The sequence below is a fragment of the Melanotaenia boesemani genome, chromosome 8, assembly GCF_017639745.1.
Source record: "Melanotaenia boesemani isolate fMelBoe1 chromosome 8, fMelBoe1.pri, whole genome shotgun sequence".
NCBI classification, from domain to species: domain Eukaryota; kingdom Metazoa; phylum Chordata; class Actinopteri; order Atheriniformes; family Melanotaeniidae; genus Melanotaenia; species Melanotaenia boesemani.
Genome location: NC_055689.1, coordinates 37,848,524 through 37,916,682, shown reverse-complemented (window position 1 = coordinate 37,916,682; position 68,159 = coordinate 37,848,524). Strand labels below are relative to the sequence as shown.

General features: G+C 44.0%; 1 protein-coding gene across 1 annotated transcript; it reads right to left on the bottom strand.

Annotated features, from left to right (window-relative positions):
* Positions 1-23,715: 23,715 nt before the first annotated feature.
* Positions 23,716-43,020, bottom strand: LOC121644775 (inositol monophosphatase 1-like). The gene is made up of 9 exons (XM_041992958.1): positions 42,887-43,020; positions 40,955-41,033; positions 37,543-37,676; positions 30,600-30,704; positions 30,449-30,494; positions 30,132-30,240; positions 29,954-30,062; positions 29,718-29,869; positions 23,716-23,925 (listed from the first exon to the last, which is right to left on the bottom strand). Exons 2-9 carry the CDS (start codon positions 41,015-41,017, stop codon positions 23,801-23,803), a joined length of 843 nt encoding a protein of 280 aa, XP_041848892.1. The 5' UTR covers positions 41,018-41,033; positions 42,887-43,020; the 3' UTR covers positions 23,716-23,800.
* Between the last annotated feature and the right edge of the window lie 25,139 nt (positions 43,021-68,159).

Genomic DNA, 68,159 nt, shown 5'->3' with positions numbered 1-68,159 from the left:
TCTCTGCACTCTTTTTTTTTTTTTTTCTAGCTGCCACCTCACAAAACCACATAACACTGATGCTAAACTGCACAGTACATTTAGTAATACCTGCATATATAACTATAAACTCACATTTATTAATTAAAGCACATTTAATAACATTCAAAGCATGCACACAACATTATGCATACATATTTATACACTTACACACACACACACACACACATTTATATCAACAAGAAGCATCCAACACTCACTTTTCTTTTTTTCCAAGTATTTTTATTAATTTTACTTTAAACCATCATCCCAAATAAAATTTGCATGAACAATTCAAACCATATTATATAAACCACAACATATGCTCATACACACACACACACACACGGAGTAAGCTTGCACAAAAATAGTGTACAAAGTGAAAAATAAATAAAAAAAAGAACTAAATAAATATATATAAAACAAACCAATGACATTAAGAAATTATAAATGCAGGAATGATCCTTACTTCTCAGTTTCTATAATGATCATATATGGTTCCCAAAGATATTCAAATTCTTTCCGTTTTCCTTTGGCAATATATGTTAGTTATTCCAGACCAACAGATGTTGAGAGTTCCTTTATCCACTGCTTCACAGAGGGAGGGTCCATACTTTTCCAGCATAGTGCAATAACTCTCCTCGCTTGTACAAGCCCAAAATCTAACAGTTTAGTCAGTTTCTGTGTTTGTATGAAGTCCTCAGGATACACATCGAGCACACAAAGTTTCGCATTTAAAGGAATACTGAAATTAAAAACCTCTGACAGACATTTAATTACATCTTTCCAAAATTTCTGTATCTTCTGACATTTCCATAAACAGTGAAAATGAGTTCCTTTATCATCTAGACACTTAGTACACGTGTCAGGAATGTTCACTGACATATGATGGAGTTTGACAGGGGTTATGTACATCCTCATCAGCCATTTGCATTGAAGCAGCTTACATCGTGTATTGATTGTTTGTCTTTGTGCCTTTAAGCAGGCATTATTCCATTCTATTTCGTCAATGTTTTCTTGGATGTCATCTCTCCAGGCATTTAACTTATCCATAGTTGAATCTTTAGAAGTAGACATGAGTAAATTATAAAATATAGAGAGTAAATCTTTTTTTCTCAAACCTTCAAGAGAAATTTCTTCTATTTTTGACAGCTGGGGAGCGCACATTACCTGTGTGGATCTGGATGAGATGTAACTTTTTAGCTGTAGATATTTAAAGAAGTGTTTATGAGGAATATGATATTTTTCACATAGCTGATTGAAAGCAATACTCCATCCATGTACAGATCTTGAACCTTTTGTATACCCTTTACAGTCCACAATCTGAATCCTCCATCTTTTTTACCAGGTGTAAATTGTTCATTGCCCCAAATAGGAGTGAACTGTGAGAGTGGTGGAGCGTCCCCTACGTGTTTGTGTGCTGTGTGCCACACTGATAAAGTATTTTTAAGGAAGGGATTCTTTGTACGTTTTCTTAGTGTTTTGACATCAGATGAATATAAATAGCTTTGTAATGGTAAATCAGGAATGGAGTCTTGTTCGATGTTAACCCAAGCTGGAGGTGAATTTGCACAGAAATAATGTGTAGCTGATGTTAGCTGGGCAGCCATATAATACCATCTAAGGTTTGGAAGCTGGAGTCCTCCCCTCTCATAAGGCAGATACAGCAACTTTAAACGGAGTCTTGCCTTCCTATTATTCCAAATGAACTGACTGAACAATTTATTTAGGTTTTCATAGAACAAAGCTGGTAATGGTAGAGGAAGTGTCTGAAAATAGTACAAAATCTTGGGTAAAATTGTCATTTTTAAAATGTTTATTCGGCCTATCATAGATATAGGTAAATTGGACCATCGATTTAATGTCTCAGTAACTTCTGCAACCAGGGGGTGATAATTAGCTGGGATTATTCTATCCAGTTCTGGAGTGATATTAATACCTAAGTATTTAAAACCATTTTTGGTTATTGCAAATTGAGTGGTTAAAGTGGGATTCTCCCTTTCTTCCTTATTTAGTAACATTAATTGTGATTTTGAATTATTTATTTTATATCCAGAGAACTCTCCAAAGTCTTCTATTAAGTTCACCAGGTTGGGAACACTATTTTTAAGTCTGTTAGGAAAAATATGATATCATCTGCAAATAAAGCAATAAGATGATCATTTCCCCCAATTCTAATACCCGATATTCCTGTGTGCACTCTTACTGCCATTGCCAAAGGTTCTATTGCCAATGTGAAAAGTAGTGGTGACAGAGGACAACCTTGTCTTGTTGACCGCTGTAAGTTAAACGGTTTTGAGACATTGTTATTAGTTAAAACTTGCGCGGTGGGTTTAGTGTACAATAATCGAATCCACTTGATGAATTTTGTACCTAAACCATATCTTGGAAGCAAGTCAAAAAGATAATTCCACTCTATTCTGTCAAATGCTTGACATGCATCCACAGCTAACATTGCTGTATCTTTTGTATTTTGTTTCTCATATAATATATTTAGAACACGCCTAATATTGTGATAGCCCTGTCTCTGTTTAACAAAGCCTTGTTGATCATCTATTATTAATTTGGGTATAACTTTGTCCAGACGCCTAGAAAGTGCTTTGCATAAGATCTTCGTGTCACATCCCATGAGACTAATTCCCCTGTAAGAGGCGCATTCATCTGGGGGCTTGTTAGGTTTTAATATAAGAGTTATTGTAGCTAACCTCAAAGAGTCCAGGAGAGTTCCTAATTCAAATGACTCTTTGTACATGTCAAGAAGTGGCTGTACTAACTTATTTTTAAATGTTTTATAAAATTCTACAGGCAGTCCATCTTGTCCAGGTGCTTTACCACTGTTCATATCCCCTATAGCTTCCAACAGATCTTTTGTTGTTAACGGACGGTCAATTGTCAATTTATCCTCTTCTGATAATGTCTGGAATTTTAGTTGATCAGGAAAGGTATTCCGGGCTTCTTCATTAACACTACATCCTGAGGTGTATAAGATTTTATAAAACTCCCTAAAACTTTGGTTTATCTCTGAGGGGTTCATTGTCAAGTTATCTGGTGTTTGTTTTATATTATAAATCATTCTTTCGGCTTGTGTTTTTTTAATCCTCCATGCTAATAATTTGCCTGCTTTTTCACCCTGATCATAAAATGCCTGTTTAGTCCACATTAAGCTCTTTGCCACTTTATCAGTTGTCAATTTATCATATTTGGCTCTCATCATAGTAAGATTATGTAATTTTCCAGAATCCTTGCTGCGATAAAATTCGTTCTCGAGAGTTTTAATTTGTTTTTCTAATGATTGGATTTCTTGATTGTATTTTTTGTTTTGAGTGCTGGTGAAGCTAATAATTTCTCCCCTTATATAAGCTTTAAAAGCTTCCCATCTAATACTGGCCGTGGTTTCCTCCTTGTTTAGCTCAAAATATTTGTCGATGCAATTGTCTACAAATTTAAGAAAAGTTGGATCCTTTAACAAAAACGTTTGCAATCTCCATCTTTTTGAACAATGTTCAACCTTGCCCAGCTGCACTTCCATCGAAACTACGGCATGATCGCTGATTAAAATACTACTATATCCACAATTATTTACTTGAGGTTGTAACTCCATAGATATTAAAAAATAGTCAATGCGTGAATGGATTTTGTGTGAATTTGAATAACACGAGTATTGCCTGTTTTCTGAATTTACATCCTCCATATATCAATTATTCTCAGATCTTGCATATAGTTGTGGAGCACTTTTCTGGTTTGTATATGAGTATTGTCGCCTTGTGTAGACCTATCTAGTACTGGGTCTACAATTAAAGTCACCTCCTAGAATGTAAAGGCCTTCTAAAGCAGACAGTTAAAAACAGTATCAATAAAGGACGGGCAGTCTTCATTGGGGCCGTATACATTTATAAGGTTTATTTTCTATGAAAGAATGTTACCTTGCACAATAATGTATCTGCCACCCGGATCTTCGATAAGTTTTAGTGTTTGAAACGGTATTGATTTATGTATAAGGGGGAACGACCCCTCTGGCATGACTAGTAAAAGCATGAAATACAAGACCTGGCCATCTTTTGGTCAACATTTGTATGTCTGATGCGACCAAGTATGATTCTTGTATGAAAACAATGTTAGATTTTAAACTCTTTATCCTATTTAATACTTGTTTTACTTTGGCTAATTTCCTTATTCCTCTAACATTCCAGCTTGAAATATTGGCATTCAGACTACTTGTTTGTTTTGTTCTCTCCATATAGAGCTTATAGTATCACTCAAGGAAAATTAAAATAAATAAAATAACGTTAAAGTGAACATTACCATAGAAGTGCAAGCTCACACATACATTCAAACACCCATACATACTCAACAGTATAGCCTGTTCTGAACAAATCCTCAGTGAAATGCATATCCCTTCCCCTTGAACACAGCGAGTTCTAAGGAAGTTGATCCACAGCGGTGGGGAGCAACTTGTCGGTGTGACCTCACCTATATTCCTCACGCTTTATCCATCAACCGTGCACTAAAATTAGTACATTTAACCCTTATCTGTAAAAAAACGTATCTTATTAAAACATACCTGTCAACGAAGTTTGCTCAAAGTAGAGTTGGAACTTCATACACATTCCAGAACAAAACCTGTATATTTAAACCTTTTATCTGCACTCTCAAAATACTTTAAGTTCAGGTGTCTCTGTTATTGATCCGTTGTAAAGGTGCAGTCCTAACTGTCATTATTGCCCCTATGGTGTATGAAGAAAACCTTCCCCTCTGGTCTCTCACTCATCTCGGTCCTCTGCTGTAGCTTGAGGAAGGTTTTTGTAAAACTCTTCAGCCTCCTGTGGTGTTGAGAAGAGGTGTATCTTGCCACTATATAGGACTCTGAGCCTGCAGGGGTTATGTTGAAATCCACGGAAGGCGTTGATGTCAAGGAGTTTCTTTATGACTGAGTGAAACCCCCGTCGTATGCGGACCGTTTCTGCAAAGAGATCCTGCACAAATGTAAGCTTGAGCCCATCATGCGTAATTTCTTGTTTCCGTGTTCCTCTACACACAAACTCCTTTTCTTGGAATTTCAGGAAGCGGACCAATACTGCTCTGTTTTGGTTTGGGCTTCCCGAGGCCGCTGTGCGGTGGACCCGCTCCAATGTAAATGACTTCTGAGCGGTCATCCAGCCATTTCAGCAGCATGTCATTAATAAAATCATAAAGCGGCCGTGTCCCCTCCGCACCTTCTCTTATGCCAAAGATGCGCAGGTTCTTCCTTCTTCCCCGGTTCTCTAGATCGTCCGTCTTTGCCTCCAGAAAGGAAATTCGTTTAATAGCTGATTTCAGCGCTGCTTCGGTTTCTTCGAGCGACTTTTCAGTCTCATTGATACGAGCCTCGGCTTCTTCGATAAGGGCTGCATTGGTCGAAACGTCCTGTTTAATCTCTGTCACCTTACTTTCTAGTGCAGTCAAAGCATTTGCCACTCCAGTCAGCCTGGTGCCAATGTTGTCTAACTTTGCTCCGAAGTCTGACCGCAGAGATCTCAGCTCACGTAGTACGTCTTCCATGCTACCTATGCTAGCTTCCGTGCTACTCAGTGGACTTGGCGGAGTTATTTTAGTACTTGTCTTGTGTCCACGAGTGAAAATGTCACACTGTTTTACAGCCGAAGGTTTTGACATAGCAATTTCTTGTCGTTTTATAAAAGTCGTTGACAGTTTAGAAGGGTTATTTTAACAAAATCAATGCACGGTCTAGGAGCTTTTTTAACGAGCAGCCATCTTGGTCACGTGACCCCCGGAAGTCCTCCACCACTCACTTTTTCACCACAAGCAGGACCAAACTTAGATTTATCACGTGGAATGTGCACGGAGCTGGGACCAGAAATAAGAGACTAAAAATCTTTAATAGATTAAAGGACCTGCAGGCAGACATTGTGTTCTTACAGGAGATTCATATGACAGAAACATCAGTGAATGCTCTCTCTACAACCCAGTTTCCTCATGTTTACTCAGCCTGTTATAACTCCAGACAGAGAGGGGTAGCCATTCTGATAAATAGAAAAGTAACATTCACAGAAATTAACGTAATCACAGATCCAGAAGAAAGTTTCATCATAGTAAAATTATCTATTCAAAATATGATGCTTAGCTAACTTATATGGCCCAAATGTTGACGATCCCTCCTTCTTTCACTCTTTCTTCACATCACTTTCTGAACACACAGATAGCCCACTAACCACAGGAGGGGATTTTAACATGGTTCTGGGCTCAGCTGGTAGATTTAATAACACTGTAAACCATCGAAACTGGCAATCCACAAACACTGTTAAACAATGTATGGAGGATTTTGGACTTTGCGATATATGGCGGTCTTATCACCCTAATATCAGAGAGTACACCTTCTTTTCCTCAGTTCACCATTCATACTCTAGGCTAGATTATTTTCTGGTTAGCAGCTCTTTGGTGAGATTTCAGAGACCCAGATTCACCCCATCACTATCAGCGACCATGCCCCAGTTTCCTTTACTTTGAGGAACACGAGAATCACACCACCGACTAAAAGCTGGAGATTTAATACAGCGTTGCTTAAAGATCCCGACTTTATCAGCTACTTCACAAAAGAATGGGCTATATACTTAGAAAACAATGACAAACCAGGAGTCTCAGCATGTGTTCTGTGGGAAGCAGGGAAAGCGGTAATGCGAGGCAAAATCATCTCTTTTGCGTCACATAAAAAAAAGAACGAAAACTCAAAAATATTAGAATTAGAATTAAGAATTAAATCATTAGAAGACGCCTACAGAGCTTCACCAGATGAACCAACGATGAACCAAATAAGGAAGGCTAGACTGGAATTAAATGAAATAATTAACTAGAGAACAGAATTTCTGGTGCAAAGATTACGCTTGGAGACATTTGAACATAGTAATAAACCTGGAAGATTTTTAGCTCATCAGTTAAAAATAAATAAAGAAAAATCTACCATATCAGCTGTTAAAGATTCAGTAGATAATATTACGCATGACCCAGATGCAATAAACAACATCTTTAGAGATTTCTATAAAACTCTATATACATCACACTTAGATCCATCAGACAATGATATCCATCATTTTCTTAACAACATAGATCTTCCAGGTTTACAGCAGGAACAAGTCACGGCCTTAGATTCCCCCCTCACAGTGGAGGAGCTACATGAAGCCCTTAAACATATGCCCTGTAAAAAAGCCCCAGGTCCGGATGGCTTCCCAGCAGAGTTCTATAAAGAATTCTGGTCAACACTGGCCCCTACATTTTTCAAAATGGTGACACAAATAAAGGAAAATGGTTACTTACCCCCAAACACAAACTCTGCCACCATTACTGTACTATTAAAACCAGGTAAAGACCCACAATACCATCTAGCTACAGACCCATATCACTGATAAATGCGGACCTTAAAATAATTTGCAAAGCATTAGCTGGAAGGTTAGAGAAAGTAACTCCTCTCATTATACACCCTGATCAAACAGGCTTTATAAAGGGCAGATATTCCTCTGTTAACATGCGGAGACTAATTATTATAATAGATTATTCTACCATCAATAACCTGGAAACAATAATAGTTTCTTTAGATGCAGAGAAAGCTTTTGATCGTGTTAACTGGAAATATTTACTAGCTACTCTAAACAGATTCGGCTTTGGCCCATCTTTCATTAACTGGATTAAAATCTTATACAGTTCTCCTAATGCGAGTGTCAGAACAAATGACCAAACCTCTCCAAGTTTTAATTTACAAAGGGGTACCAGACAAGTTTGTCCACTATCCCCCTCAATTTTTGCTATTTTTATTGAACCACTAGCCGCAGCAATTAGACAAAATAAAACTATTAAAGGCATTCAGTCCAAAATATATTTCATAAAATAAGTCTTTATGCTGATGATGTTTTACTATCGTCCTCCAGAACTCACAAACCTCTCTATCTGAAACAATCTCACTAATTAATAAATTCTCATCACTGTCGGACTACTCCGTTAACTGGTCTAAGAGTACAGTTCTACCCATCAACTGTAGCTTTCAAAATCTACCCAGCATCACCTTAAAATCAGGTAACATTAGATACCTGGGTGTAAATATTCCCTCCAGGCTCTCAGAACTAACAAAACTTAATCACACTCACCTTCTTAAGACTATAGAAGATGATCTTGCTCGCTGGAAATCTCTACCCATTTCCCTCATGGGGAGAGTTGCCACTATAAAAATGATGGTTCTACCCAAAATCAACTATTTGTTTTCTATGATTCCTATGAAACCCCCCTCTACCTGGTTTAAATCGCTAGAATCACACATCTCCCGATTTCTCTGGAAAAATAAACCTCCCCAGATCAGTTTAAAAACTTTACAGAAGCCGAAAGATAGAGGAAGATTAGACCTGCCTAACTTTCAACATTACTTCCTAGCTAATAGATTGCAATATGTCCTAAAATGGCTCAAACCTAGTCCACTAGATGACCTGTGGATAAACATAGAACAAACATTTTGTGACAATTTGGAAATTTCTAATCTTCCTTTTTTCAGCTAAAGTATAAAAAAAGCTAAAGTGCTTCAAATGTGTCAACATCAGCACTTCTCTGACAGCCTGATGGGAATTTCTCAATAAAACCAACTCCTCAATAATACCATGTAAACTCACACCTATCTGGAACAATCCTGATATTCTACTAAACGAAAATATGCTAAACTTTAACCAATGGATTAACAAAGGAATTAAATACTTTGAACATATTATCCATAACAGAAACATTTTATCTTTTAATACACTCTCATCACAATATGGGATTAACAGCAACAGATTCTTAGAATATCAACAACTCAAAACCATAATACACACAAATTCCCCTTCACCGAACAGACCTGGAACTTCCTCCAATGGTAGCAGATTTTATGGACCTCTGTACCCCAAAGTTACTTTTAAAAATATACAGATTAATTCTAAAAGTAGATTATTTAAATTCCCTACCTACTTTGAAATGGGAGATAGATTTATCCATCAATCCTAATCAACCATTTTGGCTACAAATATGTCTTAATGCCTTTAATATGACAGACAGCCCAAATTTACAACTCATACAATTCAAAGTCCTCCATAGAACGCATTACACAGGACAAAGGATGTTCAAGATGGGTCTTAATCACTCAGATATCTGCACACAGTGCACAGGTAACACAGCAGATGATTACCTACACGCTTTATGGCTCTGTTCACCTGTCCAGAAGTTCTGGAATAAGGTTTGTGAGGATTTATCAACATGGGTTAGATGTAACATTCCTGCATGTCCTAAACTTTGTTTACTGGGTGAGCTAAGTGACATCAATATAGACACTAACAAAGCACATATGGTCCTCACGGCCTTATGTATCGCAAAGAAAACTATTCTGGTGAACTGGAAGTCTAAAAACAATCTAAATATTAACCAGTACAGAAATCTCCTGTTGGATCACATCAGTCTAGAGACTGTATCGGCATCTATTAAAAACCAATCAGTTAACTCTCAGTCTCCCTGGACCCCGCTGATTAGTCACATCACGTAGTGGGAAGGGGTGCTGGGGTCTAGTTGCTCTGTGGAGGTCGGTAGTGGGGCTGGCTGGGGGGCCTTGGGGGCCTGGGGGCTGGTGCTCCCTGGGGGCAGGCCGGGGGGCGACAGGGGGTCAGGGGCAGTCGGGGGGCTGGCCTGGTTGCTGTGGCGGGGGGGGGCTGATCCGATACCGGGCAGGTACCCTTGGGATTACAATGTGTCCGTTGGGACGAAGGGAGGGGTAGGGGGAAGGGGGGCGGCGGGGGTCCTGGTGGGCAGTTAGGCAGTGGGGGGGATTAGGGCTCATGGGGGTGGAGTCTACTCTCCTTCTCGCTCTCTCCCCTCCCGCCGGGCTCCTTCGGGGTGGATGGGGGCGCTGTGCCTTGGGCCCGACCAGGATATGTGTGTGCAACCTGGGGCTCTCTGGTCCCCTGGTGTGGTGGCGTGGGCTGCCGGGGGTTCCTGTCAGGTTCCTGGGTGGGGCTCTGCTGGGGGGAATGGGTGGCTCTTGGGCCTGTGGGGTGCCTGCCCTCTGTGCAGCCCGCGCTGTGGCGCCCGCTGGGCCTGCTCACCATCGCCCTGGGCTGCCCGGTGCCCCTGCCCCTGCCCCGTCGCGCCGGGGGGTTCCGGTCTGGGGACCCCTCTGCTCTGGTCCGGGTGGGCCGCTGCTCTGTCTGCTTTGGCTGTTCTGGGCTTGGTGCTCTGTGGACCTGCTGGGCCTTTGGGGCCTCGGGCTCCCCCTGTCCCCCACTGATGCTTCGGGGTGAGGCGTGATTGCGGCCCCCTTGCGGGTACACATTTCCTCCTTGTTGCATGGCCACACATGTATGTTAACACGTGCATGCTCACAAACGTGCTCGTCTCTCCATCCGCTTCTCACTAGATGTAGCTGATGTTTGTGTGTTGGTACGTTTGTCTGCAGGTACGTTTGATGACTATTGTAATTTTTCATATCATCATCATCCTATTTTTCTTTTGGTATCATGTAGTACTGTGGTAGTTTATATTGTTTTTTTGTGATATGTTCTGGGCAGCATAGATAACTGTTATTTCCACATTTTAATCCTGTCCTTTTCTCCCTTTTTTTTTTCTTTTTTCTCTCTCTTCCTCTATCTCCCTGTCAGGTTCGGCACTGACATATAAAGACTAAAGAAAATAAGATTACAATAAAAATAATAAAAATATCAAGGGCAGCCATGTTTATAACATGTATATAACATGTCTCCCTTGGTAGAGCAAATCTGTCAAGCAAAATATGGCACACAGACCTCGTTCTGTATGTTAGGATGCTGGACAGGACAGGGTAAAAAAAATAAATAAATAAATAAAGAAATGACTGTGGATTCCAGGTTATGTAGAGTAGAATAATCTACGATAATAATTAATCTACGCATGTTAGTAGAGGAACGTCTACCTTTAATAAAGCCTGTTTGGTCAGGATGTATTATAAGATCTACATTTATCAATGAAACTGGACGGTAACTGGATGGAAGTGTCGGGTCTTTTCCTGGTTTTAATGGTAATAATAGGAGCATCTATACCTGGACCACCTGGACCTGGGCCATCTGGACCTGGACCACCTGGATGTGGGTCATCTGGAACTGGACCTTCTGAACCTGGACCATCTGGACCTGAGTCATCTGCACCTGGGTCATCTTGACCTGGACCAACTGGACCTGGGTCATCTGTACCTCGATCTGGACCATCTGGACCACCTGGACCTGGGTCATCTAGATCTGGACCACCTGAATCTGGACCATCTGGACCCGGATCTGGACCATCTGGACATGAACCATCTGGACCTGGACCATCTGAACCACCTGATCTGGGTCATCTGGACCTGGACCACCTGGACGTGGGTCATCTGGAACTGGACCTTCTGAACCTGGACCATCTGGACCTGGGTGATCTGGACGTGGGTCATCTTGACCTGGACCACCTGGACCCGGATCTGGACCATCTGGACATGAACCATCTGGACCTGGACCATCTGAACCACCTGGACCTGGGTCATCTGGACCTGGACCACCTGGACGTGGGTCATCTGGAACTGGACCTACTGGACCTGGACCTTCTGGACCTGAACCATCTGGACATGGACCATCTTGATCTGGGTCACCTGGACCTGGGTACTCTGGACCTGGACAACATGGACCTGGACCAACTGGAGCTGGACCACCTGGACCTGGACCATCTGGACCTGGACCATGTGGACCAGGATCACCTGGACCTGGACCACCTGGACCTGGACCATCTGGACCTGGACCATGTGGACCTGGACCACCTGGACCTGGACCATCTGGACATGGACCATCTGGACCTGGACCATCTGTAGTTGGACCATCCTGACCTGGATCTGGACCATCTGGTCTTGGACCACCTGGACCTGGACCATGTTGAACTGGAACATCTGTATGTCGACCATCTGGATCTGGACCATCCTGACCTGGATCTGGACCATGTGGTCTTAGACCATCTGGACCTGAACCAACTGGACCTGGGTCATCTGGACCAGAACCATCTGGACCACCTGGACCTGGGTCATCTGGACCTGGGTCATCTTGACCTGGACCAACTGGACCTGGGTCATCTGGACCTCGATTTGGACCATCTGGACCACCTGGACCTGGGTCATCTAGAGCTGGACCATCTGGACCAGAACCATCTGGACCTGAATCTGGACCATCTGGACCTGGACCTGGACCATCTGGACATGGATCATCTGGACCACTTGGACCTGGGTCATCTGGACCTGGACCATCTGAACCTGGACCATCTGGACCAACTGGACCTGGGTCATCTAGATCTGGACCACCAGAATCTGGACCATCTGGACCTGAACCATCTGGACCTGAATCTGGACCATCTGGACATGAAACATCTGGACCTGGACCATCTGGACCTGGATTTGGACCATCTGGACATGGACCACCTGGACCTGGGTCATCTGGACCTGGACCACCTGAACCTGAACCACCTGGACGTGGGTCATCTGGAACTGGACCTTCTGGACCTGGACCTTCTGGACCTGAACCATCTGGACATGGACCATCTTGATCTGGGTCACCTGGACCTGGGTACTCTGGACCTGGACAACATGGACCTGGACCAACTGGACCTGGACCACCTGGACATGGACCATCTGGACATGGACCATGTGGACCAGGACCACCTGGACCTGGACCATGTGGACCTGGACCATCTGGACCTGGACCATGTGGACCTGGACCTGGAGCATGTGGAACTGGACCATCTGGAACTGGACCATCTGTATGTCGACCATCTGGATCTGGACCATCCTGACCTGGATCTGGACCTTCTGGACCTGAACCATCTGGACATGGACCATCTTGACCTGGGTCACCTGGACCTGGTTACTCTGGACCTCGACCACCTGGACCTGGACCAACTGGAGCTGGACAATCTGGACCTGGACCAACTGGACCTGGGTCAACTGGACCTGGACCATGTGGACCAGGATCACCTGGACCTGGACCATCTGGACCTGGATCTGGACCATGTGGGCCAGGACCACCTGGACCTGGACCATTTGGACCTGGACCATCTGGACCTGGACCATCTGGACCATCTGGAACTGGATCATCTGGACATGGACCATCTGGACCTGGACCACCTGGACCTGGACCATGTGAAACTGGACCATCTGGAACTGGACCATCAGTAGTTGGACCATCCTGACCTGGATCTGGACCATCTGGAACTGGAACATCTGGACCTGGACCATGTGGACCAGGACCACCTGGACCTGGACCACCTGGACATGGACCATGTGGACCAGGACCACCTGGACCTGGACCATCTGGACCTGGACCATGTGGACCTGGACCATCTGGACCTGGACCATGTGGACCTGGACCTGGAGCATGTGGAACTGGACCATCTGGAACTGGACCATCTGTATGTCGACCATCTGGATCTGGACCATCCTGACCTGGATCTGGACCATGTGGTCTTGGACCATCTGGAACTGGACCATCTGTATGTCGACCATCTGGATCTGGACCATCCTGACCTGGATCTGGACCATCTGGACCTGGACCACCTGGACCTGGGTCATTTGGACCTGGACCACCTGGACCATCTGGACCAGGATCTGGACCATCTGGACCTCGACCACCTGGACCTGGACAAACTGGAGCTGGACAATCTGGACCTGGACCAACTGGACCTGGACCATGTGGACCAGGATCACCTGGACCTGGACCATCTGGACCTGGACCACCTGGACCTGGACCATTTGGACCTGGACCATCTGAAACTGGATCATCTGGACATGGACCATCTGGACCTGGACCATGTGAAACTGGACCATCTGGAACTGGACTATCTGTAGTTGGACCATCCTGACCTGGATCTGGACCATCTGGAACTGGATCATCTGGACCATCTGGACCTGGACCATGTTGAACTGGACCATCTGGAACTGGAACATCTGGACCTGGACCATGTGGACCAGGACCACCTGGACCTGGACCACCTGGACATGGACCATGTGGACCAGGACCACCTGGACCTGGACCATCTGGACCATCTGGACCTGGACTATGTGGACCTGGACCATCTGGACCTGGACCTGGAGCATGTGGAACTGGACCATCTGGAACTGAACCATCTGTATGTTGACCATCTGGATCTGGACCATCCTGACCTGGATCTGGACCATCTGGACCTGGACCACCTGGACCTGGGGCATTTGGACCTGGACCATCTGGACCGGGATCTGCACCATCTGGTGAATCGAAGGCTGTTTTATTTTCATGTTTTGATTGATGTTACTAAGAAATGATCAATATTCTCATGTGTTGTGTTTAGTTGTGATTTAAATAAAGTTTTCTAGAATTCTCTAGAAGTGTTATTCATCTTGTCGGGTCGTGGCTGATGTTTCCTTCCTCGTTACTGCTTTTCCTGCTTTTCCTGCTTCCCAACGAACACGCTGAAGTTTGTGGTAGGTTTGTTTTTAGATATAAGGCCCGTTCTCTCTGAAAGTAGCTGATTAACTCAGAAGCTGTCAGACTGCTGAACTCTTGCCATGCCTTGTAGACTCCTCCCCACCCTACCCCACCCTTCCCCACCTCTGAACACCAGCCCAAACCCTGCTGCCCTGCCCCCATCCCCATCCTAAACTGAATCCACCCCCCCCACTCCGACAAACAGACCTGCACTGCAAACACTTTACCCCCCCCAGGGGAGTTCCTGTCCACATGTTTACATGTTTACCTGCTGTCCATATAAGTGCAATATCACTAATATTAATATCAGAAGTGTTATACTTTGGACTACCACTACCTCATGCACATACATACTTGCACATATGTATCTAGGCTGCACATGCAAACTGGGCTCTTTAGTGTTTACTGTTATTTTTATTTTTATTTTATTTAAAATTGTGCTGTTTATATTCTATTGTATTTAGCTTATATTCTATTTATATTTAGCCTATATTTCTATTTTTTTTCTTTTTTTTTCTCTTCATGTCTTATTTTATTTCACTTATTGCCCTCCTTCTTATGGCTCAAACCGGGACCTCAGTTCTAATTTCGTACCATAAACATGTAAATGTGAGCTGGTATGACAATAAAGTTCCTTGAATCCTTGAATCCTTGAACATAATGACGTATTAAATCTCTAGTTTTTGGTTGCTGGTCCCAACCAGCCTGTTTAGATTTTCCTTTGAACTGGATCTGGTCACCATGTCTCTACTGACAGATGTACCTCCATCTTTTAAGGCTGCTGGAATCTGGTGGTGGGACGGGATACAAGAAAGCGGGGGATTTTGGTGGGTTGGGGTGCGAGGGAAGGGGGCAGGGTGTATATCGGGGGAAAACTCTGATCCTTGCACACAAACCTGTTGGAGATAGAATAGAATAGAATAGAATAGAATGCCTTTTATTGTCATTATACACATGTACAACGAGATTAAGCCATCCCCAGTGTCAGTGCAAAGAGAGCAGTATAGAAATAAATAATAAATGAAAGATCTAAGGTATAAAATATTTACAGAAATAAAACAGATGTGCACACTCTAGTTATTTGCAGATATAAGTATGATGTCTGTGTCTGAAAAAAAAATATATTGCACGTTCAAAGTATTATTGCACGGATCATGATATGTTGTACATGTCATGTGACAGAATGTATTGCACATATGTTGTTAGTGTCCAGCGTATTTCAGATTTGAAGTCCTACAGGAGTTCAGGGCAGTTATTGCTTTTGGAAAGAAACTGTTTTTGAGTCTGTTTGTTTTAGTCCTGATGCACCTGTAGCGCCTCCCAGAGGGCAGCAGGGCAAACAGATCAGAGCCAGGGTGGGAGCTGTCATTTATGATGTTTCTAGCTCTGCTGAGGCAGCGGGAGGTGTAAATGTCCGTCAGGGAGGGGAGAGGGCAGCCAATGATCTTCTGTGCTGTCTTTACCACTCTCTGTAGCCTCTCCTTGTCTGCTACAGTGCAGCTGCCGTACCATACTGTGATGCAGTATGTCAGCAGGCTCTCGATGGATGAGCGGTAGAAGGTCAGCAGCAGGTTGGAGTTCAGTTTGTGCTTCCTGAGGACTCTCAGGAAGTGTAGCCGCTGCTGAGCCTTCTTAGTCATTGACGTGATGTTCTCTGACCAGGAGATGTCGGCCGAGATGATGACGCCAAGAAACCTGATGGTGTGGACCCTCTCCACACACTCGCCATTTATGTAGAGGGGGGCTGGGTCTGTGCTGAACCTCCTGAAGTCGATGATGATCTCCCTGGTTTTCTTGGTATTGAGAGCGAGGTTGTTCTCAGAACACCAAGCAGCCAGCTTCAGGATCTCCTCCCTGTAGGCAGCCTCATCACCCCCGGAGATGAGTCCGACCACTGTAGTGTCATCAGCGAACTTGACGATGAGGTTGTCATTGTGGGCCGGCCTGCAGTCATGGGTGTAGAGGCAGTACAGGAGGGGGCTCAGCACACAGCCCTGTGGGGAGCCGATGCTCAGCATGCGGGTGGAGGAGACGTGGGGACCTAGTCTCACAGTCTGGGGTCGGTCTGTTAGGAAGTCCTTTATCCAGGCACATGTGAGAGGGGGGAGGCCAACAGTGTCCAGTTTTGTGCATAATCTGTCCGGGATTATTGTGTTGAACGCAGAACTGTAATCCACAAAGAGCATCCGGACGTAGCTCTGCTGCTGCTCCAGGTGGTTCAGCGCAGAGTGAAGAGCTACAGCTATGGCGTCCTCAGTGGATCTGTTCGCGCGGTATGCGAACTGGTGGGAGTCGAAGTCTGGGGGGAGATGGTCCTTGATGTGCTGAAGAACAAGTCTCTCAAAGCACTTCATGATTACCGGAGTGAGGGCCACCGGTCGGTAATCGTTCAGGCTGGTGATGGGAGATTTCTTCGGCACCGGGACAATTGTGGAGGATTTGAGGCAGTGTGGGATGACTGCCTGAGCCAGGGAGAGGTTGAAGATCCTGGTAAAGGTGGGGGCGAGCTGGTGGGCGTACGCTCTGAGCACCTTGCCAGGTACTCCGTCTGGGCCAGTAGCCTTCTTGGTGTTCACCGCCAGGAGCACCCGTCTGACATCGTGCTCCTGGATGGTGAGTGGGGTGGTGCGGGAGCCAGATGGGGGTGTCGGTGTGGGTGGGGGTGGGGGCATGGTTGGAGCAGATGCATGCTGCTGAGAGTCGAACCGGGCAAAGAAGCAGTTTAGCTCCTCTGCCAGTGTTGCGCTCTGATCTGCTGTCGACACATCACAACCTCTGAAGTTAGTGATGTCCTGTATGCCCCGCCACACCTCCCGAGTGTTGTTGCTGGACAGGTGGGACTCTATGCGCATCCTGTGGTCCGCCTTGGCTCTTTTTATGCCTCTTTTCAGGTCAGCACGAGCAGCACTATACAGTGCTCTGTCCCCTGACCTGAAGGCAGCGTCCCGGGCTCTGAGGAGTGCGCGGACCTGGCTGGTCATCCAGGGTTTCTGGTTAGGGAAAGCCCTGATGGTTTTGTCCACAGTCACATTCCCGATACAGAACTGAATATAGTCCAGTACCGTTCCTGTGAGTGTCTCCAGCTCCTGTTGTTCAAAGATGTCCCAGTCTGTCTGTTGGAAACAGTCTTGGAGTTCGGCGAGGGCATCTTCAGGCCAGGTTGTTGCAGTTTTTGTGGTGGGCCTGTTCCTACGTCTGAGGGGGGTGTAGGCTGAGGGAAGCAGGAGGGAAAGATGGTCTGACTGTCCGAGGTGGGGGAGGGGTACGGCCCTGTATGCATGCTTGATGTTAGTGTAGACATGATCCAGGGTGTTCTCCCCCCTTGTAGCACACTTAACATGCTGGTAGAACTTCGGGAGTACAGTCTTTAAGTTGGCCTTATTAAAGTTGGAAGCTCTTAGGATCCTGGGGTCCTGCGCTATGTCTATATCCGGGGGTCGGCGGGCTGATCTGGCTGGGACCTTCGTCTGCCGCCCTCTAGGTAGATGCATGGTCATCCCGGTGGCGGGCTGGCTGGGATAAGGGCTCTTAGGGCTGGTCTCCTGGGTCCTGCTGCACACTGATCAGGTCTCTGTGTCGGTTGTGGGTTCAGTCACCAACAGCTGCAGTCATGCTCATGTTTTTCTTTGTGTTGCTGATGTTTTAGTTGTTGTGACAGATTTTTTTTTCCCCAACTTGTCTTCTTATAGGTGCTCCTGATGATTGTCAGGTTTGTTTTCTTAAAGCTGGTTTGTTTGCTGATTGACAGCTGAGGATGTTACCTTATATCTGGAATATCCTTGTCTTTTTTTCTCTCATCTCTTCACTGTTGTTTTCTCTTTCATTTTCTTTCTGTCGCCCCCCCCCCCCCCCCCCCCCCCCCCAAAACCCTCGTCAGGTCCAGCATTAATATGCAAAATCAGCAACAGTCAAATTAAAAAATAAAGAATAAAACTTAAATTAAAAGAAAGTGGCGCCACTCAGTCGTCTATTCGTTTATTATTTTGCTGTTTGACCTTCAGCTGGAGACCAGCTGAATAAAACTGTTTCTCTCTGATGAATCATCCGAGTCTCTCCCGACTCCATGCGAGTCGGGATGACCACTCTCTTTACTTGCAAGTAATTCTTTATTCAATACTTCTCCTGTAAATAAACCTTATATACTTTTACTCGTTCCAGACTCTTGGTCATTTTTCTACAACAGGACAAGGGGGTGGGAGTTCAGCTGGAATCAAACCTTAATTTAAAAAAACTGACTCTCAATCCAGGCGTGTTAGCTAATTACTGACCTTTATCCATCTCTCCTTTATGTCAAAATTCAACTGTGGGCCAATTTGAGCAGAAATCATCTGAAGAGTTTCAGTCGAGATTTAGATTTCATCGTAGCCCAGAGACAGACCTGGTGGAGGTTCCCAAGATCTCCTCATGGGCTCATAAAACAATAAAAAACAAGCATAGAACATGCTGTACTTCATGCTGTATACAACATATGGTGTAAAACAATGTGTAACTATTGCTGATGATTTCTACACAAAGCATCTGATGATGCTGGCACGTTGGGGAAAAATCCTCCATTGATGCAGAGCATTTTTATAGCTTCCACAGCAAGTATAATTAATGTCAGCTAAGCTAAGCTAAGCTAAGCAACCTTTCACCTCTGGCTGGAAGTATGACATTTAGCACAAGTGCAGCCAAGTAAGACACACCTCAGATACTTGTATTATTCAAGATGGCGTCCAAACATGGCCACTGAGAAACACATTTCTGCACACATTTTATAACTCAAAATTATGACATCATCGGGCATAATATGTTGTTGACAAATATAAACATTGACAATAAACATTGACAATCTGCACATTTTGAGCCCAGCATGAAGTGTGTACAACAAAACGATTCCCAAGACACAAATGGCCAATGACAGATACGGCTGAACACGAAGATTAATGTCAAAACACAGCACTCAGCTCTTCACACACGCTAGGCATACGGTAAACATTCGCTTTAGTGAGAGTGGTCCACCTTGGGATGAAGCCTTCCCTGCCCTCAGTCCATCCACATCTGTAGAAATTGGCAGATCTGCACTGAATTCAGGGCTTGATGCCACACAAAGTCACCTCGATAAGCAGCTCTTTGGATTCGTTCTGTTAACGCTGCTTTGGTTGGTGGAATGTTTTCAGGTGACTTTCCTTATACACTCGCTTGCTGCTGCTCTTCCTCTCAGCTTTGATTTTTATACAATTCAATTCAATTCAATTCAATTTCTTTATTGTCCCCAAAGGGAAATTGATTTCGCAGCCAAAACACACACATAGGACAGACATCACATCAAAACATCAGCAAACAAAATCAGAACCGGAGGCATATGTCAAAAAGAGAGATTCTCACAATTCAAAACATTAAATGAGCTTAAAAAACATTAAATGAGCTTAAAATAAGTTAAACAGAATCACAGCTAAAAACAAAATAAAACAACTCTGTCACCTTAGGCCATTACTGTTAAGTAATTGAACAGCAGTAGGGACAAATGACACTTTAAGTCTCTTTGTCCTCCCCAAAGTGGCCTTGAAGCGACGGCCAGAAGGTAATAAAATGAACTCATTCTGGAGAGGGTGGCTCGGGCAGCCTAATATAGAACGAGCTTTCCTCGACACATTTTTATTAAAAATGGACAAAAGACCCTCCTGCTGGGATCCAGAGACTTTGCCAGCAGCTTTGACTAAACGACCGAAGCGGTTTTTATCTGCCAAACTTAGGCTCCCGAACCAGCAATAATACAAAAGGATAAAACCGATTCAATTACACTTTTGTAAAAAAGAGACAACATTTTAGTGCAAACGTTAAAAGACCTCATCTTTCTTAAAAAGAATAACCTCTTATGAACCTTTTTTGAGGTTAAGTCAATGTGAGACTTAAAACATAATTTGTTGTCGAAGACCACACCCAAGTATTTATAACTGTCTACCTCTTCAATGGCAGCTGCTTTAATAAAAGTAGACGGGGGGTTTGACGGAGACTTCCTAAAATCAATAACCATATCTCTGGTTTTGGACACATTTATATGGAGGGAGGAGTTGTCACACCAGCTCACAAAATCATCCACGATCTGCCCATGTGCTGTCTCACCTTCCTCAAGAAGGCTAACGATGGCCGAGTCGTCAGCAAACTTTAGAATATATCTGTTATTAACATTACTGCGACACTCGTCAGTGTACAGAATGTATAGAAGAGGAGAAAGACAACAACCCTGTGGAGAACCTGTGGAGCACATTAGAAAACATGCCATTCACCTTCACACATTGGGACCTATTAGTAAGAAAATCCACAATCCAGCCAGTCAAGTTAGGATGAATCTTAAAATCAGTAAGCCTTTCAACCAATAAACAGGGTTGCAAAGTGTTAAATGCGGATGAAAAATCCACAAACAAAACTCTGGCGTGAGTTTTGGTGCCTTCCAGGTGTTTTAACAACAAATGTAAAAGGGTAACCACAGCATCCTCCATGCCTCTACCCGCCCTGTACGCAAACTGGAATGGATCAAGGTACTTTTCTACCTGGGATAAAACTTCTTTCTTAATAATATTTTCAAAAGACTTCATAACAAGAGAGGTCAACGCTACGGGTCTAAAATCATTTAAAACAACAGGGGAGCTGCACTTAGGCACAGGAACTATTACAGAATGTTTCCAGACCTTTTGCAGCTTTAAAGATTGCAGGAAGATATAATGAAAAATCACACTTAGCTGATCTGCACATAATTTTAACACCTTCCCACAGATATGATCATTTCCAGGGCTCTTGGCCTTAGTATGCCTCAGCTGGTTAGCCACCTCTTTAACACCAAAGGAGAAAGATGGAAGAGCAGCAGTCTTTCCCTTTAAAGCATCCAGGTGTTCAGTACCATCAACATTTTCAAAACAAAGAAAGAATTTAAGACCATCTGCTAAGTGCTTATCAGAGTTAAAACCATCCAGAGAAATATTGCAGTTACTCTTTGTCTGCATTCCCGTCATGGTTTTCATTCCAGACCAAGCTCTCTTAATATTATTACTGCGGAATTCTGCTTCAATCCTTTCCTTATACCTTAGTTTAGACTTGTGTATTTCTGTTCTCGCTGCCTTTTTCCATTCCCTTTCAGCAAGTAAGTCCCCCTCTCTGAACGCTTTTTTCCTCTTGAGAATCATGTCCTTAATGTCCTTGGAAAGCCATGGTTTATTGTTCGGGAATGTCTTAATAACTCTAGAAGGAATCACAGAGTCTTTGCAAAACGAAATATAACTGCACACCACATCAGTCAGTTCATCCAGATCAGAAGAGCTCTCCTGGAAGACGGACCAATCAGTACAATCAAAGCACCCTTGTAGAGCAAGAGAACTATCATCTGTCCAAACTTTGACTTGCTTCACACAAGACTTTTCTCTTGTCAACACAGATCTATAGGCAGGTAAAAGATGAACAGTATTATGGTCTGAAGATCCCAACGCAGGACCCGCCATAGATTTATACGCCCCCTTAATAGGACCATAACATAGATCCAGGGTTCTGTTATGGCAAGTGTGGCAGGTGACATATTGATAAAGGTGATTTCTTAAGATTACAGTTATTAAAATCACCCAAGATAAAGTGGGGAGCATCCGGAGAAATGGACTGGAAGTTGTGAGACACTTCAAAGATGATATCCGCTGCCGCTCTGACGTCAGCCTTAGGATAAATGTAAACAACAGTGATGAATATTTGTGGAAATTCCCTTGGAAGGTAGAATGGCCTTACAGACACAGACAGGAGTTCAATGTCGGTATGACACAGCCGCTCGCGCACAGTGACATTACTGCACCAGCTACGATTGACGTAAAGACAAACTCCACCTCCCTGGGATTTGCCGGTCACCGCGCTGTCCCGATCCAAACGAACAGGAGCCCCAAAGCCGGTAATCTGTAAGGAAGAGTCGCTTTCCTCATCAGTGAGCCAAGTCTCAGTGAACGCCAAAAGACAGACGTCTCTGTATTCCCGTAAGTGGAGTACATCCCATTGCAATTCATCAGTCTTATTCCTGAGAGATTGAACATTAGCCAGGATCATGGAAGGCAGAGGAATACGTTTCTTACTTTGAAGCTTTCTGATGCGCTGACGCACGCCACCTTTCTTCCCCCTTTTCTTTGGGTGACGTGGCCTTGCAGAATTCACTTGTGTCCCATCAGATAGAGCCTCAGCAGGGTTAAAATCCGGATCGGAATATGTGGGATTGTTCACGGCCAGATAACTCCAGCGCAATCCCAGGAGCGTCTCTCATGAATAAGTAATTTTATGGCTCCCTACAAAGTCTATAACAAACATTAACAATAAAAAACGTAGAATCTCCATTTTGACAGAGTACCTTCTAAGGAAGCTGACTCTGTTAACTCATAAACTTAAAAACACCAAAATAAAACGCTAAAAAAGTCACTAAAAACACTAAAAATCAAACAACACACACCGAGCACAAAACGCCAGCTGCCGGTCGCCACAAGAGCAGCGCCCTATATATACTGCTATTACACTGTTGTTATCCAACTTTATTTATTTTTACTTTTTATTTTGTTTTTGTCAACAATATATTATTTTGATGTAAAAGGTCATTTTGAGTTATAAGCAAAAACGTGTCTTCAACGGCCAAGTGTAGACCCCATCTTGAATAGTCCACATATATGAGGTGGCTCTGGAGGACATATTTTACTACATCCAAGCTTTTATCCAGAGAATTCTTGTGTAAAATGACCCTCGTGTCCTTGGTTATTACGCTGATAACACTCAGCTCTATATTACCGTCTCAGTGGGAACTCTGGTCCCAGACCAAGCTTCAGTTCACATCTCAGCTAAATCTGTGGTGTTCCGGAAAGTTTCTTTATAAAAGTAAAGACAAGTCCAGCTCCAGTCAATATTCAAAACAGCAAATTAGGTTAAAAATCATGGTGTCATTTTGGACTCTAAGCTAAACTTTAGCAGCCATATTAAATAAAGCAGGAACCAGATCAGGAACCAGGAGACTAGATCAAGAATAAGGAGTCTGATGGTTCAGCAGGGTTCACAGAAACCTGACGCCTGCAGTGGAACTTTTACAGGTTTCTCTGAAACAGTTCCCAGGGAGGCATGTGGTCGCTAGAACTGATCACCTGATGATGAGTCAGTCTACTCCAGACTCACTCTGAGGCTGAATCCACTGATCAGACTGACATCAATCATGTCAAATTTGAATGTTTTTATTCTTTGGTTTTAATCTTAACTAAACATTCAGAGGAATCGAGTAAAAAACTTGATAAATGAAGCGATCACTTTGGAGGCGGAGAATCGTCTCTGGGAGGACTGAAGGCGGAGATCTCCTTCACAATTCGCTCCGCAATCTTCTTGTTGTTGGCGGCGACTATTCTCCTGGACATCAGGTCCATGTCTCCTCCTAGACACACAGAAAGACACAGGAGACGTCCATCTGGTCATGTTTTTTTTAACTAAGATGCCCTGTCCAGCATCAGGACAGCAGAAGAAGGTCTGGCTGGAGCTTGGCTGGGGTCTGGCTGTCTGGCTGGGGTCTGGGGTCTGGCTGCCTGGCTGGGGTCTGGCTGCCTGCCTGGCGTCTGGCTGCTGGGTTGTTCTGAACATATCTGGTTTGCCAGGAGGAGCGTTATGGAAGCAAGTTAAATGTTATTATTGCCACGTTTCCACATAAGTGTTTCTTAATAATGAACCCCACACATGAAAGTGCTGCATAACAGGTCAAACCCTTTCATGATACCACAGTATGAAACTTAAGTTCCTCCACCAAACGCAACCATGGAGATTACTGGTCCAACGCCATGAAACAGGAAGTCCCTATAACTGACCCACAGTAACTCAGTAAAGCCTGGCCCACACATGAGGATTTCCTAAATCTGGAGGTTTTTATCTGTTAGAAAGCCCACACATTTCTGATGGTACTGTGTGTGGTGCGGTCGAATAACCTCAGCACAGAACAACACACACATAGCAGTTCTTTCCTGCAACCGATCCAGAATGTAGTCCTCCGAGCCGGAAATCTCGTGTTATCAAATGTGATCCAACAGAGACGAAGAAGAAGAAACATAGCAGCAACCGGAAAACGAAGAACAACCATGGCAACAACACTCAGCATGGAAGAGGACATACAGGACAAGGAATGATGGTGGTCCTGGAACTATCGTTAACAGAAAAAGCCAGAACTGAAAGAAATAACAGACTTGTTCTCCAGACAGCTCGCTCTCTGATTGGCTACATTCCGTACCACGTCACAATCCACACAATCACAATTCAGGAGACGTTGGCTTTCCACACATCAAGATTTCTGGTCGTAAATATAGAACATGTTCAATGTTTATGATTGTCCACCACAACCCGTTTTGGAGACGACTGTTGGGATGAATTCAGTTCCTCAGACCACAGGATCATTTATAGGATAAAGGGGAAAATCAGGATAAAAACAATCATCAGGAGCACCTGCAGAAAGAATAACTTTGAAAACCATGAACAACACTGGACGCCGTCCAGGCGCGTGGCATGGTAGCTACAGTACACGCCCGTCGTATCGACGTCGTCCAGGCGCGTGGCATGGTAGATACAGTACACGCCCGTCGTGTCGACGTCGCCCAGGCGCGTGGCATGGTAGCTACAGTACACGCCCGTCGTGTCAACGTCGCCCAGGCGCGTGGCATGGTAGCTACAGTAAACGCCCGTCGTGTCGACGTCGTCCAGGCGCGTGGCATGGTAGCTACAGTAAACGCCCGTCGTGTCGACGTCGTCCAGGCGCGTGGCATGGTAGCTACAGTACACGCCCGTCGTGTCGACGTCGGCCAGGAGCGTGGCATGGTAGCTACAGTACACGCCCGTCGTGTCGACGTCGTCCAGGCGCGTGGCATGGTAGCTACAGTAAACGCCCGTCGTGTCGACGTCGTCCAGGCGCGTGGCATGGTAGCTACAGTACACGCCCGTCGTGTCGACGTCGGCCAGGAGAGTGGCATGGTTGGTACAGTACACGCCCGTCGTGTCGACGTCGGCCAGCAGCGTGGCATGGTAGCTACTCCTCATCAGCGACCGCTCTTCATCAGTGACCGCTCTTCATCAGTGACCGCTCTTCATCACTCTTCATCAGCGACCGCTCTTCATCGCAGACCGCTCTTCATCACTCCTCATCAGCGACCGCTCTTCATCAGCGACCGCTCTTCATCAGCGACCGCTCTTCATCGCAGACCGCTCTTCATCACTCTTCATCAGCGACCGCTCTTCATCACTCTTCATTAGCGACTGCTTTTCATCAGCGACCGCTCTTCATCACTCTTCATCAGCGACTGCTCTTCATCACTTTCATTAGCGACTGCTTTTCATCAGCGACCGCTCTTCATCACTCTTCATCAGCGACCGCTCTTCATCACTCTTCATTAGCGACCGCTCTTCATCACTCGTCATTAGCGACCATTCTTCATCACTCTTCATTAGCGACTGCTTTTCATCAGCGACCGCTCTTCATCACTCTTCATTAGCGACCGCTCTTCATCACTCTTCATTAGCGACTGCTTTTCATCAGCGACCGCTCTTCATCAGCGACCGCTCTTCATCGCAGACCGCTCTTCATCACTCCTCATCAGCGACCGCTCTTCATCAGCGACCGCTCTTCATCACTCTTCATCAGCGACCGCTCTTCATCACTCTTCATCAGCGACCGCTCTTCATCAGCGACCGCTCTTCATCACTATTCATCAGCGACCGCTCTTCATCACTCTTCATTAGCGACTGCTTTTCATCACTCTTCATTAGCGACTGCTTTTCATCAGCGACCTCTCTTCATCACTCTTCATTAGCGACTGCTTTTCATCACTCTTCATCAGCGACCGCTCTTCATCACTCTTCATTAGCGACCGCTCTTCATCACTCTTCATTAGCGACTGCTCTTCATCACTCTTCATTAGCGACTGCTTTTCATCAGCGACCGCTCTTCATCACTCTTCATTAGCGACTGCTTTTCATCACTCTTCATAAGCGACCGCTCTTCATCACTCTTCATTAGCGACCGCTCTTCATCACTCTTCATTAGCGACTGCTTTTCATCAGCGACCGCTCTTCATCACTCTTCATTAGCGACCGCTCTTCATCACTCTTCATTAGCGACTGCTCTTCATCACTCATGAATTCCTGGCGCGTGGCATGGTAGCTACAGTAGACGCCCGTCGTGTCGACGTCGTCCAGGCGCGTGGCATGGTAGCTACAGTACACACCCGTCGTGTCGACGTCGGCCAGGAGCGTGGCATGGTAGCTACAGTACACGCCCGTCGTGTCGACGTCGTCCAGGCGCGTGGCATGGTAGCTACAGTAAACGCCCGTCGTGTCGACGTCGTCCAGGCGCGTGGCATGGTAGCTACAGTACACGCCCGTCGTGTCGACGTCGGCCAGGAGAGTGGCATGGTTGGTACAGTACACGCCCGTCGTGTCGACGTCGGCCAGCAGCGTGGCATGGTAGCTACTCCTCATCAGCGACCGCTCTTCATAAGTGACCGCTCTTCATCAGTGACCGCTCTTCATCACTCTTCATCAGCGACCGCTCTTCATCGCAGACCGCTCTTCATCACTCCTCATCAGCGACCGCTCTTCATCAGCGACCGCTCTTCATCGCAGACCGCTCTTCATCACTCTTCATCAGCGACCGCTCTTCATCACTCTTCATTAGCGACTGCTTTTCATCAGCGACCGCTCTTCATCACTCTTCATCAGCGACTGCTCTTCATCACTTTCATTAGCGACTGCTTTTCATCAGCGACCGCTCTTCATCACTCTTCATCAGCGACCGCTCTTCATCACTCTTCATTAGCGACCGCTCTTCATCACTCGTCATTAGCGACCATTCTTCATCACTCTTCATTAGCGACTGCTTTTCATCAGCGACCGCTCTTCATCACTCTTCATTAGCGACCGCTCTTCATCACTCTTCATTAGCGACTGCTTTTCATCAGCGACCGCTCTTCATCAGCGACCGCTCTTCATCGCAGACCGCTCTTCATCACTCCTCATCACCGACCGCTCTTCATCAGCGACCGCTCTTCATCACTCTTCATCAGCGACCGCTCTTCATCACTCTTCATCAGCGACCGCTCTTCATCAGCGACCGCTCTTCATCACTATTCATCAGCGACCGCTCTTCATCACTCTTCATTAGCGACTGCTTTTCATCACTCTTCATTAGCGACTGCTTTTCATCAGCGACCTCTCTTCATCACTCTTCATTAGCGACTGCTTTTCATCACTCTTCATCAGCGACCGCTCTTCATCACTCTTCATTAGCGACCGCTCTTCATCACTCTTCATTAGCGACCGCTCTTCATCACTCTTCATTAGCGACTGCTTTTCATCAGCGACCGCTCTTCATCACTCTTCATTAGCGACTGCTTTTCATCACTCTTCATAAGCGACCGCTCTTCATCACTCTTCATTAGCGACCGCTCTTCATCACTCTTCATTAGCGACCGCTCTTCATCACTCTTCATTAGCGACTGCTTTTCATCAGCGACCGCTCTTCATCACTCTTCATTAGCGACCGCTCTTCATCACTCTTCATTAGCGACTGCTCTTCATCACTCATGAATTCCTGGCGCGTGGCATGGTAGCTACAGTAGACGCCCGTCGTGTCGACGTCGTCCAGGCGCGTGGCATGGTAGCTACAGTGCACGCCCGTCGTGTCGACGTCGGCCAGACGCGTGGCATGGTAGCTACAGTGCACGTCCGTCGTGTCGACGTCGGCCAGACGCGTGGCATGGTAGCTACAGTGCACGCCCGACGTGTCGACGTCGTCCAGACGCGTGGCATGGTAGCTACAGTGCACGCCCGTCGTGTCGACGTCGTCCAGGCGCGTGGCATGGTAGCTACAGTGCACGCCCGTCGTGTCGACGTCGTCTAGGCGCGTGGCATGGTAGACACAGTACCTGCCCGTCGTGTCGACGTCGGCCAGACGCATGGCATGGTAGATACAGTACGCGCCCGTCGTGTCGACGTCGTCCAGGCGCGTGGCATGGTAGCTACAGTGCACGCCCGTCGTGTCGACGTCGGCCAGACGCGTGGCATTGTAGCTACAGTGCACGCCCGTCGCGTCGACGCCGTCCAGACGCGTGGCATGGTAGCTACAGTGCACGCCCGTCGCGTCGACGCCGTCCAGACGCGTGGCATGGTAGCTACAGTGCACGCCCGACGTGTCGACGTCGTCCAGACGCGTGGCATGGTAGCTACAGTGCACGCCCGTCGCGTCGACGCCGTCCAGACGCGTGGCATGGTAGCTACAGTGCACGCCCGTCGCGTCGACGCCGTCCAGACGCGTGGCATGGTAGCTACAGTGCACGCCCGTCGCGTCGACGTCTTCCAGACGCGTGGCATGGTAGCTACAGTGCACGCCCGTCGCGTCGACGTCTTCCAGACGCGTGGCATGGTAGCTACAGTACACGCCCGTCGCGTCGACGCCGTCCAGACGCGTGGCATGGTAGCTACAGTGCACGCCCGTCGTGTCGACGTCTTCCAGACGCGTGGCATGGTAGCTACAGTGCACGCCCGTCGCGTCGACGTCTTCCAGACGCGTGGCATGGTAGCTACAGTGCACGCCCGTCGCATCGACGCCGTCCAGACGCGTGGCATGGTAGCTACAGTGCACGCCCGTCGCGTCGACGCCGTCCAGACGCGTGGCATGGTAGCTACAGTACACGCCCGTCGTGTCGACGTCATCCAGACGTGTGGCATGGTAGCTACAGAACACGCCCGTCGTGCCGACGTCGTCCAGGTGTGTGGCATGGTAGCTACAGTACACGCCCGTCGTGTCGACGTCATCCAGACGCGTGGCATGGTAGCTACAGTACACGCCCGTCGCGTCGACGCCGTCCAGACGCGTGGCATGGTAGCTACAGTGCACGCCCGTCGAGTCGACGCCGTCCAGACGCGTGGCATGGTAGCTACAGTGCACGCCCGTCGCGTCGACGTCTTCCAGACGCGTGGCATGGTAGCTACAGTGCACGCCCGTCGTGTCGACGTCTTCCAGACGCGTGGCATGGTAGCTACAGTGCACGCCCGTCGTGTCGACGTCTTTCAGACGCGTGGCATGGTAGCTACAGTGCACGCCCGTCGTGTCGACGTCATCCAGACGTGTGGCATGGTAGCTACAGAACACGCCCGTCGTGCCGACGTCGTCCAGGTGTGTGGCATGGTAGTTACCGTCTATGTCCATCAGAACTCCTCCAGCTTCGGACACAATGAGCGATCCAGCCGCCACGTCCCATATGTGGATCCCGATTTCATAGTAGGCTTCAACGCAGCCTGACGCCACCATACACATGTTGATAGCCGCTGTGCCTGCTCCCCGAACCCTAAACACACATGTACAGAGTATGTGTTCAGCGTGTGTTTTCAGTGTGTGTGTGTGTGAGGCTTGTGCATGCGCTCCTTTTTACCCGTGGACTGGGAGACCCAGGATGTTCCTCAGGCTGCAGAAGATTCTGTCCACAGCTTCCGGGTCTCTGCTTGATCCGAACTCTGTGGCGATGATGGACTGATGGACATCTGAGGACGACAACAGTCAATGTCCTCAATGATCCTGAGATGCCTATTGATTAATGATCGATCACTGACCTGTCTGCTCAGACACCTGCAGCGGCTCTCCATTGCAGAACGCTCCCTTTCCCCGCCTCGCTGTGAACATCTTATCTTCCAGACAACTGTACACCACCCCAAACTCCACCTGATGGAGGAAACACACCTGAAGTACCTGCGGGACTGCCTCACCTCTTGGTCACGACAACTGATTATCTCAACTGCTACACCATCACTGACACCTGTTATTCTATCGGGGTGAAAGCTGTAGGTCTACTTGTACAGGTGTGGAGGTTACAGGTATACCTGTACAGGTGTGGAGGTAACAGGAACACAACAGCAGAGGAGGTTCAAACCTGTCTGTTGACTGTAAATCCGATGGAGACAGCGATGAAAGGAAACCTGTCAGACAGAACCCAGGGATTATGTTCCTGATGAGCAGGACAAGCAACAAGGTGACTTCCAGTTGATGATGATGATGAAGTCCTTGTATAAAATAAAACTCACGAATGAACAAAGTTGGTGGTTCCATCGATGGGGTCAATGATCCAGGTTGGATCTTCAGTCAAAATACAGGTGTCACCTGCAGCCACTGACTCCTCCCCTATAAACCTGACACACAGGGACACATCATCAGCTCACCTGCTGCAGTCATATCGATCAGGTGATTGATCACCTTCCTGCAGCAGCTGTTGCTCAGAAAGGAATGTATGTCTCTGATGGGTCAGTCTGTTAGCCCCACTCCTTTTACCTCAATTTGCATATGAGTTGAATCAGAACATCAGAGGCCTGGACTACGAAGCCGGATTAACAGAGCCCAGATACCTCCATAACCACGGTTGACTGAAGCTGGTTACATACGCCGCGAGAAGCGAGGGGGGGGGGGGGGGGGTGTTACTGCAGGGTGTCTGTGTGTTCATGTGCGATGAACTGCCAACTGTGATTTCAGGGTGGGGTCGAGCATGCAGCAGCGTATCACTGCCCCGACCAGCTGTTAATAAAGTTATCCACTCAGGCTCATATCAGCAGATCTGTGGAGTGACTACTTTCCGCTTCACAATATTTCTCGGAGACCCACAAGAAGAAAATTTTGCTCGGCTGATGCGTCGAGAACAAGCCGGAAAACGTCCCCAGCCACATCGGCGGGAACAAAATGAGGGAATTTAGCTCTAGTGGCTCCAAGAACAAGAAAAAAACTTCTTGCTTCTTGCAGACTATGTAACAGCCTTTACCCAGATACCTGATAAGCTGTTCTACAAAGCTGGTTATCTATGGAAAGCCGTTTTATTCAAAATTAAATAAATAGAAAAATAACTAAATTATTGAATATATATATATATATATATATATATATATAATTTATTTAATTGGGATCATGAGGACACTTTTATTTTGGAGTAATTTTTGGGAGCAACATATAGTGCAGCACCACATTGTGCTGCGCCTATTTCGTGCTTCTGTTTTATTTCGGATCCTTATATTCAAATTAAGGGGCGGGGCTTCTAGACGTGGGCTGAATGTAGTAGGGGCAGAGCAGAGTGACTCTAGAGAGAGAGTGGCGCCACCGGAAGCTCAAAACGCTTGCCGATCACGTGGTCCACGTAGCCTCCAAAAGTTCCAGGAAGTGCTTGGCGGCCAATACAAAATAATAAGAAAACTACGATAATCGGTAAATAATGATCAATGAAGGCTTTGCTTTGCAATATTTTTATAGTTGTGTTCATTGATATGAATCATGTTAACTAAACCTGTATGACATCAACAGCAATGTAAATCGTAATATTTTGTTTTTTTAACTTTATCTTTCAGACTGAGGCATACCAACAGGTGATGACAATGATTTACCAAGTGACTACACAATAAATCTAGGCTCACAGCATAATGATAACTGTTCTTACAGGAAATCTATATCCAATAAATAAAATTTAGATCCCAATTCATTTCAAATAAATGGGTCATCTATTCTTACTTATTACTATCTACTTGTGTGAATTGCTTTTAAGTCTTAAGACTTATTTTGACTGAGGCAGACTGATAACTACACAAGTCTGGACTCACAATATAATGTGTTATTACAGAAAATCCATGGCAAATAAATAAAATTTTGATTTCAATTCATGGAAAATACATGGCTTTCTATCACTATTTGTTAACTATCCCAAGACTTACTCCCTACATATACACAATAAATCAGACAAACACCCTTTGTTTTCCAAATGCATTTAATACCTAAAAGAATTCCTTTACAATAAAACTCGACTAGATCAGCATATCTAGCCATTTCTTTTCTCTGCTATCCTTAACCATGGTACAGTCTTAACCATGGTATGCTGTGCTGCATGGGGATGCTCCACTCGCTCAGAGAAAGGCGTGCATATGTATGGCTTCCCCAAAGACAGGCACAGAAGGAAAATATGGATGGCCAAAGTCAACAGGATACATTTGACCACCATCAGGGACTGTAAAAACAAAAAATATGTGAGGTAATCATATTAAAACAATGCATTACACATTTTCAAAGACCATATCATTGGGAAGTTTAATATTTTTAAATTAAACACAGAGAACACATCACAGGGAGATTTATATGGTTGAGGTTGCAGAATGTAGCAAAAAAGACAGGAAACAACACTTAAAAGTGGCCAAACCAGGAAGGTGAAGAAGAACAGTATCCCAATTAACGTCAGGCAACCCCAGAACTGCTGAAAGTTCTTCAGGACAATGCTGCACGAGGGAAGAGTGATATACTTCCCTTAAGCATCTCTCTGCTTCTCTGCTCTCATCCTGCACACTGGGAGAGTGCTGAGTCCTGTCTAGTGCAGCAAATGCACTCAAGTACAATCAGCCACTTATTTTGTATATGTATATTTTGTTAAGTTCTTAAGGTTAACATGTTTGTTACATTTAACAGGTTTTATAGTTGCAAAGATTGTAAACATATATACTAAGAGTATTGTGCTATCTAATACTGTGTATTCATTTTCATATCTTTGTCCATTATTCCACAGCCTTATAAATACATTAAAATTAAATAAAAATGTAACTACAATCGCTCTCCCTACACATTAACCTCGCTATCAACGGCGTTGGATCAATTTATATTGACGAACAGAATTTACATTCATCAGCCTGTGGCGTCTGCTGCTATCAGTGTGCTAGCATAAACTTTTATCGGTTTGTAATCTCTAAATATATTAATCTAGACGGGGACAATCCGGCGACATATTTAATTACTCCTGTCAAGTTGATTTCGATGCACAACTGATATGGAAATATGACTGTTAAAACACCTTACCTTGAAGAAGTGTAGCTCTGACAATCTGCTCCATTGAAATACATTGACCGTCGCTTAGCTTTTGCTAACTACCGGGAACTTTTGAGGGGCTCCATACGCCGCCATTGCTATGAAAAAACTGAACCATTGCAGTGAACGGAGATGGCACCACTCTCTCTCTAGAGGCACTCTGCTCTGCCCCTACTACATTCAGCCCACGTCTAGAAGCCCCGCCCCTTAATTTGAATATAAGGATCCGAAATAAAACAGAAGCACGAAATAGGCGCAGCACAATGTGGTGCTGCACTATATGTTGCTCCCAAAAATTACTCCAAAATAAAAGTGTCCTCATGATCCCAATTAAATAAATTATATATATATATATATATATATATATATATATTTATATATATTTATATATATATTTATTTTTATATATTTATTTATATATATATATATATATATATATATATATATATATATATATATATATATATATATATATATATTCAATAATTTAGTTATTTTTTTATTTATTAAATTTTGAATAAAACGGCTTTCCATAGTTATCAACTCGATAACTCAACCCAGGATTTTCCATCTGGATCAGAGTGTGCTCACATAAAAGAGGCGGAGTCTGCAGCGTCTGACCAATCACAGACATGGAGCAACCCTGCAGAGCAGCTACTTCACCCTGGAGGAGGAGACCGCTCTTCATCAGCGACCGCTCTTCATCACTCTTCATCAGCGACCCCTCTTCATCACTCTTCATTAGCGACTGCTTTTCATCACTCTTCATCAGCGACTGCTCTTCATCAGCGACCGCTCTTCATCACAACTGCTCTTCATCACAACTGCTCCTCATCAGCGACTGCTCTTCATCACAACTGCTCCTCATCACCAACCGCTCTTCATCAGCGACTGCTCTTCATCACTCTTCATCAGCGACCACTCTTCATCACTCTTCATTAGCGACTGCTTTTCATCAGCGACCGCTCTTCATCACTCTTCATTAGCGACTGCTTTTCATCACTCTTCATCAGCGACTGCTCTTCATCAGCGACCGCTCTTCATCACAACTGCTCTTCATCACAACTGCTCCTCATCAGCGACCGCTCTTCATCACAACTGCTCCTCATCACCAACCGCTCTTCATCAGCGACTGCTCTTCATCACTCTTCATCAGCGACCACTCTTCATCACAACTGCTCTTCATCACTCCTCATCACCGACCGCTCTTCATCACAACTGCTCTTCATCACTCCTCTTCACCGACCGCTCTTCATCAGCGACCGCTCTTCATCACAACTGCTCTTCATCAGCGACCACTCTTCATCAGCGACTGCTCTTCATCACTCCTCATCACCGACCGCTCTTCATCAGCGACCACTCTTCATCACAACTGCTTTTCATCAGCGACCTCTCTTATCAGCGACCGCTCTTCATCACTCCTCATCACCGACCGCTCTTCATCACCGACCGCTCTTCTTCACTCTTTATCAGCGACCGCTCTTCATCACTCTTTATCAGGGACCGCTCTTCATCACTCCTCATCACCGACCGCTCTTCATCAGCGACCGCTCTTCATCAGCGACCGCTCTTCATCACTCCTCATCACTGACCGCTCTTCATCAGCGACCGCTCTTCATCACTCCTCAACAGCGACCGCTCTTCATCACTCCTCATCACCGACCGCTCTTCATCAGCGACTGCTCTTCATCACTCTTCATCAGCAACCGCTCTTCATCAGCGACTGCTCTTCATCACTCTTCATCACTCTTCATCAGCGACAACTCTTCATCAAAACTGCTCTTCATCAGCGGCCACTCTTCATCAGCGACCGCTCTTCATCACAACGGCTCTTCATCACAACTGCTCTTCATCAGCAACAACTCTTCATCACTCTTCATTAGCGACTGCTTTTTATCAGCGACCGCTCTTCATCACTCTTCATCAGCAACCGCTCTTCATCACCGACCGCTCTTCATCAGCGACTGCTCTTCATCACTCTTCATCAGCGACTGCGTTTCATCAGCGACCACTCTTCATCACAACTGCTCTTCATCAACGGCCACTCTTCATCAGCGACCGCTCTTCATCGCAGACCGCTCTTCATCACAACTGCTCCTCATCAGCGACTGCTCTTCATCACAACTGCTCCTCATCACCGACCGCTCTTCATCAGCGACTGCTCTTCATCACTCTTCATCAGCGACCGCTCTTCATCACTCCTCATCACCGACCGCTCTTCATCAGCGACTGCTCTTCATCACTCTTCATCAGCGACCGCTCTTCATCACTCTTCATCAGCGACCACTCTTCATCACAACTGCTCTTCATCAGCAACCACTCTTCATCTGCGACCGCTCTTCATCACAACTGCTCTTCATCAGCGACCGCTCTTCATCACAACTGCTCTTCATCAGCGACCGCTCTTCATCACTCTTCATTAGCGACTGCTCTTCATCACTCCTCATTGCCGACCGCTCTTCATCAGCGACTGCTCTTCATCAGCGACTGCTCTTCATCACTCCTCATCGCCGACCGCTCTTCATCAGCGAACACTCTTCATCCCCGACAGCTCTTCATCAGCGAACACTCTTCATCCCCGACAGCTCTTCATCACCGACTTCTCCTCTTCCTCATCCTCTGCATGCTGAGGTGTCTAGTGGGTTTATTTACTAAGAGATTTTTTTTTTTTCCTGTGAGTTAGTATTTGGTCGCTGTTATGTCTTTTTGATTTGGTTATTATTTAAAAACTCTTAATGACTAGTTTTTTTCTGTGTGTGTGTTTCTGCTTTTGTAAAAGTTGTAGGAAGTTTTCTGGTGTGTTCATGTACAGGTGTAACAGTTTGTTGTCTGGTGATGGTGTGGATTGAAGGGTCGTTTCCTTCTGTCTGTGATCTTTTTGTCTCCTTTCTTCTTTCCCTTTTGCTCTTTTTGCTATTTTCCATCTTTTTCTGTCCCCTCCGGTCAGGTCCAGCAAGATTACATAGATTCCGTGATTCAAAGTAAATAAATAAATTAATCACATTATCAAGAGGAGCCTTACCCATAGGCCTCCCCTTGGCAGAGTAAATTTGTTCAGCACGATAAAAATTTGTTCAGAACGATAAAATTTGTTCAGCACGATCCAGCGACTAGACCGTCATTCTGCTGCTATGATGCTGGACAGGACAAGTTAAAAAAAAAGGACTGTCTCGGATGAACAGCTTCTCCTGGGGTCATCTGCATTTCTTCTGCTGTAATCTTCATCCAGAGCTTCTAGTTTTCTCCATTTCATGCTTCCTGTCAGCACATCTTGCTGTTCTGGTTCTGGCTGATTTTTCCGTGTTCCTCCGTGGGAGAGGGGGACATGCTTCCATGTTTTCCTCGATCCCCTTGGATTGGCTGTTGCTGCTGCTCCACGGATCTCGTCGCCCTGTTCCTCTCCGCCTCCTCCCAACATCGCTCGGACATACGTCCAGGGTTTGATCTGCATCCCGTCACCACGATGGGGGTGTATCGCTCCACATCTGCCACTCGAGTCTCCAGAAAGACCATCGGTTTTGCCATTATATTACCATCGGTAATATACATATATATATATATATATATATATATATATATATATGATGTAGATGTAGATGTCCCCCTGGATACAGGAAGTGACCCACTTCAAAGCCTAATGAGTTGCATTACTCTGAAAAACTGCCTCATTCCACTCGCTCATGACTGCACAGCTCCTACAAGCCGGGGGTCTGACTCCGGCAGAGGGGTGGACAGGTAACGCTGCAGGTGAGGGCAAGAACGCCATGCCAGGAGGTCGCCAGGGGACGCAGTGGCAGCCGAAGCGGTGCCGGAGGGGCGAAGGCCTTACTTCCCTTGAGCTCCCGTTTTGTGTTGTTACCATGACAACATGAGTAGCTGTGGTTCCATGAATTCCTGGTTCTGCCATGTGGAGCTTTATTACAACAGACTGGGCAACCAGTGTCTCTGCTGATGGATGAAATCAGTGGAACTTAGTGATTTTGTCTGCAGCTGTCCTTTCAATGAAAGTCCTTCCCTTTAGGATGTCATCAAAGTAAGCAGAAAGAAATGTACCAGCATCATGGGATGGAAAACCCCAGGGTAATCCCAACGTTACCTCAAGAAGAGAAAGTCCAGCTTCCTGGTTCAGGCCTCTGGACCACCTACCTGTGCGTGGGGAATTTCTCCTTCACTGATTGGATGATCAGCTGCTCCACCTTCTGGTCAGTTTGTGTCACCAAATCCACGGCCGAACTCTTGGTCATCACCGACCTGTCATGACTCAGCGCCTCGCAGACCACCTGATCAATACAGGAACGCATATACAATCAATCAATAACCAATAAGTACCTGAGGGTATAAAGCTTTAAGAAGAGATTTTTAAACGATGAATGGTCTGGAACAAGGCATTTAACCTCTAACCCTTGGATTGTATTTCTAACTTCTCTGCATGAAAATGTCAGACCAACGTCTAAATTTTCTTACTATTCGATCCAAGTCAAATCTTTGGCCGGTGTCCCTCAGAGCATCAAACACGTCGTTTCGTGGTTTGTATGTAGGATAATTTAAGATTATTTCGTCCTAATGGTGAAATATTTCAACATCCGGTTTTACCTTTAAAGACAGAAAAGTCGTTTATAAATTTTAGAAAAGAGAGCATTCAGTACAGATTCCCATCAGTCGTCAGCTATTTTTTCACTCTAAGCTTTTATTTATTAGTTTAAATTGATATTAACATGGTTGCACCCCTCACAATTATCAGCTGCGCCACCTGACTATCAGTAAAGACAAGAAATATGCTGAGTAATTTCATTTTTATTTGTTTCAGTTAAAAAAAATGCTTTAGTCAACAGTCCAACAGGTGATAGAAACATCGGCTTAAATCAAGTTTAATACATTCAAATCCAATTCATCAAAAGTATGCCAAGAATTTAAACATTACATTTATAGCAGCTGGGAAGCAACACTAACCTCATTCTCAATAAAAACGGCTGTTTAACTTTAAGAGTTGTGTAACAATTTATTTTAAAACATTTTAAATGTTTGTCCAACAATGATAGAGCTAGATACTCCATTTCAGCTGAAAGCAGACCCGGTCTGCAGGACTCAGCTGTGTATGCCGTAGGTCAGATTGAAACCATAGTTCAGAGCGAAACGGTAGGTCGGAGCAGAGCCGTAGGTCTGAGCGGTGCAGTGACCGGAGAAGCGCCGTAGGTCGGATTAAAACTGTAGGTCAGAGCGGTGCAGTAAGCTGGAGAGGCACCGTAGGTTGGATTGAAACTGTAGGTTGGAGCGGCGCAGTAGGCCGGAGAGGCGCCGTAGCTCAGACTGAAACTGTAGGCTGGAGAGCCGCCGTAGGTTGGGTTGAAACTGTAGGCCGGAGAGGCGCAGGAGGTTGGATTGAAACTGTAGGTTGGAGTGGCGCAGTTGGCCGGAGAGGCGCCGTAGGTTGGATTGAAACTGTAGGTCGAAGCTGTGCAGTAGGCCGGAGAGGCGCTGTAGGTCGGATTAAAACTGTAGGTCAGAGCGGTGCAGTAAGTTGGAGAGGCACCGTAGGTTGGATTGAAACTGTAGGTTGGAGCGGCGCAGTAGGCCGGAGAGGCGCCATAGGTCGGATTGAAACTGTAGGTCAGAGCGGTGCAGTAGGCTGGACAGGCACCTTAGGTCGAAGCGGTGCAGTAGGTCGGATTGAAACTGTAGGTCGGAGCAGCGCAGTAGGCCGGAGAGGCACCGTAGGTTCGACTGAAACTGTAGCTCAGAGCGGTGCAGTAGGTCGGATTGAAACTGTAGGTCAGAGCAGTGCAGTAAGCCGGATTGGAACTGTAGGTCGGAGCGGCGCAATAGGCCGGAGAGGCGGCGTAGGTTGGATTGAAACTGTAGGCCGGAGAAGCGCCGTAGGTTGGACTGAAACTGTAGGTCAGAGCAGCGCAGTAGGCTGGAGAGGCACTGTAGGTCGAAGCGGTGCAGCAGGTCAGATTGAAACTGTAGGTCGGAGCAGCGCAGTAGGCCGGAGAGGCACCGTAGGTTCGACTGAAACTGTAGCTCAGAGCGGTGCAGTAGGTCGGATTGAAACTGTAGGTCAGAGCGGTGCAGTAGGTCGGATTAAAACTGTAGGTCGGAGTGGCGCAGTAAATGCGAGGGCCTCCATCGCTGCTTGCGGCTTTGAGTTGTGACTGTATCCTTGTTCGCTGGGAGGAAGCGGCCGTCTCATCTCGGCACAGGAACTCAGCATCTCTCTCTTCTCGCTGGACATTTTCTCTGCACTTTTTGATCTTTTCCCTTTAGCTGATTTTTTTCATTTTGCTCTTTTTCTTTAATCTTTCTATGCGCTTTTGTAAATTTCCAGATTCTCTTTCTGCAGCTTCCACACTACTGCTGGCTACTCTGTGGTGTGGATGCTCTGGGTTGCTGGTCAGTACTGATGGTGTTCTCCCTAACATTGTTGGGGGGTGGGTTGAAGTTCTGCTTCATTAATTGGTGTGAAATTCAAAATGTCTGCCATTGCTGTTTTCCTTTCTTTGGTCTCGCCTCCACTGTTGTCTCACATCTTTTCTTCTCTGGATAGCTGACTGATGAGGGTTTTCACAAACAAACTGACATACTGCCATTTTAAAATCGGAAAGGTCTGACTGGTTGTCGGTCTAGATGCTGTAGGGCTGTCTTGGCTGACATGCCTCTGCAGCATCTGGGACAGTTCCCCTGGACTGGAAGACTGGGGTGGTGGTCCCCCTCTTCAAAAAGGGGAACCGGAGGGTGTGCTCCAACTACAAGGGGATCACACTCCTCAGCCTCCCCGGTAAGGTCTATTGAGGGGTGCTAGAGAGAAGGGTCCGTTGGATAGTCGAACCTCGGAGGAGCAGTGTGGTTTTCGTCCCAGTCGTGGAACAGTGGACCAGCTCTACACTCTCTTCAGGGTCTTTGAGGGGGCATGGGAGTTTGCTCAACCAACCTACATGTGCTTTGTGGATTTGGAGAAAGTGTTCAACCGTGTCCTCTATGAGTTTGGAAATGAGGTCCTGTCCCAAGTGGAGGAGTGAGGGAAGGATGGAGCGGGAGATGGACAGGTGGATCGATGCAGCGTCTGCAGTGATGCGGATTCTGCATCGGTCTGTCGTGGTGAAGAAGGAGCTGAGCCAAAAGGTCGATTTACGTTCCCACCCTCACTGATGGCCACGAGCTGTGTCAACCCACAAGCTGCAGGATGTCGCCACGTCTGCGAACACACTGACGCCATTTTGTTGGTGGAGGATGTGACGGCCTTTAGTCCACCCATACTTAACCAACAAACTCTCTGTTCATTAAACGGAAAAGGTTGAAATGTGAAGACTTGGTCAATTTCAGAATAATTCAAACCATCTACAGAGTTAAAACTGATCTGATACCTGAGTGTTATAGTTTGTCATGTCAATACTGAAGGTATTATTAACAGAAGGGTTTTGGACCAGATAAGAATTGAACTTCTTTAACCTTTAAAACTCTGATTTTGTGCGTTAAATTAAAAAAAAGACAGACCGTCTGTCTCAGGCGGTCACCAGTGACGGACAGTCAGCCATCTTTCTTTGCTTCATTTTGGTCTCACCTGTCCGGCTTTTCGCGCTACGGCGACGGCGTGATCCATGACCATCTGCCAGGTGTCGGCCATGTTGCAGGAGCAGTGTCTGAAACACAGGTGAGAGGTCAGACCGATCACTTGCCGTAGAAGTCTGGAGGTCACGGACTTGTCTCGCTGTCCTCCACCTGAACGCTGATCTGCTTGTCCCACAGGACGGCGTCCAGGCAAGAGGTTGAGCATCAACAAAACAACTTCTACACAGCCTGAGGACAGGGAGGACTGGTTCTAGAGAACAAACCGTGCCTCTAAACCAGAGGATTATAATAGAAATAATGTCTATTGTGTGAAAAAGGGAAGAAAAAGAAACAACCACATCTACTCCTACTTGCGTCCTATTGCACAAAAGTAAGATTTAGACGTCCAGGATAAATAACTAAGCTGGGCTCATCCAACACGGGTTCATCAAGCCCGCCAAAACTCATCCTGGATCAGTGCGCGCTCGAGGCTTCTTCAATAGACCTTCACGACGCATCACCGAATCACTGATCTACCACGGCAACGAGAGCAGCGTCCTCCTCTCCGTCAGAGCAGGACGTCCTCCTAGAAGCCACAAAGAAGTCAAGGCCCGAATAAGAAGATAAGGGAACTGCCATGGCTACAAAGCAAAGAGAGAAAGCTTAGAAAACATCAGTCAGACACCTGCAGCTGATCCAGAGGGTAGACCAGAGGGTAGCAAGCCCCAAATCCAGCCCCCATCACCACCCCATCATATACCACCCACATACAGCAGACTGGGTACCCCCCCAGGGCCAGCAGACCCCCCCCATCAGCCCAGCCAGCCTGGATCCCGGCCCCTGGGGCACCCAGGAAACAGGGGTGAAAGGAAATGATCTATTACAGTAATAGACACATTAAAGGTGAAATAAGTAGGGCTGACATAGCGTTTCAAAGCCGAGCTGCAGCAGAAAGAGAAACAGGGACAGCGTTCTTCCCCTCGGAGAGTTTCTGTAGGTGGCGGTTCCTGATGGTTCTTTTAGAAACGGTCTACGAAGGACGGAGAACGTGGCGCCAGCAAACACCATGACGAGCGAAGATGATTCACACACACAGGAAGTTGCTATAGAGTGTAAACAAAAGCTACATTAATCAACAAATGTTTTCCCTCAGTCTCCCTTAATAAATGAATTTTATAGTAATTTGATAAGTTTATAAGGATAAACACACTATTCACTCGGCCCAAACATCATTACAAACTAACAGGCCACCAGTTTACTCCACTAATACGTCCACACACATTCATTTAATGAGTACAGAAAAATAAATTAGACTAAAATCTTTGTAAAGCAAGATAAAGTTTTCGGTTAATTTAAGCTAAAAACACAGAGCTAAAAACTCTTGATCTCTGTAAAACATCCATACTTGTGACCCAGTGAGAAATCCTGTCTATGCTGCATATGTCTGTCACGTGACACACACCAGTGTATCTGTTGTTCCATTTAGACAGAATAATAAAACCTTTATTGGTCCCTCAGTGGGGAACGGTACAGGTGCAGGAAGCAGAAACATGTCCAGTATCTGGTCTGCAGGGTGAGTGTTACAGGATATAAACATGTATGTAAACATGTATGTAAACATGTAAAGACAGTTTCATGTGTTCGTTGTAAAGTATGACAGCAGCAGGAGGAAAGACGGTGTCTCTGCTTCCCATAGCGAGGATGGACCAGTCTGTCCCCGAAGCTCTGGATCTCAACTGTTCTTCTAAATAAAGTTTATTTAAAAATGTCTTCGAGCCCTAGCAGCCAGATTTTCATCCGTCTGGTGGTTCGGGTCCGGTTCGACGGCGGAGTAACCTGGACCCGAACTTTCACCAAGTCCAGCATGAAGATGCGAATACAACAACCATGTAAACTGGAAACAAACAACGATAAACAACAAACAAACAACGATACAAGAACTAACCTGCTGTCAGTCTGACGACAATCCGCTCACTTCCGGGTTTCTTCTTCTATGCTTTTTACTGCAGCCCTAATAATCCACTCACTTCCGGGTTTCTTCTTCTACGCTTCTTACTGCATCCCTAATAATTCCTAACATAGGTTGTGTCCGAATGTCCACCCCATATGGTCCACCCTACTCCCTAACCCCTCCTTCACTACATAGCGACTCATTTTCTTGGCGATTTGGACACGAAGCTGCCTATTTTTTCCTCGCCGCAAACCACGTGACTACCAGCCGTCACCACGGCAACCACAACCCGCGTCAGGATGTCGTTCCAAATCCAATCCAAAGTTGTGTGTAAATGTTTTTATTTTTCTTCCTTGTGTTGTATTTCATTCTATTCTACAGTCATTTAGCAGACGCTTTTATCCAAAGCGACTTACATTTGAGAGTAAGAACAACACAAGCATGAATTCAAACAAGATGGACGTCATAATTAAGTGATAGTCAGACCGCTTTTGAGTCCAGTTGGACCCAGGTGCTGTCATGTAGTGCTAGTGCAGTGCATATAATTTTTTATTTTTTTATTTTTTTTTATTGTTATTATTTTTAAGTCATTTTATTTAAATGCAAGATCACTGTTTCATCACACAATATCAACTTGGGCATAAGTGCATGATTTCATCACACAATATCATCTTGGGCATAAGTGCATGATTTCATCACACAATATCATCTTGGGTATAAGTGCACACAGCTTCTTCAGTACTTGGTTCAGCCAAAGAGCTGGACAAATCTTTCTAACTCATTTAGTTAAGCTAAGTGTGGAAATGCTCCTTAAACAACTGAGTCTTTAGCTTGCTCTTAAAAGTGGATAAGGACTCTGCGGATCGGACGGAGTTTGGTAGATCGTTCCACCACCGGGGAACAACAGAGGAGAAGAGTCTAGCTACTGATGTGGCGCCACGTTGTGGTGGGAGCACTAGGCGTCTTTCACTGGCAGAGCGTAACTGTGGAGAGGGAGTGTAGCTCTGGATTAAGGAGTGGAGGTAGACCGGAGCCGTTTGGGTTATTGTTTTGTAAGCCAGAAGCAGAGCTTTGAATCTGATGCTCTGCAACTGGAAGCCAGTGGAGAGCGATTAGCAGCGGAGTGACATGAGCTCTTTTGGGCTGGTTGAAGACCAGACGTGCTGCTGCGTTCTGGATCATCTGCAGAGGTTTAACTGAGCATGCAGGCAGGCCAGCCAGTAAGGAGTTGCAGTAGTCAATGCGTGAAATGACCAGAGCCTGGACCAGGAGCTGGGTCGTGTGTTCAGTCAGGTAGGGTCTGATCCTCCTGATGTTGTAGAGAGCAAATCGGCAAGATCCAGCAACCGAGGCAACATGGTCCTTAAAGGTCAGCTGGTTGTCTACCATGACACCAAGATTCCTGGTAGAAGACGTAGACACAAGTGTGATGGAGTCAAGCTGCACGCTTATCTGTGGTGGTAAAGAAGGATTGGCTGGAAAGACAATAAGCTCAGTCTTGGACAGGTTTAGCTGAAGGTGGCGAGCCTTCATCCATGTGGAAATATCAGCAACATGCTGATATTCACATTGAGATGTTGTGTCGTCAGGTGGGAAAGAAAGGAAAAGCTGAGTGTCATCTGCATAGTAGTGGTAGGAGAAACCATGAGAGCTAATGACTGCACAGAGTGAGGAGGTGTATAGAGAAAAGAGAAGAGGGCCAAGCACCGAGCCCTGAGGCACCCCTGTTGTCAGCCCATGTGATCTGGACACGCCCCCTCACCAAGATACTTTGAAGGATCTTCCTGTGAGGTAGGACATAAACCACGAGAGGACAGATCCTGAGATACCAAGCTCCGAGAGTTTGGAGAACAGTATGTGATGGTGGGCCGTGTCAAAGGCAGCAGACAGGTCCAGCAGTATAAGGACTGAGGATTGACCAGCGGATCTGGCAACCCGTAGGGAATCAGTAACTGACAGGAGAGCAGGTTCAGTAGAACAGCCTTGCCTATAGCCAGACTGATATGGATCTAACAGGTTGTTGTCTTGGAGGAACTGTGGGACCTGACTGAGGACGGCAAGCTCTAGTAATTTAGACATGAATGGAAGCAGTGAGACCGGCTGGTAGTTTCCAACCTGGGCTGGCTTGAGTGTGGGTTTCTTCAGCAGCAGGGTAACCCGAGCTTGCTTGAAGGCAGAAGGAAAGACACCGGATTTAAGAGAGGAGGTGATAATATGAGTTACTGCAGGTTTGATTGTAGGTAAAATGCTCTGCAGGATGTCAGAGGGAACAGGATCAAGAAGACAGGTCGTGGGTTTTGAGCTGACTAGAAGTTTAGAGACTTGGTCCTCATTTAGAGAGCGGAAGGAGCAGAGTGAGGCACCAGTAGCTGGTTTGGTAAGGCTGAGTTGGTCCGGCTCAGTGAATTGGTTACTGATGGTAGCAACCTTTTCAGTGAAGTAGGAAGCAAACATTTCTGCAGTCAGCACAGTGGGAGGCTGAGCAGGTGGTGGAGATAGAAGAGAGTTAAACACTATGAACATGTCGTGTGTTGGGAGCATTGCGGATCTTGTTCTGATAAAAGGCTATCTTGGCCGCCTTTAGGCTGGATGTGAAAGTTATAAGTTTTTGCTGGTACTCAGACAAGTCAGTGTGCTCTTTTGATTTGCACCACTTTCTTTCTGCAGCCCCGAGTCCGGCTCTGTGCTCCCTCAGAACCTCTGTGAGCCATGGACTGGAAGGGTTTTGTCTGTCTGGTTTGGACACCAGAGGACAGAGTTTGTCCAGAGAGGAGGCGAGAGAGGAGCAGAGTGTTTCTGTAGCCTCATTAACAGTCAGTAAGGAGAAGTCTGAGTGGGAAGGGAGGGCAGAGTAAACCTCATCAGACAGCTGTGTAGGTCTGAGGGAGCTCAGGTTTCTGCAGTAGGACACCATTTTAGGAGCCGCTTGATTGACATGAGGAAGGAAGACAGAGAATTTAACCAGGAAGTGGTCTGAGAGGTGCAGCGGGGTGACAGACAGGTCGGCTGTGGAGCAGTTTCTGGTCAGCACCAAGTCAAGAGTATTACCAGCTTTGTGTGTTGGAGGAGTCTGAACCAGTTTGAGATTGAAAGAGTAGATGAGAGCCAGAAAGTCCGTCGCTGTGGTTTGTCAATGTGAATGTTGATGTCTCCCATGACAATTAGTGGTGTGCCATCATCAGGAATGTCAGAGAGAATCATGTCCATTTCAGAGACAAACTCAGCTATACTGCCACCCGGAGGCGGTAAATGACCAGAATGTATGCAGTGATGGGTGTAGAGACCTTTACTGGTGATACTCAGGTGATGAGCAGGTAGCCATAGGATGGAGAGGTAAAGTTCCACTTTTTAGAAATAAGAAAGCCCGTTCCACCTCCTCGTCCAGCTGAGCGAGGTGTTTGGGTAAATTCTGCATTGACAGAAAGGGCAGCTGGTGTAGCTGTGTTTTCTGGACGGATCCAGGTCTCAGTCAGGGCTAGGACCTGAATGTCAGAGACATTCGGTTTCTAGTTTACACCAGTTTCTAGTTTACACCGGTTTCTAGTTTACACCGGTTTCCAGTTTATACTGGTTTCCAGTTTATACTGGTTTCTGGCTTATACTGGTTTCTAGCTTATACCGGTTTCTAGTTTACACCGGTTTCCAGTTTATACTGGTTTCCAGTTTATACTGGTTTCTAGCTTATACTGGTTTCTAGCTTATGCTGGTTTTTAGTTTATACTGGTTTCCAGTTTATACTGGCTTCTAGCTTATACTGGTTTCCAGTTTATACTGGTTTCTAGTTTGTAATGGTTTCTAGTTTATACTGGTTTCTAGATATGCTGGTTTCTAGTTTGTACTGGTTTCTAGTTTATACTGGTTTCAAGTTTATACTGGTTTCTAGTTTGTACTGGTTTCTATTTTATACTGGTTTCTAGTTTATACTGGTTTCTAGCTTATACTGGTTTCTAGTTTATACTGGTTTTTAGATTATACTGGTTTCTAGTTTACACTGGTTTTTAATTTATACTGGTTTCTAGTTTACACTGGTTTTCAGTTTATACCGGTTTCCAGTTTATACCATTTTCCAGTTTATACTGGTTTCTAGTTTGTACTGGTGTCTAGTTTAGACTGGTTTTTAGTTTATACCGGTTTCCAGTTTATACTGGTTTCTAGTTTGTATTGGTGTCTAGTTTACACTGGTTTCTAGTTTATACCGGTTTCCAGTTTATACTGATTTCCAGTTTACAGTGGTTTCTAGTTTGTACTGGTTTCCAGTTTATACTGGTTTCTAGCTTATACTGGTTTCTAGTTATGCTGGTTTCTAATTTATACTGGTTTCCAGTTTATACTGGTTTCTCATTTATACGGGTTTCTAGTTAGTAATGGTTTCTACGTTGTACTGGTTTCTCATTTATTCTGGTTTCCAGTTTATACTGGTAACTAGTTTGTGCTGGTTTCTAGTTGATACTGGTTTCCAGTTTATACTGGTTTCTACTTTGTACTGGTTTCTACTTTATGCTGGTTTCTAGTTATGCTGGTTTCTAGCTTACACTGGTTTCTAGTTTATACTGGTTTCTAGTTATGCAGGTTTCTAGCTTAAACTGGTTTCTAGTTTATACTGGTTTTTAGATTATACTGGTTTCTAGTTTACAGTGGTTTTTAGATTATACTGGTTTCCAGTTTACACTGGTTTTCAATTTATAATTGTGTCTAGTTTACACTGGTTTTTAGTTTATACCGGTTTCCATTTTATACCAGTTTCCAATTTATACTGGCTTCTAGTTTGTACTGGTGTCTAGTTTACACTGGTTTCTAGTTTATACTGGTTTCCACTTTATACCGGTTTCCAGTTTACACTGGTTTCCAGTTTACACCGGTTTCCAGTTTATACCGGTTTCCATTGTATACCGGTTAAGTTTATACTGGTTTCTAGTTTATACTAGTTTCTAGTTTATAATGGTTTCCAGTTTATACTGGTTTCTAGTTTATACTGGTTTCTAGTTTATACTGGTTTCTAGTTTATTTTTTTTTCTAGTTTATACTGGTTTCTAGTTATGCTGGTTTCTAGCTTATACTGGTTTCTAGTTTGTACTGGTTTCTAGTTTATACTGGTTTCCAGTTTACACTGGTTTCTACGATGTACTGGTTTCTCGTTTATACTGGTTTCCAGTTTATACTGGTTTCTAGTTTGTACTGGTTTCTAGTTTATACTGGTTTCTAGTTTATTCTAGTTTCTAGTTTATACTGGTTTCTAGTTATGCTGGTTTCTAGCTTATACTGGTTTCTAGTTTATACTGGTTTTTAGAATATACTGGTTTCTAGTTTACACTGTTTTTTAGATTATTCTGGTTTCCAGTTTACACTGGTTTTTAATATATACTGGTTTCTAGTTTACACTGGTTTTTAGTTTATACCGGTTTCCAGTTCTTACCAGTTTCCAGTTTAAACTGGTTTCTAGTTTGTACCGGTTTCCAGTTTATACTGATTTCCAGTTTATACTGGTTTCTAGTTTGTACTGGTTTCTAGTTTATACTGGTTTCTAGTTTATTCTAGTTTCTAGTTTATACTGGTTTCTAGTTATGCTGGTTTCTAGCTTATACTGGTTTCTAGTTTATACTGGTTTTTAGAATATACTGGTTTCTAGTTTACACTCGTTTTTAGTTTATACCGGTTTCCAGTTCTTACCAGTTTCCAGTTTAAACTGGTTTCTAGTTTGTACCGGTTTCCAGTTTATACTGATTTCCAGTTTATACTGGTTTCTAGTTTGTACTGGTTTCTAGTTTATACTGGTTTCTAGTTTATTCTAGTTTCCAGTTTATTCTGGTTTCTAGTTATGCTGGTTTCTAGTTTATACTGGTTTCCAGTTTATACTGGTTTCTCATTAATACTGGTTTCTAGTTTGTACTGGTTTCTCGTTTATACTGGTTTCCAGTTTACACTGGTTTCTACGTTGTACTGATTTCTCGTTTGTACTGGTTTCCAGTTTATACTGGTTTCTAGTTTGTACTGGTTTCTAGTTTATACTGGTTTCCAGTTTATACGGGTTTCTAGTTTGTACTGGTTTCTAGTTATGCTGGTTTCTAGCTCATACTGGTTTCTAGTTTATACTGGTTTTTAGATTATACTGGTTTCTAGTTTACACTGGATTTTAGATTATACTGGCTTCCAGTTTACACCTGTTTTTAATTTATACTGGTTTCTAGTTTACACTGGTTTTTAGTTTATACCGGTTTCCAGTTTTACCAGTTTCCAGTTTATACTGGTTTCTAGGTTGTACTGGTGTCTACTTTAGACTGGTTTTTAGTTTATACTGGTTTCCACTTTATACTGGTTTCTAGTTTGTACTGGTGTCTAGTTTACACTGGTTTCTAGTGTACACCGGTTTCCAGTTTATACTGATTTCCAGTTTACACTGGTTTCTAGTTTGTACTGGTTTCTCGTTTATACTGGTTCCTAGTTTATACTGGTTTCTAGCTTATACTGATTTCTAGTTTATACTGGTTTCTAGTTTAGACTGGTTTTTAGATTATACTGGTTTCTAGTTTACACTGGTTTATAATTTATACTGGTTTCTAGTTCAGACTGGTTTTTAGTTTAAACCGGTTTCCAGTTTATACTGGTTTCTAGTTTGTACTGGTGTTTAGTTTACACTGGTTTCTAGTTTATACCGGTTTCCAGTTGATACTGATTTCCAATTTACACTGGTTTCTAGTTTGTACTGGTTTCCAGTTTATACTGGTTTCTAGCTTATACTGGTTTCTAGTTATGCTGGTTTCTAGTTTATACTGGTTTCCAGTTCATACTGGTTTCTCATTTATACTGGTTTCTAGTTTGTACTGGTTTCTAGTTTATACTGGTTTTTAGATTATACTGGTTTCTAGTTTACACTGGATTTTAGATTATACTGGTTTCCAGTTTATACTGGTTTCTCATTTATACTGGTTTCTAGTTTGTACTGGTGTCTAGTTTAGACTGGTTTTTAGTTTATACCGGTTTCCAGTTTATACTGGTTTCTAGTTTGTACTGGTGTCTAGTTTACACTGGTTTCTAGTTTATACCCGTTTCCCGTTTATACTGGTTTCAATTTTATACTGGTTTCTAGTTTGTACTGGTTTCTAGTGTATACTGGTTTCCAGTTTACACTGGTTTCTAGTTTATACTGGTTTCCAGTTTATATTGGTTTCTAGTTTATACTGGTTTCTAGCTATGCTGGTTTCTAGTATATACTGTTTCTTTTTATACTGGTTTTTAGTTTACACTGGTTTTTCGTTTATACCGGTTTCGAGGTTATACCCGTTTCCAGTTTATACTGGTTTCTAGTTTATACTGGTTTCCAGTTTACACAGGTTTCCAGTTTACACTGGTTTCCAGTTTATACCGGTTTCCAGTTTATACCGGTTTCCAGTGTATATCGGTTTAGTTTATACTGGTTTCTAGTTTATACTGGTTTCTAGTTTATAAGGTTTCCAGTTTATACTGGTTTCTAGTTTATACTGGTTTCCAGTTTATACTGGATTCCAGTTTATACTGGTCTCCAGTTTACACTGGTTTCTCATTTATACTGGTTTCCAGTTTACACCGGTTTCCAGTTTATACCGGTTTCCAGTTTATACTGGTTTCTAGTTTATACTAGTTTCTAGTTTATAATGGATTCCAGTTTATACTGGTTTCCAGTTTACACTGGTTTGTAGTTTACACTGGTTTCCAGTTTATACTGGTTTCTAGTTTGTACTGGTTTCTCGTTTATAATGGTTTCTCATTTATACTGGTTTCTAGTTTGTTCTGGTTTCTAGTTTATACTGGTTTCTAGTTTGTACTGGTTTCTAGTTTAGACCGGTTTCCAGTTTGTACCGGTTTCTAGTTTATACTGGTTTCTAGTTTATACTGGTTTCCAGTTTATACTGGTTTCTAGTTTGTACCGGTTTCTAGTTTATACCGGTTTCCAGTTTACACCGGTTTCCAGTTTACACCGGTTTCTAGTTTATACCGGTTTCTAGTTTATACTGGTTTCTAGTTTGTACTGGTGTCTAGTTTACACCGGTTTCCAGTTTACACCGGTTTCCAGTTTACAGCGGTTTCCAGTTTATACCGGTTTCTAGTTTATACTGGTTTCTAGTTTATACTGGCTTCTAGTTATGCTGGTTTCTAGTTTATACTGGTTTCTATCTATGCTGGTTTCTAGTTTATACTGGTGTCTAGTTTACACTGGTTTCAGGTTTACACTGGTTTCCAGTTTATACCGGTTTCCAGTTTATACCGGTTTCCAGTTTATACTGGTTTCCAGTTTATACTAGTTTCCAGTTTACACCGGTTTCCAGTTTCTACCGGTTTCTTTTTTATACTGGTTTCTAGTTTACACTGGTTTTTAGTTTATACCGGTTTCCAGTTTATACCGGTTTCTAGTTTATACTGGTTTCTAGTTTGTACTGGTCTAGTTTACACTGGTTTCTGGTTTTTACTGGTTTCCGGTTTATACCGGTTTCCAGTTCATACTGGTTTCTAGTTTACACTAGTTTCCAGTTTAAACCGGTTTCCAGTTTCTACCGGTTTCTAGTTTATTCTAGTTTCCAGTTCACACCGGTTTCCAGTTTCTACCGGTTTCTAGTTTATGCTGGTTTCTAGTTTATGCTGGTTTCTAGTTTATAGTGGTTTCTAGTTTATGCTGGTTTCTAGTTTATGCTGGTTTCTAGTTCATACTGGTTTCCAGTCAGTGACAGAATAGATTTACAGCCTTTTGATGGTTTACATCCCAGAACGGTTCGGGACCAGAGTTTCTATGTTCAGAGAATATAAACCTAGCAGAGCTCTGAGATCCAAAGACTCTGGTCAACTAGTCCAAACCAGAGTCCAGACCAGGGTCCACACCAGAGTTCAGACCAGACTCCTGACCAGGGTCCAGACTAGAGTCCAGGCCAAAGTTCAGACCGGAGACCAGACCAGAGTTCAGACCAGGGTCCAGACTAAACATGGAGAAGCAGCATTTAGCTGTTATGCTGCAAACAAATGGAACAAACTGCCAGTGGAGATTAAACTTTCCCCAAATGTAGACATTTTTAAATCAGGGTTAAAAACATTTCTTTTCTCATGCACCTATACATGAACTTTTTTAACTTATTTTGCTTTTAATCATTTTAATGTAATTTATTATTTTATTGTGATTATGTGTTGATGCCTTTTACTATTTCTTAATATCTGTAATGTTTTTTTTTTATGTAAAGCACTTTGAATTGTCCTGTACATGACATGTGTTCTAAAAATAAACTGCCTTGCCTTTATCTATGATTCTTAACACATTTATATGCAATAAAAACTGGTAAAAGCAGTCAAAGACAACAATAGCAAAGGTCTACGAGAAGTATAACGCTGGGATCACATGAAGATTCAAGACAGACGGGATTCAAACAGAATCATCAACAAGCAAGTTAAAAGTGAATAAATCACTGTAAATGTCCAAGGCTTGATTTGTCTCAACCAACTTCACAGTTTTTTTAATGCAATAACTCATTCCTGAAAATCACAAACAATGGCTTAATGTGTCAAACTCATGGCCCGCGGGCCACGTCTGGTCCGTGAATCAATCATTTTTGGCCTGCATTATCATATCTAATCATCATTAGAGCTGCCTGCTGGAGGTTAACTGTATTTGCAAAGTTAACTGTTTTTAAAAGGTTAACTGTATTTACAAAGTTAAATGTATTTACAAGGTTAACCTGTATAAACTGTACATGTTTCTGTACATATGTATTCACATTTTTATGTACATGTTTATTTACATTTTTATGTAAATGTTTGCATACATGCTTATATACATGTTTATGTATGTTTGGTTACATGTTAATATACATATTTACATACATATTCACAAACATGTTTATGTTAATATCCATGTTTATGTACATGTTTATAGACATTTTTATATACATATTTACATAGATGTTTTTTCTACATGTTTATGTAGATGTTTGTGTACATGTTTATATACATGTTTACATACATATTATAAACATTTTTATGTACATGTTTATACGCATATTTATGTTCATGTTAATATCCATGTTTATGTACATGTTTATAGACATTTTTATATACATATTTACATAGATGTTTTTCCTACATGTTTATGTAGATGTTTGTGTACATGTTTATATACATGTTTACATACATATTCATAAACATTTTTATGTACATGTTTATACGCATGTTTATGTTCATGTTTATATCCATGTTTATGTACATGTTTATATACATGTTCGTGTACATATTTATACACATGTTTATGCACATGTTTATACACATGTTTATGTACATGTTTGTAGACATTTTTATATACATATTTACGTAGATGTTTAAAAACATGTGTATGTACGTGTTTATATACATGTTTATACACATGTTTATGTTCATGTTTATATACATGTTTATGTACATGTTTATATACACATTTGTGTATATGTTTGTCTACATATTTATGCACATGTTTATACACATGTTTATCCACATGTCTTTACACAAGTTTATGTTCATGTTTATATAAATGTTTATGTAGATGTTTGTGTACATATTTGTGTATATGTTTGTTTACATGTTTATGTACATGTTATGTACATGTTTGTCACAAACCCGGAGATTGGACTCAATAAAATCAGTATTCCAGAGAAAGGTAAAAAGTGGTTTATTGAACAATGAGAATATGCAATGGTGTTCTATCCGGTCTCACTTGGTCAGCTCTTCTGTGGGGGTATGAGAACAGGTGTTAGAAGGCAGGGAGTCTGTGGCAATGATGCAGGATAATATAGCTCCATGTACCAGGTACTGTTGTGTAGTCGGTGAGAGCGAACTGGCAGGACTGGAAGATTCAGGAGGGAGTCCGCTGGAGTGGGGTTGACAACTGCTGGATAGAGAAAAGGTTAGTGAGGGAATAACTGGCGGGGGTCAGGAACTCCAAACAACAGAAGCAGGTGCTTTTGAATCTCTCCATCGGGGCAGAGAAGATAAATCCGTGATCCAGAATCCAAATCCAAAGAATGGTCCAGAGGTCAGTAACCCAGGAATCCAATAATCAAACAAGACAGAGTTACCAGTCAGGGGGCTGGCAGAGACGGGAATCCAGGTCCAAAAAACAAGGACAACGGCTGGATACTTGCAGGGAAGAACCAAGACGATCTGGCGGAGAGAAGTTGTCACAAGCAGGTATTTAAAGAGCACCGTGCAGGTGAAGCGCATCAGTAATTAGCGTGTGGAATGAGGGTGCGTTCAGGGCAGCTGGGAAGTCCGATCCTCACTAGAAGAACCATGACACATGTTTATATACATGTTTACTTATATGCGTATATACATATTTATATATATGTATACGTACATGTTTAAAAACATTTTTATGTGCATGTTTTTCTTCATGTTTATATACATGTTTTTGTACATGTTTATGTACATGTTTATACATCAAAGTCAAAGTCAAAGTCACTTTATTTGTCAATTCTGCAGTATGTAGAAGACATACAGAGGATCGAAATTGCTTTTCACACAGACCCAAGGTGCAGACAATAAACATTTAACATACATCTTTTAAGTAAAAGAAAAGGTCTCTGCTTTGCTATATGTAGCGGTTGGCACCATAGGGTGTCGCTGTGTTGATTAGGGCTGCTCCGCTATAAAAGGGGAAGTGGCACTGTAGAGGGGAGTGCCAGTTTCCTGGTTGGAGTGGTCAGGACGTCATTGGGCCACGTCAGCCTTGGTGCAAGGTGGTTTTTAGCAGCATCAGGGCTGGGATCTGAGTGGTGTAGATCCTGGGAAAAGCATGTTGACTGAGTAATGGAACTCAACGCTGCAGCTGTTGGGTACCGTTGCCTGCTGTCCTTTTAGGGTTTTTTGTTTTAAAGTTAGTCCGCTCCTGGTCCAATTGTTTGTGGTGGTGCTGATTGTACGGGCGGACTAACTGTTTAATTTTTGTTTGTTTGTTTTGTTTGTTTGGGCATCCCCCTATGAATGAGTTTAACCCTCCTGTCGGTAATCACCCGGAGCCGTTCTGCACCCGACTCTTGTGCATGCAGGCTTGGGTGTTAGTTTGCAGTGAGTTGTAGTGCAATCGTGTGTGGGTTTGGGCTTGCCCGCCATCGGGCCGGTGACTTAAGCGGGTTTTTCGCCTTCGTGGTGTGCGGTTCCAGTCGGGTGGGAGCAGGCGGATACCAGATTAGATGACAGGAGGAGTAAATGGGGGATGACCCCTTAAGTTTGTGATTAATAAATTGAGTTGAACTTTTACATTGTTTGGTTTTGAGTTATTTTACACCTCACCCCTGGTAACATTTGGCGTTGTCGTGGCAAATTAAAAAAAAAAAAGAAAAGGAACCTGAGGGGCGGTGATTTGTTGGTTTAATTTTATTTGTTTATAAGGACAGCAGGAGCGGTGGAGGGACGTCCTCTGTTGGGGACGGCGAAATGGATGCGGCTGGCAGCAGCGGTGTGCAAGAGGAGTCCGCGACGTTGGACATGGCGCAGCGACTAAAAGATCTTGAAACGGACTTAGCGGTTTTGAGAGCAGCTGTACCAACTACGGACTCTGAAAGACCCTCCACCTCAGCTGGAGCTACAGGCGGAAAAGGGACTAGATATACTGACAATGTCATTTATGTGCAACAGGACCGGAAAATGCCGCTGTTCTCTGGGGATTTGGCCGTTGCCGATTGTTTGACTCTGGATGAATGGATTGAACAAATGGGAAACTTTGTACAAGCTCGAGGGCGGACAAAGAAGGAACGCGCCCAAATAGTGTTTGATCATCTAGAGGGCGCTGCTAGAACGGAGGTGAAATTCTTGCCAATAGCTCAAAGAGAACGGGTCCAATGCATTTTTGATGTACTTCGGGAAGTGTACAGTTGCACGCAGTCACGAATATCATTACAGCGCAGGTTTTTTAATCGCAAACAGCAACAGGGTGAGTCTTTGCTTGATTACTCGCATGCTTTGATGGAGTTGATGGATCGAGTGGGTAAAACAGACGTGCGGATAGCTGCAAGAGATCTACGCGACCAGTTCTGTGAGGGTGTGAGAGACCAGGCCCTGAAAATGAGATTGAGAGATCTGGTAAATGTTAACCCACAGTGGTCAATACAGGATGTTAGAAGTGAAGCCATTAAATGGGTGGCTCAGTATGAATATCAGTCCTCTAAAGCAAATCCCTATGTCGGTCCAGTTTCAAATGAAGCAGCTGTTTCCTGTGAAAGTAATGTGTCGCGTCCTTCTGAATATGGTGAACTGTTGTCTTTGCTGAAAGCGCAACAGACCCAGCTGGAACTGGTCATGAAGGCGATAGCCCCTGATAGTGTCCTGCTCTCTAAAGCACGTAGCTTTAAACCTTGGAGAACAGCTGACGGGAAGCCGATCTGTTTTAAATGTGAACAAAGTGGCCATATTGCAAGAAACTGTCCCGTTAACGGTAAAATTGGCGTTAGGGATAGTATTCCGGGGTCCGGAGCAAGTGGAAAATCAGAGCCCGTCAGTGTGCAGAGCCAAACACTGGCAGGAGGCTCACAAGGCTCGGATAGAGTTAGTCCAAGTGTGTGTAATTTAGTGGGTGAGTGCTTGGAGGGGGAGGTGGATTTTGCCGGGGTTAACGCTAACTGTTTGTTAGATAGCGGATCAATGGTTACAACCTTAACGGAAAGTTTTTTAAGGAGAATTTTTCCCATTTATCAGACAGTGCACTTAAAGAGTGTGGCTGGCTTGGCTTGAAGGCTGCAAATGGATTAAAAATCCCTTACACTGGTTACATGGAGTTTGATGTCACTGTGTTGGGAGTTTTACTTCCTCGTTTGGGAGTATTAATAGTTAAGGACCCAGTTGACAGTTATATGAGGCAAAAGAAAACTCATGTTCCAGGTGTGTTGGGGATGAATGTCTTGAGCCCTCTTTATGCTGAGCTGTGCAAGAGGTATGGCTCTGACCTGTGGGAGGGGCCGGTGCTTAAATCTGCTCCGCGGGGGTGAAGACGAGCCCTCAGATATTGCCAGATGATGGAGGCCATGGCAAACTCTTCGGACCCCTACCTCAGCAGAGTACAGGGTAAGAAACCTTTTTGTGTTCCAGCTGGTAGTTGCTGTCATGTCCCAGTTACATGTCCGCAGGTACCTACACTCCATCAAATTGACTTGCTGGTTGAACCTCTTGGTCCGGAGGAGGGCAGCCTCCCTGAGGGGTTGTTGGTTTCTCCCTCCCTAGTGAAGGCAGAGAGGGGAAAGGTATTGGTTCCGGTTACCAATGTGGGTACGACGGATGTATGGTTAACGCCGCATAGGGTTATCGCTACGGTTCAGATAGCCTCTGTTGTATCTTCTGAGTCTCAGATTAATTTTGTGGTGGACTCACATAGTTGCACTGCGGTCATTTCTAGTCAGGAAGTTGCTATGGAGGATATCCAATTCAAGTCTCCTGGCTTTGAGAACCTGTCTGGAGGAGAAAGACAGAAAGCCAGGGACTTATTGTGTAAGTACCGCAAGGTATTTGCAAGGAATGATTCAGATGTGGGGGGTACTAATCTAATAACTCATGAGATCCCTTTGTTAGATGAAACACCTGTACGGCAGCCACATAGGCGCATCCCTCCTTCTCAGTATGATCTGGTGCGTGCTCACATTCAACAGCTTTTGCAGAGCCAGATCATTAGAGAAAGTAGCAGTCCATATGCATCACCAATTGTATTGGTACAGAAGAAAGACGGAACTTTGCGTATGTGTGTGGATTATAGGCGGCTAAATGCTAAAACAAGGAGGGATGCTTTTCCCTTGCCTAGGATTGATGAGTCCCTGGATGCATTGGGGGGGGCTCAATGGTTTACAACTCTGGACCTAGCTAGTGGATATAGTCAGGTTGAGGTGGCGGAGAAGGATAAGGCGAAGACAGCGTTCTGCACACCCTTCGGGCTATTTGAGTTTAATCGTATGCCGTTTGGGTTATGTAATGCACTAGTACCTTTCAGCGTCTTATGGAGCGCCTTTTTGGGGATTGCCGTCATCAGTCAGTGTTGTTGTACTTGGATGATGTTATTATTTTCTCATCAACGGTAGAACAGCACCTACAGCGTCTGGATCTTGTCCTCTCACGACTTGAGGCTCAGGGTTTGAAGGTGAAGCTCTGTAAGTGCCAGTTTTTCCAAAAACGGGTTAAATATCTAGGGCATGTGGTGTCTGCCGAGGGGGTCTCTACTGATCCGGATAAGGTGTCTGTGGTCCGTGATTGGAAAAGGCCCGTAAACTTAGCAGAACTCCGGTCATTCTTAGGGTTCGCTAGTTATTACAGGAGGTTTGTAGGTGGGTTTTCTAAGATGGCTGCCCCCTTGAACCGCTTGGTGGCTAGGTTACTTCCCGCTGGCAAGAAAGGAAAAACATCAAGGAAACCCCTCGGGGAATTTTGGGATTTGGAGTGCGAGCAGAGCTTTCAGAAGCTGAAAGCGGCATTAACAACTGCCCCTGTTCTTGCTTATGCAGATTTCCGGAAGCCCTTCGTGTTAGAGGTAGATGCCAGTCATGGAGGATTAGGAGCCATTCTCTCCCAAGAACATGAGGGTAAGTTGCGGCCGGTAGCGTTTGCTAGTCGTAGTTTGAAACCTACGGAGCGGAACATGAATAATTATAGCTCCATGAAGTTAGAGCTGGTAGCCCTTAAATGGGCTGTAACAGAAAAATTCAGGGAGTATCTGATGGGCAATAAATGTATAGTGTTCACGGATAATAACCCATTAAGTCATCTGGCTACTGCAAAGCTGGGAGCTACAGAGCAGAGGTGGGTTTCTGAACTGGCAGTGTTTGATCTGATGATAAAGTACGGGCCAGGCTCTCAGAATGCTAATGCAGATGCCTTGTCTCGCCAGTATACCTCTGACATGGAAGTTGAGGAAGGGGTGGAGCTCGCGGGAGCACTGGAAGAGGTTAGCGCACTGCCAGGGCTGTCGATGTTGGATTTGTGTACCCTGCAGCATCAGGACCCGTGCGTTGGTCCGGTTCTTAGGGATTGGGAGCGGGGTAGGATGCCTGATGGGAAAGGGAGAAATGAGCTGGCTAAGGGCAGCAGGGAGTTGATACGGCAGTGGGGGCGCCTCAGGGAACGGGAATCAGTACTCTACCGCTGTATTCAGGTCCCAGATGGGCATGCTGAGATTGAGCAACTGGTATTACCCCAGTGTTTGCATGATAAGATCCTCCGCTCCCTGCATGATAAACAGGGTCATCAAGGGGTCGACCGGACTTTACAGTTGGTGCGTGCGCGCTATTACTGGCCTAACATGTATAAGGATGTGGAAAGGTGGTGTAGGACCTGTGAGAGGTGCGTGTTGGCAAAAGCTGTGCAGCCAAAAGTCCATACGTATATGGGCACTATTAAGGCATCTCGGCCGCATGAAATTTTGGCAATAGATTTTACTGTGTTGGAACCCTCCACGGAGGGTAAGGAGAATGTTCTGGTAATGACGGACGTGTTCTCAAAGTATACACAAGCGGTCCCTACCAGAGATCAGCGAGCGAGCACGGTGGCTGAAGCATTGGTAAAGAACTGGTTTCAGCTATTTGGTATTCCTAGCCGCATTCATTCCGACCAAGGTAAGAACTTTGAAAGTAACTTGGTTTATCAGCTGTGTAAGGTTTATGGGATTGAGAAGAGCCGCACTACTCCCTATCATCCTCAGGGGAATGGTCAGTGCGAACGGTTTAACCGTACCTTGCACGACCTGTTACGTACTCTTTCCCCGGAGCAGAAACGCAGGTGGCCTCGTCATCTTTCCCAGGTCACGTTCGCGTATAATACCACGGTCCATCAAACCACGGGCAGGACTCCGTACTTCTTGATGTTTGGGAGAGAGCCACAGTTGCCAGTAGACTTTTTGGTGGGGAATGAAACGGAGGAGGATATTCCCTTAGAAGAGTGGGTCGAAGAACATCAGAAGTCTTTAATGGCAGCCTATGAGTCGGTGCAACAGAGAGTGGAGGGTAGAAGGGCCCGGCGGGATCTACAACAGTGTGACCGGGGGATGGCACCGGATTTTGTGGAGGGAGATCTGGTATACACAAGGAATCGGTCAGTTAGGGGCCGGAATAAGATTCAGGATTTGTGGGATGCCACCCCATATCAGGTCGTCCGTCCACCATCAGGACACGGTGTGGTGTACTCCATAGCTCCGGCAGGGCAGGAAGAGCCCCTGAGGCAGGTGCACAGGACAGAGCTGAGAAGCGTTCCTGAAACGCGGGGTGAAGTGCAGGGAAATGCGTTGACTGAAACGGAGGCAAATGATGGAGCCGCGAGCGGGTCTGGGCCTGTGTTGAGTCCCGCAGGGGAGAATGGTGATGGGAATGAGGGTGGAGTTTCTGGGGTTGGTGTAATGCTTGATGTTCCACTTGTTCCAGCGCTGGACCCAACCGAGGAAACTGGCACACCCGTTGAGGTTAGGAGGTCGACAAGGAAAACAGCGGGGCAGCATTCAAATCCGTATAGACTGCCCCAGTCAGTTTAGGTACATTTGTAAGTGGTTTTAAAAACAGGATAAATACATCGTCGGGTCGACGATGCACCTTGATGGGGAGGAATGTAGCGGTTGGCACCATAGGGTGTCGCTGTGTTGATTAGGGCTGCTCCGCTATAAAAGGGGAAGTGGCACTGTAGAGGGGAGTGCCAGTTTCCTGGTTGGAGTGGTCAGGACGTCATTGGGCCACGTCAGCCTTGGTGCAAGGTGGTTTTTAGCAGCATCAGGGCTGGGATCTGAGTGGTGTAGATCCTGGGAAAAGCATGTTGACTGAGTAATGGAACTCAACGCTGCAGCTGTTGGGTACCGTTGCCTGCTGTCCTTTTAGGGTTTTTTGTTTTAAAGTTAGTCCGCTCCTGGTCCAATTGTTTGTGGTGGTGCTGATTGTACGGGCGGACTAACTGTTTAATTTTTGTTTGTTTGTTTTGTTTGTTTGGGCATCCCCCTATGAATGAGTTTAACCCTCCTGTCGGTAATCACCCGGAGCCGTTCTGCACCCGACTCTTGTGCATGCAGGCTTGGGTGTTAGTTTGCAGTGAGTTGTAGTGCAATCGTGTGTGGGTTTGGGCTTGCCCGCCATCGGGCCGGTGACTTAAGCGGGTTTTTCGCCTTCGTGGTGTGCGGTTCCAGTCGGGTGGGAGCAGGCGGATACCAGGTTAGATGACAGGAGGAGTAAATGGGGGATGACCCCTTAAGTTTGTGTGATTAATAAATTGAGTTGAACTTTTACATTGTTTGGTTTTGAGTTATTTTACACCTCACCCCTGGTAACATATACAATATATAAGAAACTATATTATGCTATATAAAAGGAATAAAAGCAAGAAAATATAAATAATGAAAAAGGCACAAGTAGCAGCAACATATTGGGTAAAGAAAACCAGATAGTGCAAAATGAATACAGTAGTGCAAATGGCATGGCAGTTGTGCAGGTTTAGCTTACATACTGGGGTTTAGCTTATATACTGGGAGTTAAGTGTCCATGAACAGTTCAGAGTTTGGAGGTTTTGTGGGCAGGGCAGGGAGAGAGTTCAACATCCTGACAGCCTGGTGGAAGAAGCTGTCCTTCAGTCTGCTGGTCCTGGCGCTGAGACTCCGCATTCTCCTCCTCTGAAGGCAGCAGACTGAAGAGGCTGTGTGACGGGTGGGTGGGGTCATATGTTTATGTATATGTTTATATACATAAACATATACATATACATATGTTTATGTAAATGTTTATATACATGTTTATGCATAATGTTTGTGTACATGTTTATGTACATGTTTTGATATACATGTTTATATACATGTTTATGTACAAATTTTCGTACATGTTTATCTGCATATTTATGTATATGTTTATGTACATGTTTGTGTACATATTTTTCACATGTTTATGTTCATGTTTATATAAATGTTTATGTACAAGTTTATATACACATTTGTATACATGTTCGTGTACATATTTATACACATGTTTATGCACATGTTTATACACATGTTTATATACATATTTACATAGATGTTTTTTTATAAATATTTACGCATATGTTTGTGTACCTGTTTATGTGCATGTTAGTGTACATGTTTATGTGCAATTTTATACACATCTTTATGTAGATGTTTGTGTACATTTTTATGTACATGTTTATGCATATGATTATGTACACTTTTAAAGTGTACATGTTTATATGCATATTTACGAAGAAGTTTTTTATACATGCTTATGTAGATGTTTGTGTACATGTTTATGTACATGTTTATATATATGTTTATGTAGATAATTGCATACGTGTTTATATACATGTTTACATACATATTCATAAACATGTTTATGTACATTTTTATACACATTTTATGTTAATGTTTATATCCATGTTTCTGTACATGTTTATGTATCTGTTCATATACATGTTTATGTAAATGTTTATATACATGTTTATGTACATGTTTATGTATATGTTTGTATACATGTTTATGTACATATTTATTCACATGTTTATGTTCATGTTTATATACATGGTTATGTACATGTTTACATACATATTTGTGTATATGTTTGTGTACATGTTTATGTACTTGTTTATATACATGTTCTAGTACATATTTATACACATGTTTATGTACATTTTTATATACATGTTTATATGCATATTTATGAAGATGTTTTTTTTCACATGTTTATGTAGATGTTTGTGTACATCTTTTTGTACATGTTTACAAACATGTTTATATATATGTTAGTGTACATCTTTATGTACATGTTTATATATATGTTTATGTAGATAATTGCATACGTGTTTATATACATGTTTACATACATATTCATAAACATGTTTATGTATATTTTTATGTTAATGTTTATATCCATGTTTCTGTACATGTTTATGTATCTGTTTATATACATGTTTATGTAAATGTTTATATACATGTTTATGTATATGTTTATATACATGTTTTTGTAAATGTTTATATACATGTTTATGCACATGTTCATGTATATGTTTGTGTACTTGTTTTTGTACATGTTTATGGACATGTTTATATACACGTTTGTGTACATATTTATGTACCTGTTTACATACATGTTTATGTATATGTTCATGTACATGTTTGTGTACATGTTAATATACATGTTCACATAGATGTTTGTGTACATGTTTATGTACATGTTTATATGCATGTTTCCTTCCATATTTATATACATGTTTGTGTACATGTTAATATACATGTTCACATAGATGTTTATGTACATGTTTATGTACATGCTAATATACATGTTTATGTACATGTTTATGTACATGTTTACATACATATTCATAAACATGTTTATGTACATTTTTATACACATTTTATGTTCATGTTTATATACATGGTTAAGTACATGTTTACATACATATTTGTGTATATGTTTATGTATATGTTTGTGTACTTGTTTTAGTACATGTTTATGTACATGTTTATGGACATGTTTATATACATGTTTGTGTACATGTTTGAATACATGTTTATATATATGTTTCTGTACATGTTTATGTATATGTATATATACATGTTTATGTATATGTTTGAATACATGTTTAAGTATATGTTTATGTACATGTTTGTGCACATGTTCATATACATGTTTATGTAGATGTTTTTGTACATGTTTATGAACATGTTTATATGTATGTTTCTGTATATGTTTCTGTATATGTTTATATACATGTTTATGCATAATGTTTATTTACATATTTACTTACATACATGTTTATGTATATGTTCATGTACATGTTTGTGTACATGTTAATATACATGTTCACATAGATGTTTGTGTACATGTTTATATGCATGTTTCTTTACATATTTATATACATGTTTATGTACATGTTAGTGTACATGTTTATATACATGTTTACGTATATGTTCATGTACATGTTAGTGTACATGTTCATCTACATGTTTATGTAGATGTTGATGTACATGTTTATATACATGTTCACATAGATGTTTGTGCACATGTTCATATACATGTTTATGTAGATGTTTTTGTACATGTTTATGAACATGTTTATATATATGTTTCTGTATATGTTTATATACATGTTTATGCATAATGTTTATTTACATATTTACTTACATACATGTTTATGTATATGTTCATGTACATGTTTGTGTACATGTTAATATACATGTTTATGTATATGTTTATGGGCATGTTTATGTACATGTTTGTGTACATGTTCATATACATGTTTATGTAGATGTTTATGTAGATGTTTTTATACATGTTCATGTAGATGTTTGTTTACTTGTTTATATACAAGTTTATATACATGTTTATGTACATTTTTTTATACATGTTTATATAAATGTTTATGTAAGCCTGCACCTTGTATTCTGGAAAAGACCTCCTCCAAATGTACCAGAGGGGTATTGCACGAAACCAGAATAAAGATATCCAGGATGATTAAACAAGCCCAGCTTGACCTAGCTTGCGCGGCCTATCCTGGCTTAATTGGTTGCACGTTTGCTGAGCCAGGATGAGAAGGTGCGGCTAGGTTAAGCCAGGTGAAGATAGTTGGGATAAGTGCGTGTGCATGGCATACTGAAGCAGACCTCGCGATCGCTCACAGAATCACCGATGGGGAAATGGATAAAAGTCGCGCGTCCTACGTCACGGCCGCTGAACAACAGCTCCTGACGGAGTTCTGTGACGAAGTTAAGGATATTATAAGGAAAAAAGGCAATACCAATGCCATAAGTAAAGAACGCGAGAGAGCCTGGCAGACAATAGCCGACCGGCTCAATGCGTAAGTAGTCAAAAACTGTACAATTAATAAACAGTGCTCCACTGGAACTGTCATAATTAGGCTACAATTAAAGGAGTTACTTTTCAAATCCACTAACTGTTGTATACTTTAAGAGTGACAAGCAGGTGCATGTTACTCAGGAAATGTAGAGTATGATTAGGTGCAAACAATTATCCACAATGTGTCATTTAATCTATTTTCCTCATGTAACGTTTTTATCTATTTTATCTTTCTGTCCTTCATAAAGGACAAACCTGTCTGGCCATAAAAGGACAGCAAGAAAAAATTAAATATAAGAACTTTTTGCAGGCTGGTAAGTGACTCCAAAGTAGATAACCGTGAACAAATGAGGTGAATAGATGAGGTGTCTGCTGACATGTTCAATGTCTGTATGATTGTAGCAGTTAAAAAGAGGCCTATAAACTGGCACAGGGGGCGGCCCACCAAGCCAGGATGTGACTCCAGCGGAGGAACTGGCCTCCATTTAAATAAAGGGAGGCCAGTGATGGAGGGGATCCAGGGAGGGACAATAACTGACTCTGTCCCAGCCACAGAAACTGTCCGCTTCATACAAGGTACACAAAGTACTGCAATTCTACTGCACATGGAACACAATCAAATATAATATAGTGTCTGACTTTGGATAACCTTGCAGTGTCTGGGAACACAATTACACTTTTGGAGCCACCAGAAGATGATCCGGTTAGTACAGTGTCTCGAAATCACAGGCTTAGTATGTTCTGTGAAATCTTAATCCGAGTTCTCTCGCTGCATGTATACGGCAGGGGGAAGGCACATCTGCAGCTGCAGAATGCACGTCTGCAGATGAGGAGACTGTGTCAGTGGAGTCCAGAAGGCTTGAGGCATGTCAGTTTTATGGGATTGGCCTGCTTATTTATTCCATGAAGGATATGAAGTCAGTGATGTGGTACTAATAGAAAATGTGTAGCAGGACCCAGATGCTGCACAGTCTCCTAAGCGGCCTGGTAACATTGTGAGTATTGGCTAAAGTACATCTACGTTATGCACAAATCCTGCTGTGCTAACTGACATTTCCTTTACAGACTTCACAAACTGTCAGAACGCTTTATTCAGGGCACCTGGAGAGAGAGAGAGAGCTGGCAGATGTTAAAAGCTGACTCAAAAAGAGCAAGCTCCAAGGAATGGAGCTGGATCTTGAGATTAAATGCCGGACACTCAGAAAACTGGACCTGGAAATCCAGTAACCAAAAATCTGTATCTCTCAATGACATAGTCATCTCCAAAGGCCAGGGGATGTGAGCTGTCCCTGAAGACTCGTTCACGTCTGAATGCTCTTCTGAGGATGCGGACTTCCTCGTCCAGCACATCCTCCGAAAAAGGGCAAGCCATTATGAAGAGGGACCAGGTGAAGGGGAGTTGGACCTGAATATTCTACATTGCCCTCGTCACGGATTTCTTTGAATACACCTTTGTAACCTCATCCGCTGTGTTTTGTAATCTCAATTAATGCAATAAAGGACATATTTATAAAACTTCTGACAGCAATTTGACGAGCAGTCTTCATTAGCATAGCAATATAACACTTGGCCTGATGAAATCATGCACTTATGACCAAGTTGATATTGTGTGATGAAATCGTGATCCTGTATTTAAATAAAATGACTAAACAAAAAAAAAAATTATATGCACTGCACTAGCACTACACGACAGCACCTGGGTCCAACTGGACTCAAAAGCGGTCTGACTAACACCTAATTATGACGTCCCATCTTGTTTGAATTCATGCTTGTGTTGTTCTTCCTCTCAAATGTAAGTCGCTTTGGATAAAAGCGTCTGCTAAATGACTGTAGAATAGAATAGAATAATAATACTACAACTCGAATCCATGTAAAAAGGCTGTTGCGATTACAAACAGATTTGGATTAAATGTACAGTGACTGTATATGTAATATTTTAATACTGGATGATTAAAATGACGCGCCATACTTAGGAAGACCATGGACATGCTGTAAAACACATTAATTCCTCATAGAATTGACGTTGGACATGCAGGTGACTCGCTAGGATTAATCTTAGCCTGAGCAGTTAGCCTGGTCTGGAGCAGGCTAGCTGCAGCGGATAAATCACCACAGTAACTTGGCCGGGTTTAGTTTGAGCTGCTTTCATGCAACTGACTTAGGGCTAAATTCAGCCAGGATAACCAACATATCCCGGCTTAATCCCTTATCTTGGTTTCGTGCAATACCCCTCTGGTGATCCTCAAAGTTGTGGCTGTATATCATCCAAATATACCATTCAGATGTGCCAAGGCAGGCCCCGCAGTACCAGCTCCATAATGAAAGGATGAAGCCCATGGCCATGGTCCGCCATTGATACATGTGACCAGGATGAGCCTGTCAGCACATCAAGGCTACCATCAACCCATGTGAGTGAATCTCTAATCATCACCGAACTGAGGTAACAGTAATGCAGAATCTCCACTAACCCCCTTGTTTCCTGAGCAGAACCACTGGTGAAACCCATGGACTGTAGCGCTCTTCCACCAGACCATCCACCAGCAGACCAGTAACCTGGTGAGGTCTGCCCGTCTGCCCCATCATCAGTCTGCCCGTTTCCCTGGGGATGGATGGTGGGTGGTCATCAGTCTGAATGCAATCTTTCACTAGTGTCACCTGCCTGCATTGCTCACAGATGTACCAAAAACAGCACAAAATCTCCCTAATAGTGCATTTAATCCTGCTCTCTGCTTTATTGATTTACGTGTCTTATCCAGGGAGACAGGCAGGGCAGAGGGGCTGGACATGGACTATGTCCACATCTGCAGCCCCTGCCTAAGCTCTACTACATTCCCTGTAGGATTAAGGACATGAGCTTGAGTGGTTCCGTCCTTCACTGATGTCGCTATATGAGCAACCACCAGTCCGGCTGTTTCTGGAATGTCCCAAGTAAGCAGGCCTGCAGCCGTTGTAGAAGTCAACCACAGGACCCAGGGTTTCACTCAGCCGTGGAATGGATGTGATCTGAGTCAGGGACACATTGCAGCATGCAGGAGCTAATTCTCCTCCTCAAAGCAGAGTCACCATCATATCCCATAACTGCAGCACCCCACGCTCCAGGTCCAGCAGTGCATGTTGTTTAAGGCCAGACGAAAGGTTCCTGCTACGAAAGCACCTGTGCTTTAACTTCACATGAATCCACATAGTTCTTTCGCAGGAGCCAGCTCCCCAAAGCAGGGACTGACTTACGAAAACCTTTACTGATCAATGATGCTGAGGCTCCGGAGTTTCCACCAAAATGGAAACTTCTGTGCTTTCAACCACTCCTCTAACATAAGATGTAGGGCGGTCCACCCTGTTCTCTGTGATGGGCTCAGGAGTGTTGAAGTCATGATGAAGAGGACCTACAGGCCGTGTAGCGCTGGTCCAGGCCTCAGCTGCAGCTACTGATAGAGTCCTGCCGTCAGCGGCCTGCAGCTGTGACAGGAATACCCGGGTTGGCAACACCCCACTTCCTGGACTTA

What these genes read in the sequence shown, in the direction of transcription:
- LOC121644775 (XM_041992958.1), bottom strand. Translation starts at nt 41,017, where the DNA reads ATGGCCGACACCTGGCAGATGGTCATGGATCACGCCGTCGCCGTAGCG. An exon ending in ACCACCAACTTTGTTCATTC is followed by an intron (nt 30,495 to 30,599) that starts GTGAGTTTTATT and finishes TCTGTCTGACAG; the next exon opens with GTTTCCTTTCATCGCTGTCT. An exon ending in GCAGGTGTCTGAGCAGACAG is followed by an intron (nt 30,063 to 30,131) that starts GTCAGTGATCGA and finishes TGTCGTCCTCAG; the next exon opens with ATGTCCATCAGTCCATCATC.